Source organism: Dermacentor albipictus, chromosome 1 (assembly GCF_038994185.2).
Source record: "Dermacentor albipictus isolate Rhodes 1998 colony chromosome 1, USDA_Dalb.pri_finalv2, whole genome shotgun sequence".
Taxonomy (NCBI): domain Eukaryota; kingdom Metazoa; phylum Arthropoda; class Arachnida; order Ixodida; family Ixodidae; genus Dermacentor; species Dermacentor albipictus.
The window spans coordinates 155,523,754-155,595,842 of record NC_091821.1 but is presented as its reverse complement, the minus strand read 5'-3'; positions in this window follow the sequence as shown (position 1 = coordinate 155,595,842).

Sequence of the window (72,089 nt, the reverse complement as noted above, 5' to 3'; positions counted from 1 at the left end):
CCCCACGGGTTGCCGCCAGAGGACGCAAGTCCGTACCACCTCACCTAGGAGCATGAATCAGCAGCCCCATCCCCGACCAGACCTGAGGGTTGCCCATTGCGTAAGCAAGCTCGTACCACCCCGCCTAGGACCATGGATCAGCAGTCCCATCCCCGACCAGACCTGCGATTGCCCCCTGCGGAAGCGAGCCCGTACCACCTCACCTGGGAGCATGAATCAGTATTTCCATCCTGCGGGTTGCCCCCTGCGGAAGCAAGCCCGTACCACCTCACATGGGAGCATGGATCAGCAGCCCCATTCCCGACCAGGCACAAGGGTTGGCACCTGCGGAGGCGGGGCCGTGCAAGCTCATCGGGGAGGAATGATCAGCTGCCCATTCACAACCAGACTCAGTGCCTCTCACGTGATGTTGACGTGAGCACGATCCCGCCTACAACTTCAGTGGGCCTATTTAAAGGGCCCCGCATTGTACTTTTTCACTTCATCCTCTTCTCATCTTTCACCAACCATTGAATAAACCGTCAAGTTTCGCACTAGAAGTCGTCTCGTCCTTGCCTGGTCGCCATGGTCCACCGGATGCCTGCAGCCCGCCGACAACGCCACGCTACCGAATAGTAACGCCGGTCGGGCTTCGAAAAACAGGCGTCGCAACAAGTGATCGGCAGCGGTGGGGTACGCTACCCTGGAGAACGCAACACTGTGTGGGCAGTCGGTGGTCGAATGGATTGTGCGTCGGACCATCGAACCAACTATCGAACTATCGAACCATCGGACCAACTTGGCTCACTGAGCATGTGGCAATAGTTACGTACGTGCCACTTGTAAACTAACTTTCATGCCGACATGGGTCATGTAGATGTGGAAGTGGGTAGGTACCGCTGTTCGAAGAAACTCTTTGACGCTGACTTGGGGTACTAGGTATGTATCACTGGGTCTATGCAGGTCTCCAATGAACCTCTTAAGAGGAAACTTTAGCTCGGGTGCTCCTATCTAAATACATGGAGAATACATTTTTCTCGGCAACCACTACACCAAATTTGGCGAGGTTTGTTGCATTTAAAAGAAAAACTTAAAATCTAGTGACTGCTGGTTTCGAATTTTTTATTTAGGTCGTCAATGTTTTATTAAAAGTGGCAAAAATTGAAAATTTTCAGAAGACGAGAACTATCGAGATTACAACTCTGCAACTAAGTAACGAAAAACGATATCACAATTATGTGGATTGCATCTAGTAGTGCATCTAAAGCGGACGAGATTGATATTTTACGCATGAATCCCCCAAAAAACTTAGTACATTCTTAGGCAAAGTTACACCCTTTGGAGTGCCCCTTCTGCCACACAACGATAATCGTCATCTGCCTTGATGCGTTTCCTTTCTTTAACGCTGCGAGCCCGGTAGTTTCCAGTAACGAACGGCATGCGCGTTATCAGCATGATCGCATTCCCGACAGGAAAGTAGTGGGCGCGGCGTTTTCAAGAAAGGAAACGAATCAAGGCTGATGACGATTATTGTTGTGTGGAAGAAGGGGCAATCTAAAGGGTGTAACTTTGCCTAAGAGTGTAATATGGAAATACCGTTTTTGCAGAACCATTGTACACAACATAACCAATTCACGTAAAATATAAAATGACATATCGAATTGATCCGCGTTCAATGATCTAGTTGATGCCTTTCCCAGAACCACGATATCTGTTCTTGATGCAGAGCTATTAATTCGTAAACTTCGTGCTTCTATTTTCTTTAAACTTTCGAATTTGTGAAAACCTTTTTAACAAAATTCAGGCCATAAATAGAAGTTCTGCTTGCAACAGCCACTAGAATTTAACTTTCTCTCTCAAATGCAACAAATTTAATGAACATCGGTCCAGGGGTAATGTCAGAAAAACGTTTTGGCGTTTTACATGTATTTGAATAGGCCGCGTCGGAGTTGGGCCTGGTCTAAAGCTTCCTCTTAATGCCAAGTTGGGTCACCGGGTATCTGCCAGCAGATGTTTGTCGCTGTTCAATGGCCAAAAAAGCGCCTTTCAGTGCCAAGCGGAAACGCGCCCGAGTCGCAAGGGTTCCTCAAGGACAGCAACCCGACGCACTATAGCAGGATGCGCGACAAATGCGCTGGGTATGTGTGCCGTTCTTCGATGAACCTCTCGCCAACTTGGGTCCTGGATTTTTGTGCTACTGAGTATGCGGCCAAGAGAGGCAAGTTCTCAGCTTTCGCAGGCACCGGCGCACCAATGGATGGCGCAGCATGTCCAGAAAGAAGCGCGTGACAGGAGCCCGGCTGCCGCATGATGGCAACCTGGCGAAATCTTATAACGATTGTAGGAGTTGGAGGACAATCCCACCGCTGGCAACCAGTTGTAAGGTTTAGACGTAGTTGAAGGGCGGGACCTTTCCATCGCTGGCTACCAGTTGTACAGGTCGGAGTCGGGCATGTAAAGATGTGGTAGCTGGCCCATGCCTTCGTCCAACTTACCCACGCTTGGGACGTGGTTGTAGGGAGGAACTTGCTCTCATCGAGAACTAGGAGTACAGGATTTATTTAACATATTTACATTAAGACAGGAGATACATTTCGACAGTCTAGCATGACTGCCGAAAGGGGCACGAAAAACGAAGCATGAAGCTGCAAGCACACAGCACAGGAGCACGCAGCACGACTAGCAGCCAACAAAACGCCGACAAAACGATAAACTTACAGAGTTAAAGCATTTTCAGATCGCTGAGAAAGCGTAAGTCTTTGTATGAGTTTGATTTCAATGAGCAACGCAGTGAACAAATCCTTTAATCTTATTTGCGGCCATAATATTTCTTTGCTTGTTCTTGGCTCTACGTTGGTTGCAGAAAAATGCCGCCGGATATGTTACATATTACATACCATAAAGGCATAGGTACATCACTTGTGCCTTTTATAGGGATGTGTCATCATTGATCTCAATGCTTTCCTGCTCACAGCAGCAGATGAGAAGCCTCGTTTTCCCCCAGGCAATGCAAGGTCACTTAACGCGATCTGAAAAGAAAAGAAAATGTCTTAATACCCAAAGTATAATACCTTAGAAGTGAAAACATGTTTCTTTTAGACTAAATGTGGTAACAAGGACCTCTTGCTTTTTCACTGATTTAACACTGACTGCACTTCTGACATTTCTCCTACTGACTGCTCTTAAGATTTTGCGGTTTAGAAGTGTTTAGAAGTAGGCGATAGGGGAAAGATGGGGAAATCACCGCAGTAATGAGAGCATGCATTGTAGGTCTGCGTCGAAAGCACGCTTCTAAAGCGACGTATGAAGGCTTTGAAAATTTCTGTATTTTCTATAAGATCAGAAGGAGCTTTTTCAATTTTTGTTCATTTTCATCAGTCCTACATCCAAACTTTTATTCGTTTTCAAATGGGACCTGAAAAACGAAACAACAATTTGCAAAATGCATTTAGGTGAGACGGATTGCTGTAACTGATTTTATTCCATCAACGCTCTTCATAAAAATAAAGTTTAAAAATTCGAACACAACTGGCAATGCTTTCGGTAAAACCTCTTTATACCTACGGAAAAATGAGCTAGAGATACGTGGTTACGCTTAATTCCTAACCCAATGGAGATCGAAATTATCACAAGAATGACATTCTACGTGAACTTATCACATATGAACTCTCACTGCGGGCATAGATGGGTTTACAGCTGGAAATCAAGAGTTGCAACGGGCAGAGTATATTCATGTTCATTGAACACAGTGACACTTCCTGTCTTTAAATCCCAAAATGTAAGATATGCGGAGCTACACCAGATAGATACCCTAATTCAGAGTGCAATTGAGGTTGCAAATTAAGTAGCACGTGCGATCACAACCTCGCACGCAGCGCTTCGGAGATGCTGGTTACTGTCAGTCGACAAATAGCTCACAAAATTATGAATTTTTACTTTATGGGCGCCGGTATACTGTGAGCGGCATACGCGGCAACTACACGGCATACACAGCGTACCACGTTGATGAGCCACTAACAGAGTTCTGAACCATGAGAAGCACGGTGCAAAAATACAGAGTGGCAACTCCCCGCTCGCCAACCTTGCCCGAGGAGAAATGACAGCGGGCACAGAGAGAACGGTGGGCTGGTGAGTATAAAATCAAAACAACATAAATTGTGGGAATTTGGTACTTCAGCACAATAAACTGAACAATTCAGAGGAATTCAACAGCCCGGTGTTAAAACTTGTTAAAAAAGCACGAGGCTGACTGCTCTTTATTTCGATCAACGCTACTGCTCGCGTAAAAGGTTCTCGCTTTCCAATAAATCTACCATTATGGAAAATTTTGCACCACACATCATGCAAGCACACGCCCGAAATCATGACAAATTGGCAGTTAGCCGCTATTTATTAAAAGTTACCTGTATATTTCAACCGTACATGAACAGCAGGTGAGGGAACCCAACATATTCATTATCCGTATGAAAATGCTCTGGAGCCGCCAGACCGCGGTGGATTCTTTCTCGTAAACTCCGCACAGTGCACAACGTGTGCATACACCACCCGTGTTGTACGCCATGAATGTTTGTAGAAGTGGACATGGCGATACACGCCGACTCTGACAATTAGACCGGAAGCTCTGTGCTACAACGAACGAGCGTGGATCATGGCAGTCCACTGGAAAATCCACACCAAAAATGGCCCCGAGCGCAGTTTTCAAAACACCACGGTCTCCTTCAGCCTCGCCAAGAAAAGTTTCGTTTTCTCCGCAGGGCAGTGAGAAGACGCAGAGCGTTGTTCTCCCTCGCCGCAAAGCGTTGTTCGCCCTCCCTATTTGGATTTTTGTAAGTGTGATGGAGAGTTCCCGCTCGAGCGCTCCGCTGGATGTTAAGCGTGTGATTTGCGTTTCTCACGCGTACGCGGCTCGCTCACGCTCGCACAAGGTAGAACCATGGCAGTCAGTATTGCACTCACGCTTACATGAAGGAATGTCACGCTTATTTTCGGTCACGTGGTGCATGAAACGTCATCCGCGCCTCGTTTACATGCGCGTCACGCCTAAACTTACAGCTTCGCGTGAGATTAAGCGTGGAATTTTTTAGAGTGTAGGCGGGGCGCTGCCTCCATCGAACGGCGCGTCGTCCGTCTCCCACCTGAACATGATCACCTGTGGGAATGAGAGGTCTTAATAACCTGGGAACAATGTTGACCAGAGCTTTTTGATGTCACGAAGACAAAAGAATTCCGGCAGAACCCATCATAAGATGACTGCCGAAGTCGATGCGATTAGCATTCACACAATATAGCGACCCCGTAGCGACACACCGTATTGACTAAGATACCTTTATTTAGAACTAGTAGTGGTCCTCCTGAGATTTCAAATGATTAAGCTATATGCGGTATACACTGTATCCGTGATTGGCCCGCTTTGTTGTGACCATCGCTCGCCAAGGTTATCTCAGGACGCTAGGACTAGGACCGTACGGCGACGGCGCATGCAGTCAGGCCGATAGAATTACGAAGAAGGGATTACGTCGATAGAACGACGAAGGCCTCATGAGGACGACGGCAGGACGTCGAGGGGACGATACTGAAGTGATGACGACAAATAACCACGACGCAATTACAATGCCATGACGACGGTGGCATAATAACGATTGAGTGACGATTGCACAATTATAAAGGAATGAACGAGAAATTATGTTGATGGAAAGACGAAGGCGGTATGACGTCGTCAGCATGACAACAGTTGGATGACATTTCTGTAATGATGGCGATGGCGCGACAACAGCGTGAAGACGTTGGCCTGGTGTTAATTAAGGCTGCTACCTGTTGATACGGGGACGGGGTTTCGGCGACCTTCAACAGCGTCTGCTTGGACCTCGAACCAGGTTGACCATCGGAGAGGGTTCGGCAGGAAAAGACGAGGTGATGTAGAAATAATAACAGAAGTTTAATACATCATTACGGGTTAGCAGTGCGCTCCAAGACAAGAAAATACAGAAACGTTCGGCGCGCATGCTCCTGCACGCAAGGGCAGAGAAGACGTCTTTTCGTGGGGTCTCGCTGGCTTTCTTATATCCTCCACCATCAAGGCAACCTAATTCTTTCTTGTTCTTTGGTAGAGGGCCTTGTTGGCTCACACAGAGGAATTCGGAGAGAAACCTCTCCTTGGCGTAAAGGTGGTGAACGGAGGACAGAGGGGAGTAGGATTTGCACAGGTGCATAACCCCGTCGCACGCACCCGATGGACAAGTCTTTTAATGTTGCCGAGCGTGATGATTAGGCACGTCATGTCTCAGGCGTTTGGCATCCGTTCCATTCATGGCCGCACAAAGTGAATAGTAACACTGGCAATGATACGATGTCAATGGTACGATGATGACGGTGCGATGACGACTGTATGAGGAAAATGGCGTAACGGCGACAGTATGACGGGAATCATATGACGAAGCTGGAATGACCACGATGGAACTACCACGACGGTACACGACTACGATATGACAACAAATGCGTGACGATGACTGTATGTCGACGATGCAATGACGATGATGGGATGACAATCACGACATAATCATGATTGAGTGACGACATCACTATTACGATGGAATGTCGTCGATGAAACTGCGAAGGTTGTACGACGATAAGGGCATGACGACAATTTGTTTACGTTTCTGAAATTATGACGATGGTACGACAGCGTTACGGGTGCTACATGACTAAAACAGAATTATCAGGACTGTATGACTACGATGCAACTACCATGACCCTGAGGATATGCGTAGCGTCTCGAGTTCGTAGAAAACTGGTCACAGGCGTAAGATAGATAGATAGATAGATAGATAGATAGATAGATAGATAGATAGATAGATAGATAGATAGATAGATAGATAGATAGATAGATAGATAGATAGATAGATATATAGATAGATAGATAGATAGATAGATAGATAGATAGATAGATAGATAGATAGATAGATAGATAGATAGATAGATAAGTGCCTGAAGTAGGCAAAGAATGCCGACCGCATTACTCCGTGCCTGAAGAGCGCCGCTAATGTGCACTAATCTGTGCAGTGCCAAGTTTTTATATTCTTCTGTCTTAAGCATGTAGTTTTTATAGTTTTTAGTTTTGTGGAGTTGCCAATAGCATGTCCGGGCCTAATCCGGGTCTGGACCGAGCCCGAAGCTCCTAGGTCCGAGCCCGGCGTGGACCCGAGTCAGCAATTGCTTACCCGGACCTAGCCCGGCCCACGGGTCGAAATGGGCGCGGGCTTTCGGGGCAACTCGGGCCCGCATAGTGTTCTAAATTCCGAAGTCCCACATTTGTCCCCTTGCGTAAGTAAGATCAACTTAACCTTAGGACGTACCTTTGCAGTACTGATCTTTGAGTGCGAGTAGCATTTTTTGCCTACTTCAGGAGTTTCGAGCCTATCTGCCTATCGTATCTATCTGTCTAAATTCTTTCTCCGACGCAATGACCCAAGTTGTCTAGCATCGTGGACCACTACGTATACGATCATGATCATGCATGGTCGTTCAATCATCGCCATTTAAGCTTCGTTATCTGACTATTGTCATGGCCTTTTACGCCGAGCCACTGGGTCAAGTATCAAAGCTTTGGCCCCTAGGTATGTACTCGTGGTGGTGATGCCATCGTGGTAATTGCAACATCGTCATTCCAGCTTTGTCGACCCCCTCTCGTCATGCCGCCGTCTTCAGGCGATCGTGGTCATACAGGCTACCTGATAGAGCCGCCGTTGCGCCATTGTTGTTATACGTTCGGGGTCATCTAATTGTCCTGATACCTTTTCATGCCATCGTCGTCATAAAGTTATCGTCATGCATTGGTCCTCCCACTGTGGTCGTGGTGCCATCGCGGTTGTTCTATCGTGTTCGTTCTAATATCGCCATCCAACTCTCCTCATGCCGTGTTGTCACACAGTCGTCATCATACCATTGTACCCATGCCGTCGTCTTCATGCTGTCGTTTTACCATTGTCATCACTTCAGTAACGTCATCCCATTGTCGTCCTGCCGTCGTCATCATACTGCCTTCGTCGTTCCATCGACGTAAATCCGGCTTCGTGATTCTATCGTAATTATGCTGTCGTCACTCAATCGTGATAATGCCAGGGCTGTCGTGCCATCGTTGTCATGACGTCGTGTTCAGGCAGTCGCTATCATGCATCCGTTGTGATATCGTCCTCGCCTTGTCATCCTCATCAAGCCATATCGTCGTCATCTGGTACTCGTCACACCATTGTCATAGACTCATCGTCATCCAATTGTCCTTGAGTTGGAGTCGTCACGCGGTCACCGTTATACCAACGCCATTATTTAATGGTCGTATCATTTTAATGATCCCTTTGTCGTCATACCGCCTTTGTCATTCCATCGACGTCATTCCTTCTCTGATTCCATAGACGTTAGTGCGTCGGCGTCATACAGTCGTCGCCATGCCGCCATGTTCAGGCGTTACTATGGCAAGCGAATGCCATACCAACACGGGAGGATACCGGATTAGGCCACATATAACCAAATCAACGGAAGCTTTAGAATGATAACTACATATGTTAAACAAATTTGACTTGTGAAATGTGATGTGTTGCTACACGCTCGAATCCTAATGGCATTACAGTCGACAGTCATCATGAGATGAGGAGACGCCAGGTGGCGCCGAGGAGTGCAGACGTGTTCGCATCGGCTCCGTCAATAATCTTGCCCAGCAGCGGTCAAAATCATGTGACCACCACGGAATTCGCAGGATTTGTGTAGAAAGACACCAGAACACGCTGATACCCCCTTTTTTGACAAGTGGACCCGGCTTCTTCCAAGAATATAAGACCACCGCCCCAGCATGCCGGCCCGCCACGCTAAGCCTAACGGTGTAGCGGAGCGCGGACCCCCGGCAGTCAGCTCCCGGCCCAAACGTAGCGCCGCTACGGCCCAGCTTCCAACGGATAACGACCCAGAACTAGCCCAGGACACCATGGACACGGATGACCAAGCCATCGAAACCCAAGCGGGATCTGCGGCCGACGCTGAATAGGACTTGCTCTCGCCTGACGAGGTGATACAGGGGGAATCAACCAGCGACGCCGACGAGAACGAGGAGAAAGACTCAGCAAGGGAAGACGACAAACCCAAGAACGGTCAGTGGCAACTTGCACTATCTTTGCGAGAACGAAAAGCTTTAAGAAAACAAGTGCGAGCAGCCTCTGATGACAGCGGAGCAAGAGGCGGCGGTGAGGGCAACAGCAGCTGCATTGCCAGGGCGCCTGCGGGAGAGCGAGCTAAACGCGGCATAACGTCTATAAGAGCCCGACGGCGAACGCGCGTGGCGCCGCTGCCCAGAAATGACATGAAAATGATCATGCGTCCCAAGCCAGGGCTAGTTGTAAAGGAACTTAAAATGTACGAAGTTGCGCGAGCGACAGAACGCGCATGCGGCGACCCGGAGACCTGCAGGGGCGATAAATTTCTGCTTTGTCTCCGCAACGGGTCATACATAATCATTGTAAGTACCCCCGGCGAACAAGTGGCGGAGAAGATCGTGAAGATCAAAACGCTGGAGCTCAATGGCACTAAACATCTACATAACCACCATTGAAGGGTACCTTAGAGGAGTGGTACACGGACTGGAACGCGATACCCCAGAAGATGAACTTTTAAGTCATCTCCGAGTGCGTACGCAAGGAGTGACAATCGTCCAAGCCCGGATGCTCGGCAAGTCTGAAACCGCAATGATAACGTTCGATGGACCGATAGTGCCACGCTTCGTCTACTATTACGGTGGCGAAATGCCATGTGTGCCTTATCAGCCCACGAGACAATACTGCAAACTGTGCAAAAGCAAGGGACATAGAACGGACGTTTGCCCAACGCCCACGGCAAAGGCGCGCAGCAATTGTTGGCTAAGGGACCCTCCTGAGGACCACACCTGTGATCCAGAGCGTGCCCTGTGTGTGTGTGTGGGGGGGGGGGCTCATCCCACGGCGGCATCGGAGTGCACCAAGAAACTCAAACGGGTCCCCCGAAGGTGCTGGCCACCACTGTCGCAACGTCTACGCCGACCACAAGCCAACGGGATCCTCAAGAGACGATGGTTCAGCACGGACCGTGAGGGCTCTGCATCACCAGGTTCCAGGTCCCGATCCACTTCCCGATCCAGGTCCAGCTCCCGAGACCGCTCCAACTTCAGGGACAGTGGCCAAGAGAGGGGCCAAACAACAAAACAACAGAAGAGCAAGAAGACGCTGAACAAGGAAGGCAAAATCAAGGTGAGCTGGGCAGCAATCGCCTCCCAACCCCCAGACCAAACAACACAACTCACACGCCTAGAACGCGAACTAGAGCTAATGCGAGTGCGAATAGGAGACCTAGAAAGAGAAAATAGGCAATTGAAAAAGCAACAAACGTAACAACCACAACAAGAACCTAAACCAGTGCAGACAGGAAAGAAAGGACAAAAACTACCGAATTTAGAAGGCGGCACCGTAATTACCTTGCCGATATTGAAAGAAACCATAAAAGAAGTTATACCCACAATCATAAAGCAGGTGATGATTCAGGTAGATCGAAAACTAAAAGCTCTGGACAAGAAAATCCACGCGCAACAAATAGAATTTACGAAAGCGTTGCGAAAGCATGCCACAGGCAGCAGCATAACAGAAAAAGCAGAGAAAGTATACAACAGGCCAGGCCTGTCGACCATGACCCAGGCGACATATAATGCCTGAACATCAAAAGCACGCTCCCGAAGAGTGCGAAATATGGCAGTGGAACTACTGCGGGTTCCGGCGTAAAATGGGACAACTGTCGCAGCTGGTGACGACACAAAAACGGTCACCAGCTATCATGGCATTACAAGAAGCCGGAACAAACCCAAAATTACAGGGATACGAAACCTTCAATACCGAAGGTGAAAACAGGAAGGTCGCAACATTGGTGGACAAGGAAGTTAGAGCAATATGTCACAAATCCATAAAAGGAACGGATATTCTTCATATAATAACAGAAATCACACATAAGGGCACCAGAGGAAACAGTGCCCTTATAATTAACGTCTACAGCCCGCCTAGTCAGAAAAGAGCAACGCTCGACAAACTATTTCAAGAGACAGCAAAAATGGCGAAGGGGAGACCTTTAGTGATAGTTGGGGATTTTAATGCCAGGCACTCAAGCTGGGGATATCCAACCCAGAACAATAAAGGCAAAAACATGACGGGACAAATAGAACCACTCGGCATGACACTTCTAAAAGACCCTGCAATGCCAACAAGAACAGGGAATAGTATCTCCGCAGACACAAGTCCGGACCTAACAATAACCAAAAATTGTCCAACTTCGGAGTGGTGCAACACCCTCTAAAATATAGGAAGTGACCATTCCACTATAAGCACCACAAACCGCACAGCTCAAATCCGCAAACAAATAAGTACAGGTAAAATAACCGACTGGCGGGCGTACATAGAATCGTTTAAAGAACAAACCACGAACATAAATGATTTAGATAATTTGTGCGAACGCATACGAAATATAAAGCAGAAACATACCAAAACCATCACCAGGACGGACAAAACACCTGAAGTGGGCCCTCACCTACTGCATCTGTGGGATGCAAGACGAAGCCTGACCAAAAGATGGAAGCGACAGAAATGCAACCGCAAACTCAAGATGAAAATCAAAGAAATAACACAGAAGGCAGAGGAATACGCTAATGAACTTACAACAGCCAACTAGGAACGCTTCGGCGGATCACTTAATGGAACCTTAGGGACGGCAATAACGTGGAACATCTACAGAGGAATGATTGACCCGCTCAAAACCAGACGCGAAGGACAAAAGAACTTGGAGGAGAGATTGCTACACTCGTACCCAGGCACAAAAGCAGAACTCCTTCGAGCAGTCCATAGAAAATGCTTGGGTAACAAAGCCCCGATACCCCCATACCAAGATGATTACACCAGACACCCAAACTCAGAAATGGATGAACTCTTCACGGTGGCAGAAGTTAGAGCAGCAATCGCCAGTACAAAATGGAAAACAGCGGCAGGGGCGGACCAAATATCAAATGCCATGATTGGTGAAGCCATAACAGCCCTTACGAACTTTATAAATGACCGTTGGGTCAAAGGAAGGATACCACATCAATGGAAACACGCTGTGATAATTATGATTCCAAAACCAGGGAAGAAATTTACTTTAGACAACCTTAGGCCCATCTCTTTTACATCATGTCTAGGAAAGGTGTTCGAAAGATTAGTAAACACTAGACTCCAACGTCATCTTGAAGAAAACAACTTAATGCCTGACACCATGTTTGGCTTCAGATCACATCTTTCAACAGAGGACATACTCCTGCTTTTAAAAGAGGAAGTATTAACGAACGCCCCTAAGGCAGGAGAACACATTGTCATGGCTGTCGACATAAAAGGGGCCTTCGACAACGTAAGTCACAAAGGGATACTGGATGGACTTGCAGAGACCATCTGCGGTCAAAGGACGTACCAGTACATCCTAAGCTTCCTCAACTAGAGAACAGCAGTTATCAAAGTAGGAAACGATGAATCTGAAGTCATTCATCCTCCTAACGAAGGAACGCCACAGGGTGCGGTGATTTCGCCTACACTCTTCAACATAGCCATGATTGGGCTAGCTAAAAAACTCAAAGAAATTCCCGACGTCCGTGATTCCCTATACGCGGATGATATAACGATATGGATAACCAAGGGCAACTTGGGAGAGAAGGAGGAGAAGCTTCAACGGGCAGCCAATATAATAGAAAACTATACCCAACAAAGAGGACTCCAGTGCTCGGCGGAGAAATGCGAACTCCTTCGCCTCACAAAAACCAAAAAACAAAGAACTGACCCGAGACTCAAACTCGAGATCAGGTTGGAAGGGAAAATTATTCCTGAGAGTTCATTAGTAAGAGTGTTGAGGATGTGGCTGCAATCGAATGTCAGATGTTTACACACTTTAAACACGATCAGAAAAAGAACGCAACAGATTAACCGGATGATAGCCCGTGTGGCTCATAATCGGACAGGAATGGGGGAACAAGACACCCTCAGACTGGTGAAAAGCCTGGTCATTAGCAGGCTAATGTACTCCCTACCTTACCATACCATGAACAGGGAGGCAGAAGAAAAGGCTGATACAATAATAAGGATGGCATATAAGACAGCCATGAAGTTGCCACGCAACACTTCAAATGAAAAGCTTCTAGCCCTCGGCCTCCACAATACATTTCATGAGCTGGCTGAAGCCCAACTCATAGCGCAGAGGAGTCGATTGGCGCAAACGACAGTCGGCAGAGCTCTTCTTCAAAGAGTCGGCCTTGGAGAATGCATGCAAATATACCGAAACGCCAAAGGTCTACCCTGCCAGATTAGAGCTTTGTATGGGGTATCACCAATACCACAAAACATGGATCCGACATTATACGCAGGAAGGAGAAAAGCTAGAGGAGAATACATAGACAAAACAACAAAATACTTGCACGGCACGATTCACCGATGCTTCACCATATCGGGCCAACGCAAAGAATGTGGTGGCAGTTGTCGTAAACCGTAAAGGTAAAATCACGGCCTGTGCTTCGGTTTCCCGAGCAACCATTTTAGAAGCCGAAGAGATAGCCATCGCCTTAGCTATAAGAGAACCCATAGAGCGCGATGCTCCACTAAAAATAATCACAGATTCTCAGGCCGCATGTAGGAACTATCAGAGTGGACAAATCAGCGCGAGGGCACGCCGGATACTTACCGAAATCTTACCGAGAACTTGACGTTAGGTATACCCAAACGATAACATGGGCCCCGGGACACGAGGGTGTTACTGGGAACCTCCATGCAGATGAGGCGGCTCGAGGTTTCACTAATTGCCGAGCTGCCCATGGCAACATGGTGGAGGACCCGACACCCATCGATCCAAGTTATAAAGCGATCTTGCAACACTACAGGGGATTCAGAAGGCTCTACCCAGCACCGCATATGAACCTTTCAGCCGTGGACTCCGCGACGTTACGCAGGCTCCAAACGGACACATATACGAACCTCCATAGATTGCACATATACTACCCAAAAGCATACAACGACATATGCACGTGGTATGGGAGCACACCGATACTCTACTACATCACATGGGAGTGCACAGCTCACACCGAAGAACAAAAAGATAATAATACGACAGTGAGGTGGGAGGCATCGCTATCCAGCTCCGCCTTCGGGGATCAGCTCAGGCAGGTCAGGAGGGCAGAAAGGATGACGAGAGCCAGCGGTGCCTTTGAATAGGGGCCCGACCACACGACGTTACCCCGTTTTAGGGGCAACGAAGTCCTTCCTACCAATATAGTTTTGTTCTTCTTCTTCATGAGATGAGTTCTGCCGTAGCGTTTTTAAATATTCATGTTCAGTCAGCTGAACAGACAACGACTTCATATTTTTAGAAATGGCGCACTTTACGTCAGACGTGCGTGCAAAGTTTCATTCGCGTCAGTTAATTGCAGCGTTATACGAGCCTTGTACTCATGTACTTAGGCGTCTTTGAAGAACGAGGCATGTCACTGGCTTTCAATGGGAAGCAAATGGGGTTCAAGCGTGCGCACTTTACCGAATCATATGTAGGCAAAGTTTTAAGCTCCGTGTTGATATTATTGACGATTAAAATTCCTACTGCAACTGCTCGACAGAAGCAGATTCGCTGGAAACTTTGCCAGATTTTATAAGGTCGCACACAGGCTGAGCGTTTCTTAGATTGTCACGGTATAGCTTGATAATATTTCAGCCCAATATTAAGAATAACTATAGAAGAACAGAACGCCTGTAATGCACCTTGCAGCGCAGCGCTTTGCAATTTTCCAGCGCACAATGAGGTAGCGTCTTCTAAATTATTGTTATAGAATTCCAGAAGTAGGCATCTAGTAATTTTCACTCAACCAGACTCTCTTCTGAATAGCATCGCTGCCTTCTCCCTTTCTTTTCCCATCTTGCGTCCCAAGCAACTTTACAAACATATCCTACCAACAAACATATTTGTTTAGCTCGACCTTAAGGGGAGAAGTTATAGCTCACTCGGGGGCTCCTATCTAAACATTGGAAACCGGCAATCGTTTGTCAGAGAAACCACTGCACCAAATCCAATGAGTTATGCTGAATTTAGAAGAAAATGTCAAAGTGTATTCGTTTCATAAAGTGATATTTTATTGAGGCTGTCTATACTTCTTTTACGTAAATTTCTAAGCAATCGCAAAATTAAAAAAAGGTGACGTATAGAACCTCAGCAACTAAATACGATATTACAATTCTGTAAACTTCACCTAATAATACATCTAAAGTGGACTGCAATGATAATATCATACGCCACCCTGAAATATACCACTAATCTGTGAATGTTGCATTTGCAAAACCGTTCCTGACTTAATAACGAATTCACATGAGTTGTAAATGCCTGCGTAAAATTTGTTCGGTTTTGATGCCACGACGGATGCAGTTTATAGAAATGCAATATTCGTTTTTCATGGCTGAGTTGTGGATTTGTAAACTTCATGCTTCCATTTATTTTCACAAAATGACCAATTTCCTGTAATTCTTGTAAAAAATTGCATGGTCCAAATCAAAATTCTATCTGCTGCTGCTGTAATTTAACTTTTTCTCGTAAATGCCACAAATTTCATTCAAATCGGTTCAGCGGTTTTCTCATAAAAGCCGTCCTACGTTCTACATGTATTTGAGTAGCCGGCATCGGCGATATGGCCGAGCTAATGCTCCCACTTAATGCACCACGCCGGTTCTATAAAAAACCCATTAAACAGAACGCTGACGTCTACGCACGCCTATGGCCACAGTGATGTACAAATAAAAAAATACTCACGAAAAAAAGATGTATTCAACGGAAGCTTCGCTGGAGCCGTTATCTCGGCCATAGATCTCCCCGGAATGAAGATGAGCTGCCCGGCCATGTGCCCAGCAAAATCGTCGATTCATTGCCAGCAGAGCAAGCAGGTGGCCGTCTTCGAGATAACGCTGATACATAAGCGCACTTGTCTCGAAGTGCCGAGGTGAAGCTACAGTCTCAGGGCGTGCTTCTTTTTCTTGTTTTTTAGTTGTGCGTCATGGCATACGTCGTGGCGGGAATTTCGAATTATTTAAGGTCGACACGCAATGTGGTGGCGAAAAATGTAAACTGACCGAAATGCCCCAAATTCCTGGGTACGTGAGCTCTGTGGGCTAAGTACAGAGGGATGAACTGATGGTGAGCTGATTGAATGACAATTTACCTAGATTTGCGTAGCCTAGCCTCCCAGTCCATAAGAGCAGGTGAATGTATATTAAAACCCACCGTGGTTGCTCAGTGGCTATGGTGTTAGGCTGCTGAGCACGAGGTCGTGGGATCGAATCCCGGCCACGGCGGCCGCATTTCGATGGGGGGCGAAATGCGAAAACACCCGTGTACTCAGATTTAGGTGCACGTTAAAGAACCCCAGGTGGCCGAAATTTCCGAAGTCCCCCACTACGGCGTGCCTCATAATCAGAAAGTGGTTTTGGCACGTAAAACCCCATAATTTCTTTTTAATGTATATTAAAAGAACGTCCCGTTGGGCTAGTTGGTAGCTGTTCATTATAAAATATAAAGGCGCCAAGTAAACGGACACACACAAGAGAAGAGAACGGGACGGGGCGCGAGTGGCGCACTGTCCCGTTCTCTTCTCTTGTGTGTGTCCGTTTATTTGGCGTCTTTATATTTTATAACGAGCAGGTGAAGTTAGCCGAACCTGTTGAAACTGTCTCTGTTGTGTGATTGCCAACGCATGCACTTAGTATTCTGATCGTTTATCCGGCATTTTATTGGGGTTAACAGGAAGTTTTAGCTCGGGTGCTCCTATCTAAATACATGTCAAAGGAGAATTCGTTTTTCTCAGCAATCAGTGCATCAGCATGACGAGGTTTATTGCATTAAAAAAAAACTTAATCTAGTGACTGTTGGTTCGGAATTTTTGATTTAGGTCATACATTTTTTATTGAAAATGACAAAAATCAAAATTTTTCAGGAAACGACCATATCAAGTTTCCACCTCTGTAACTCAGGAGTGAAAGATTATATCACAATTCTGTGAATTGCATATAATAGTACATATAAAGCGGACAAAACTTATATGTTACACATTAATCTCAAAAATTTAGTAATATAGAAATACAGCTTCTGCAGAACCCTTGTAGACAACGTAACGAATTCCGGTAAGGTACAAATTGACACATCGAATTCGTCCGCTTTTAATGAACTAAGGGATGCCGTTTACAGAACCTCGATATCTGTTTTTGATGCCAAGCTATTAATTTATAAATTTCGTTCTTCTATATTTTTCGAACCTTTGCGTTTTCACAATTCTTTTAGCAAAATTCAGGCTCTAAATCAAAATTCCGCTTCCAAAAGTCGCTAGAATTTAACTTTCGCTCTCAATTGCATCAAATTTTCTTAAAATCGGTCCAGGGGTTATCTCAGAGAAAGGTTTCTGCGTTTTACATGTATTTTAATAGGTTGCGTTGGAGTTGGGCCCGAGCTAAAGCTTCCTCTTAAAAAAGAACTCCAAAACTTTCCATTCAAGCTCTTTGAACATTTTCGCAACGGTGGGCTGGAGTAAGCGACATCAGCAACACCCGTATTATGTACCTAACCATGCTGAGGAGTTCCGAGACTGTGAAATGGCTTTAAAAAAGTAAACACACAGGCACCAAGTGAAACAACTGCGTGACTTGTATTGCTCGGAGTAAAATACCGGCTGCTTTCGTTTACTGATTTTAACGAGCCGAATCTCCACAGGGGACAATGGAGGATGCCGTAGTCGAAGGTATAATTTTGATCGTCTAGCGTTTCGTAACGTTCATTACAACGTTAAGAGTTTTATATTGGTCGTGTACATCAGCATGTCTTCAATTTCACTACGGTTTCAGCAACGCTTAGCAAAAAGGCAAGGGCGCTCTGCACAGCGTGCCACGTGCATGAGGAAATAAAAGAAGTCCACTAGTGTCGAGGATTGGGCGAGTTGTTATTGCATTTTAAAACTAGCACAGCGCAACACGCAAAGGAGCTAGAGTGCAATGCCATTTTGCCCAATCCTCAAGATCCTTATTCTGACTGGCTCGGCTTGTTTCTTCCTTTCCTTGTTGCGCTGTACCAGCTTTAGAAATAAGTGACTTCGGTCTTCTACCTTTAATGTGATCATACGAAAAGAACGGAACTGTTCCAGGTTTGACGTAATAGTTCTGCGGAAACTCACAAGGGGGAGAGAAGTAATTAATAAAGGGAAAATCAGACATCCACCTGTTCGTAGCAATTGCTACAAGAGAAACTGGGTTTCCTTTGTATCAATTGATACGAACACGTGGATGTCTGATTTTCCCTTCATTGATGTTCCAGGTTGTTCAGTCTATACCTTACTTGAATCCTTCAATGAAGCAGCTCTCTGAACATTGATCAGTTACAGGTAAATTTCTGCATTTACCCCCGTCGCTTGCCAAGCACTCAGAAAAGGTACTCGGCGTCTACGAGTCACCTATGCGAAAAAAAAGCGATGTTGGTGGCAGCGAACATAACACGACCACGCGCCTTGACGCAAATAGGCAAATGAACGCGTAAAACTGAGGCCAATCCAGATTAAGGACGTCAAGCCTGCGTGTGCATATTCTCAAACATGCGTCCTTCACCACCATTTAGGAAGCTTGCATTGTTCATTGAAAATCTGCTTTTCGGATCACAACTGCGGCGACAAAAGGATGTTTTTGCTTTTGTGAGACACCCGGTGAAGCCGCACGACAATCCGATCGGACTAAAAAATTGAACGAGGCATGGGATGGAAGGAGGGAGGGGCGAGGCAGGCCGATTTTTCGAGATTCTGCACCCGCCTTCTCGCAGCAACCGAGCCTCTTGTACGCACATCTAGTGCTCCAAAACTGCTGATTCACAGTTGATCAGCCGGTCGCTCGTCTTATACGCGCGCAGGTTATCAGATCAGCGACTCCCGATTCGCGCTAGGTGGTAGAAGCCGGCGTCGTGGTTCGGCGTTGTTTTATGTACTACATTCTGCTTTCATTCAGCACACTGAGTGCGTCATCACGCGAATTTTTAATCTTTAAGGTGCGTTGGCGACGTGGTGTAAAAGCGGCGAACTAGAGGCGATGGCCGGAATTTCTGGGGTTGGTGTCTTTTTTAAGTTCATTGGGTCTTCCTAATTTGCTTCTCCCTCCGCTTTCTCTCACTCCTTTTTCACTTACTGACATTCGATGCGACTTGTTTAACAATACATACATTGTAAAAAAATTAAAAGCAGACAGCACACTGAAATAGACAAAGGTAACAAGGCCAACCAAATGCACGTCCAGTTGGCAAATTAAATTAAATTCACTTCATTACGTACGCGCTACCTCTTTGCGCGGCTCGCGCTGCAACCTCCGTGTGACTTAGTGGGTTGCGGTGAAACGAAGTTTTGCGGTACGGCACCTTTTCTGCTACCCTGCAGTCACACCATGCATGTGGCCAAAATAACAACTTCTGGTGATGATTGCCTTCCTATGGCTGCCAGGGCAAAAGCCAGCGTCTTCCGTCGTGGCAGGTGCTCAAGGCAGTCGCAAAACACATGCTGCAGAGTCCCGGCACTTGGGAGGAGCCTGCCAAGCACTTGGAAAGACGAGTTGAACTGGCAATAATAAAAACTCCTTAATCGGCTAAGGGTACGCACAATTCTGGCCAAAAATACGACTGTATATTTTTTCGCGTCATTTCAAATGCCCGGTCTTTTGTGAATGAAAATAAGTCGCTCATTTTCATGGGCGCAAAATCTTTTTGCTGAAAAACAGTATTTTTTTTAGAAACCTATGCAGCAACCTATGACCTGTGAAGCTGAAGGACTTTTTTACCTTTGTGCAGTATGTAACCATGATCAGCTAAAAAGGCTCTGCAAAAGCAGTGCCCACTTTTCACAAGTTTAGTCGTATTGTAAACATTCGTCTAAGAAGAAGAAAAAAAAGTCACAGGCCTACGCGGCCCATGCAGCACAGGCCTAAGCTGGAAGAGCGGCTCCATAGGAATTTCATTTTCGGCAGCATAGACTGCCTTTGTGGCGAAGTCTCTTTGCGTCGTTTTCGCGAGAACGAACTGATCTGTCCGCTCGCCGTTGACTGAGAGCTCCGGCTTGTGCTGCTCTCTGCACAGCGGTCTGCCGAGCCCGACGTTGCCTGGTTGCAGCCGCGCGCGTAGCTCTACGATTTGCTTCTTCAGCCGTGGCTCGTACCTTTCAAGGAGGTGCCATAATGTGCACCGAAGAGCAATCACAGTGGCCGAGAATACGTTGCGCACATGTTACATCCCTTGACACATGGCATGATGCGACGTAAGTACTACATGCAGTAACACCTGGTGGAATACAACACAACTGCAACGCAAAGGTCGCACGCATCGAAGCTACGCGGCGCGCATCTCACATCGCGTGACAAGTAGCACGATACGATGCTGCTGCTGCGTGCTGTCGCTGATGATGATGATTTATTGGCGCCCCCTTTGAAACAGGGAGGTGACAAATAGTCACCTAGCCTGCTTGATTTAATCGGGTATGCAACATATTTTTCATTCTAGCATTTTTGTATACATCTGCTTAATCTAGTCTTGCTTCCTCAAAAATTCCTTATATACATTGTACCGCTACCTATGCAACTGCTGCATGGCGTGCCACCTGGTACAATAATATGCAACTGCAATGCAAAGTGTGCACGTATCGACGCTACGTGGCGCGCATCTGCCATCGCGTGACTCCTCGCGCGCTAGGACACGCGTAAAGGGTATGTTTCCACAGCAGCTAGCAAGTGCTGTGGAACATGCTGCTGTTGCTGCTGCTGGTGATGATGATTTATTGGAATCCCCTTTGAATTGGAGTGGTGACAAATGGTCACCTAGACTGTTTGATTAAATTAGATATGCTTTAAATGTTTTCATTCTATAATTTTTTGTATACATCTCTTTATTCTTCTTTTTCTTCGTGAAAACTGATCTAACCTGTACCGCTACATGGAGTGCCACCTGGGGCACTAATATGCAACTGCAATGCAAAGTGTGCACGTATCGATGCTATGCGGCGCGCTCACCCATTACAAAGGGGCTCGCCGCCACTTCTTCTTCTTATTATTATTATTATTATTCATCATGGTCATCGTAGTCATCGTCGTAACTTCTCGCACGCTAGGTCGCGTGTATAGGGCATGTCTTCAAGCCAGCTAGCAAGGTTCCTTCCTTTCAAAAATACAGCCAGTAATACACCATATGATTTGTTTATGTTATTAGGACTTTATTCATTATGGAGAAGTCGAATGATCGACAGACATGCCGAGCCACCTCGCTCGACAAGGTCTATCTTCCGTGAAGAGACTGCTCAAGTCCGTAGTGTGGTGCTTACATATGATCCCGTCCCTGAATGGATTTCACACCTGGACGCTTGTGTTTGTTTGCCAGAATTTTGAACTGTCATTGGACTGTATACTATCTGTGAATTTGTTTCTCTTGTATGCTCATATGTAATGTAACTGCGTTGGTTTGACAGTACCGATAATTCCATGCAATAAAGAGAAAAAAAAAAGTTGGCGTGGCACAGATTGCCCGGGTTCGATACCGGCGGAAGCTGTTTTTTTTTTCTAATTCCTGGCGATAGCTGCGACGGAGACCGGCGATGGCGGACAGCATCGCCAAACGAAACGGCTATTGGAATGAAGCCATAACAGCCTACGCTGTAAAATAACGACAACAACAACAAAATTTTTCCAAACCCAAGTCGAGCCCCACACCCTGCCTATATCATCTCGAACACGGTGTTTACATGTGCGCTCTCTCGGCGTCATATCGTGACTCAGATTGATTTGTTTCTGCTTCGGAGCCTTCAATTATAAACCGGATGAGATTACCAGATGAAAGGGTTTTTGAGAAGCGTCGCTTGTGCGGCAGTCATGATATGCTCTGCTCCGCCATGTGATGAGGAATCCCGGTAGTAAGAGCCAATGCGAGGTGCAGCGTCCTCAACCAGCTTGTCGTCTTCAAAGCTCGCTAAATTATCAGCATGGATGGACCGGGAAGTAGCGTCTTACTGACGATAGTTACGCGTTGCTTGACATGGACCTTTTATGCTTTGCTGTCGCAGAAAGCTGTGCGTGCAAACTGCGGCGTGAACGTTCAGCTGTTACAAAGCACTATAATACGATCCGATGTCGCCTGCGCTTGAGACATCAAAATACCTATGCTGGATGTTGCTTTCACATTTAACAATGCCAGAATTTTCCGATACCACCCAATGTGTCACGTTCATTCACAATTTCCCCAGGATGCTAGTTAGCGCAGGGGTTACACACCATTGACCAGGGCTATCGTTATTTCACCTATAGGACTACGAAGCCGACAACAAAAGAGAGCCGGTAGGCAAGAGAGGAAACAAAGAGAGAAAAAAAAAAAACTTTTGGCTACAACTACCTGGCTGGTTCTTAGTGAATAAGTCAATCAATTCATTTTTCTTGCATTGTACTAGTGCAGTAAAGCCGTTTGTACACATTAAAAGTGATTATCTCAAGGCATCTGCTCTTGCAACTCTTGTCCCATTATCTGAGAAACCGAAGAGGCCAAGAACAATTGTTTTCCCAGTTTGTAGTGCTCAGACAGGGAAATCTACCGTAATAAAATTAGTGTAGTTGAGTGAAGCGACATTGTTCCACAAGGCATTCACTGCCTAATAATGCATAAAAATTAGTTACCACCAGTAAAATATTGACAGAAAAAGAGCATGATATTAGGATCACATTCCACTACAGCAAAAAGAGGAAAGAATTCTGAACACAACAACGTCATTATAATTCTGCCAACGCCTACGGTTGCTGAGAAATAGGGTGAACAATGCGGCCTAAAATACAGGGACTAAATACAGGACCCTACCCTCTCGCACAGAATAAATGGCGCCAATCTTTTTAATGATCGATGATGGCTCTGAAAGTGCTGCTTCAGGTACACCTCCGAAAGATCCCTACAAATGCGTCTTCCCCATTTGTCTCTCAATACCCGAAATACACAGACAGTCTGAACTGTCTCTTTGAGCTCTGATCCAATTTCCACACGTCACACTTTTTTGAAAGATTTAGAGAATATCTTAAGTATTCAAAGACCCATCTGTCGTGGCGCCTCTGCAGCTTTCTTCTGATCTTCGACTAATATGTGACAGGTGTTTCACATACCGCATCTAGCTTCACGAACAAATGCGTTTGCTGACAGCAAGTGATGTTGCACTGAAGCACGTGCAAGACGAGTTTTCTGCATCGATGATTGCCATTCTCACTGACTTACGCCTTGCCCTTAGCAGACTGCAGGGAAGTGACGCTGATGGCCCGGTAACATTATTGACACTATCAGTAAAATTACACCACCTGCGGTATCTGTCGTTGGACAGCGGATACTGTCCACGTAGGTATCGCCAGAAACGAAGAGTCTGAGTGACTGGCCTCCACTTGTGCTCACGACGGCTGCGACTGCCTGGAAATTTTGCGTAGGCTTGAGGACGCTGGTCTGCTCACTCGTCCCTATCTCAACGGACAGAACCAGCGTGTCCCAAACGGATCGCTTCTTTCCCGTGTTCGTGGTCGAGGCTTGTCATCGTCGCACTAGGACACCAGTGCTCAAGCTAACGATTGGCTGAATCGTGGTGAGTGATTGTTTACACCGACACGGACGTGCAGACCGTTCGTCATGTGGTTCTTAGGAGGCATTTGAGCGCCTTAGAATGGTATGTCCTCTTTTCCTTGCGCAGCGCACGTCGCTCTGAGAGACTATCATCTTACTATGCAGCGGAAACGTACTTCGCTTCTCGTTTAACAGCGACTTGTGTAATTTACATGCTCATAATTACCGATATACACCGCAGTATAACTTTCTACGGCACGTTTCTAAGGCAACACCGCATTCACTAGAGGCGCTTTTGTCCCGTTTGAACCATCGAACTCACGGCTGAGTGGTAGCGTGTCCGTCTCACACTCCGGAGACCCTGGTTCGATTCCCACCCAGCCCATCCCGCAAGTTGTTTTCATTCATAAATTGCCTTCCGTGATTTTTCGCTCACGGCCAACGCCGCCGACACCAACAACGACGACACCGGCTTTTCTGCGACACGAGCTCCTTAAAGCTGTCGCGATAATATATCAAAGTACATTACATACACTTGCGAGCTCGTTCCTTCCGCGTTTCCCTTACACTCGAAGATGTTTCAGTAATCGGCGATGACATTTTACTGATGAAAAACACACAACTGCAAATTACCATAAGGAAAACGCTAGAAGCGATACACGGATCGCCAGCAAAACCCCGTGCAGTAATAGCTAGGCCAATCCGCGTGCGTTTCGTATACGGGCCCCCTAATTCTTACGGGGCTTTAGCGGTGCACGGAGGCGAAAAGGCATAAACGCAACAATGCGCGTCATGATTCAAGTTTACGTGGCGACGTCGCACGGTTCACGAGAACAGTCAACCGCATTCACACACGCGCACACACTACGCTCGACGTTGGTGTGCCGCGAGATTAGATCGCGCTGGCAGCCCGAACACGATCGAGGAGACTCGCTGACATGATCCATACCGCCGCTTCAGAATGTCACAACAGTTGCACTGGCTCGTAGCACTGAACCACAAAACACAACAGTCGTCGTGTAATCACTACACAACAGACACACTCAGCGGCAAGAAGTCTTTAGACGCATTCGTTTCCACACATGCACAGAATGTTTACTTACCGTGAGGGCCGCACGTTTCAGCGACGTTATGTCGCAAGTTTTTCGGCGACTGTCAGTATTCTTTTTTACACGAAATATTCGTTCAAAGTAACCGCTATGTGTGCACAGCTCACTTACAAGCAAAGGAATTGACAGAGCAAACGGGATTAAGCACAAGCAATCACCAAGGCTTGCGCGGTGAATGAGCGCAAACGAACGAAAGGTAAACATGCGGAATCGAGGCGATCAAGCCCTCATTCCGCTCTCTTGAGCGCTTTTCTTTCAGCGCTCACTTAAAATTAAACGACTAGATTGAGCAGTTCGGTACCTTCTTTCGTTTTTCACCACAGTCAGGCACCAGTAAGTTTTATTTCCGCGTGTGTGCAGATATTTTTTCACCGCACGAATGCCGCGGCGCTGCGGTTTAGCTTGGGCGCCGTCCGCTACAGGAACTTCCTAGGTGGCGCGCGCGGCAGATGTTCACGTTCGCGGGGGTGCGGCTGTTGCTTAGCTGCTTAGCACTCCGCTGTGGTGCTGGTGATTTCATCTTGAGCAGATTCGCGATCGTGATACAAAGAGTGTAAGCAGCCTACGTACGGCAGGCAGCAGCGTGCCACAAATTGGCTACCAAGCACTCCGCAGAACTAACCTGATCAGTTGTTAGGCTTTTCTTGTCTTTTTTTTTAAAACAGAGGGATGAAGTTCCTGTTATGTGGTTCAACCAGGCATCGAGTGAAAAAAAAATAATGAAGAGGCTAACGCTTGGCGTACATATATATATATATATATATATATATATATATATATATATATATATATATATATAGCTTAATGACAACCGACCTGAAACTCGCAGATAATTATAAGCTGCCGCTGATAAACTTATGTTTTATAAAGCAATGAAGCAAAGCCGTTAGACTCACTTTCTCTACAGTATTAAGCATATGCAAGGTGTGTCACGTAACTTGTGCCGAGACAGACAGACAAAGAACTTTATTCACGTCCTGAGAATAACTTGTGCCAAGGATTTTAAAAAGAAGGGTTAGGCGCAGCTGAATGAAACCAACGGCATATGGTTTGCCGTCATGTGGCGCTCCTTACAGCATTTTTTTTACATTCCGCTCAATTAATTAATCAACTGAATTATGCAATATTTTAAATATTCACTTTGGGGTCAAATGCTGTTCGTTGCGTTGTAGAGGGTGTTCAGAAACAATCGATCCGATCTTTGGTGTCAACGTGAACGCTGCGTGGCGATTTTTTCGGCTTTTAATTAAAGCCCGCGAAGTATGAAATAAAACCCCGTGACTGCGCTCGTGCGCTATCGTATTGCTGTGCCCTCAACCGTGCGTCGAGCCTGTAGCTTAACAGGGACGACGGCGCTTCCTTTCCGTGTGCCACCGCCAAAGGTGCTGACTCACTGTGAAGCCACTGCACAGAGCCGCGGTCGCTTCGCCACGGTGCGCGCGCACGGTTCTTTCACACGCTATGCTCGACCCGGTGGCGTGATGGAAGAGCTTCGAGTCAAGGATCGTTTAAAAATACGGGGTTAGTCTCTATATCTGTCGTGTCGACAAACGTGATCTTTCGTTGAAGCTACAGCTATTACCGCCGAAAGATTACACACCCAGGCAAGAACCAAAGCGCACGAAGAATGACGTTAAATATGTGAGAACAAGAGAAGCACCATAACAAATTATAGGATCGCTAGAATTCGAAGCTAGGCAACAATGGGCATCACACACACCAAGCAGATTGAAAGAGCTGGTAGCGGACTATCGACTTTTTCTTTATGGACACCGTCATATGATGATGATGATTTATTGGCATCCCCTTTGAAATGGAGCGGTGACAAAGAGTCACCTAGCCTGCTTGAGTTACCCAGGTATGCTCTATATGCTTTTCATTCTAGCATTTTTGTATACATCTGTTTAATCGTTTTTCTTTTCCTAAAAACATCTCTACCTCTCTTGTACTACCACTACCTATGTCTGTAAAGGATGCTATTGTATCAATCTCTTCCTGATTTTGTTTCCACCTTATATTTCCATCTTATCTTAGCTTATCTCGACTTCTGACAGGTTGATGCTTCCGTACACTTTAAATCCAAGTGATTCTGGAAGGTGTACGTTAATTACGGATCTCACTGGGCGAATGCCTTCGTATTCCATTAGGATGTGCTGACTGGTCTTTTGATTTCTGCTGCAGCATACACGTTGCTCATCCAGTTGCGAATATTTGCTCCGGTATGTTTTTCTCCTTGGGCAACCACCTCGAGCCTCAAATATCAAGGCAGCTCCCTTCATGTTATCATGCAGATTTTCCCTTCTAATTTCTTTCTTCATATTCTTGTAAATGTCCATGGTCATCTTTCTTTCCATTCGTTGCATTCAATTCACTGTCCCTGCTTCTTTCACTTTCTTTTTGATGACTGACATCATGACCGAGCAGGACATGATGGCAAGACATTCAAGCAGCGCGGCGCCGGTTGACCCAAGCCAGAGAGGAGGAAAGGCTCGGCGCACGGCCTTTCCTCCTGGCCTGGCGAAAAGGTATATTGAGAAACCCGGAAGTACAACACACACACAAAAAAAAAACGTGGAAAAATAATTTTGCAGGACTGCGCAACGAGAAGAATAGAAGAAAACGTCGCGAAAATCATGGCATTGCCTTATGTGAGGCTGACAGAAAAGGTCACGATAGATGAGGTCGCAGCAGAGCGGAAGTGGATAAGCAACGGCGGTGCTAAACTTCATTGATGCCCTAAGTTTTAAACGAAGGGCTTTGTTTAGGAAGATCACCTAAAACAGATGGAATGCCATTGGAAGCGAGGAAAGTACCAGGATCGGCCGTGTTTGCTTAGCGCCTTCGATGGCGCGCTGCAAAGCACGAGGTCGCGGGATCAAATACTGGCCACGGCGGCCGCATTTCGATGGCGTCGAAATTCAAAAACACCCCTGTACTTAGATTTAGGTGCACGTTAGAGCAATCCGGAGTCCCCCACTACGGCGTGCCTTATAATCAGATCGTGGTTTTGGCACGTAAAACTCCATAATTATTTTAAAGTGCCGGGAGAAGAGAAATCAACATAGTATAGAACCTCATGACGATAATTTGCGAATAGCGAATTGTGCGTGGATGCTAAGACGAGGCTCATGAGGTCGCACCACCGCAAAGTCTGCGCCCCTGCAGTGGTAGACAGCACGTTTTTACGCGCCACTCTTGCGGAGACGCTCGCTCGCGTGCCGCCGCCGCGCGGCACGCTATCGAAACGACAACGAATGATAGACGAAAAAATGAAAAAACGACGACGACAATAGATCGCAATCGACATCAAACGAGTTCAAATGGCAACATTCGCTTCCAACAGGGGCTCTCGTGTAACGATCGCGAGCCACGGCGAGGGCAAAATCAATGAAACAAAGCCGGGGGGAGGCGAGAGTTGAATAGAGAAAGAGAGAAACATAAAGGAGAGTAACCGAAAGAACGGCGGCGATCCCAATCTCGGCGCTGGCCCGGGAGAGCGATAAGACCTTACCCTGGTTCCTTTATCGGTCGCGCCTCTGCTTTTTCAGTGCGTTTTCGTTTGGCATGCCCTTATCGCCGCCGCTGTTCGCAAACCTTTGCTCGCTGTCGCCGTGTGCTGGCGTGCCGCTGGCTCGGCCGCTCCGGCGAGATAGTTCCCGAGATGGCGGGCCTCTGCCGACGGCGTAGATGTCCAGATGCGATAGCGCCATGCAGACGACGGGGCGTGTATACCTTTCGCCTGCTCCTTTCGCCCCCTTCCTTTGCTTTCGTTTATTGCGTCATTCCTCGATTGGCTTTCGCGTACATATTTTCATTTGGGACCGTATTCCTTTTCTTTTTATCGGTCATATCGGCTGGCGAACAGGGTCTCTATCGCTCGGGCAATCTCCCTTCTCCCTCTTCGTTCTCTCCCTTCGCTGCGCAGAACGGCTCCCACTACTGACGAGAGGGGGGAGAAACGAAGAGGAAAGAGTTTGCTTCCCCCGTGGAGGTGAGGGCTCCGCGATCCCAATCAACTGCCACCTGCGCATGCGCTGACAAGAACCTCCCTCTCGACAGCATGCGGCACGATCTTATGGCCAGTTTTTTAGTTTCTGTGTTTTCGGAGAGCCACAGCGGTGCACTTTTAGTTCACCGTGGGCACGACCCGGCTGCAGTCCGACGACAGTCCTGCAGCGTGTGAACATCTTTCTGTCATGGCACGAGACTGTGCGTCCTTACAGTCAGTGCAACTGGATACCCGGAAAAAAAAATCCAGAGGGCAACGCAAGTGACTGCACTTCGTTTCACCCTTCCACAGCTAATAAGCGTTATGGCGCCTATGCAGGCCGGTTCTGTCAGCACTCGCTTCTCAAATGTCACGTGTGCCGTTCCACGAGAAGCGCCTGCTTTTGTGCCATGGCGGCAGAATGACTCCTTTTAAATTAATGTAGAGGGAATGTTGACACCATGTGACTCGCTACTGCTGCTCCTTTTGTATGAAATAGAGAGGGAAATTTCGACAGAAACCATCTCAGGATGGCTGTTGACGCGAATGCGGTTAGTATTCAAGCGATGTAGCGACGCATCGTATTGCCACCGCCGAAACGCGTCATGAATGAGGCGTGTACTGCACCCGAGCTCCTCTCTCGCGCGTCCCTTTAGACATGCTACGCCGACTAGCGCTGCCGCCGCGAAGTCTATGCGTGGCGCGCGTCTGCATGTATATTCAGGCAAGATTGTAAGCATATATATATATATATATATATATATATATATATATATATATATATATATATATATATATATATAACGGAAGACAGCAGGCCGCTGTCTGGAAGAAAGAAGACGAAAAATAAAGGTAGTGTTCGGGCGACCATGTTTGACTCCGTCCGCAACCTCCTGCTCGCGTTACACAAGCTGACAGGATAACGACCTAACAGCCACCTCATCAGTCGCACATTAACATGGGAGTACTCAACACGACGCCGTGAACCTAGAGCGCACAGCTCCATCATGACAACGTCACCGCAAGCCTTGGACATACCCAAGTACACCGTATCAGCGGAGGATTGGCCCGTGAAAGACTGGTTTCGCTTCTTCGAGCTCCACGCATCTACTGCATCATGGTGAGTACAGGGTATAATCGCCAACTTCCATGACAACGTCACCGGTGAGGCATTTCGGTTCTACCTCACGCACATCTTTGAAAACAACAAATCGTAGGAGAAAATCAAGGAAGAGATGATCAGTCGATTTCAAGTATACGTTGCAGATACCTCTATTATCCACCAGTTGGAAACATATCCACTGAGTCGCTGCAGTCATTCACAGTCTCCATGTAGTTATCTTCATCAGAGTCAACCAAAGCCACGTATTACTAGGCCGTCGACAACTATCTCTTGTAGTGATCCTCCCAAAAAGACGAAACAAAATCGCACGCCTACTATTTTTCACCAGGCACAATGGCTAAAGTAAATCCTTCGTTCTCTGAGCGATATCCAAGTCGCTTTCCTTCAAGGCCAAACCTTCCATCAGGTTTCACTTCCGTGCAGGAATCACCAATATGCGCGTCTTCATCCCGTTATCGTTCTCTTGCCATCGCTAATGAATCGGATGCGTTCACTGCGTCTTGTACGTGCGACCCACCTCCTGGTTTCAAGTCACGCGACTCTTCTATGACGCTGATTCCGCACCACGTGCTTCACAGAATCTTTTCGCTCACAAATGAAACCAACTTCTATAGAGGCAGACGTATCCCTAGAAGCAAGTGGTGCAGTCACATCCACTGCGGCATCGTCCAATAATCGACCACCTGGAATTTCGGGCTGCGTGGATGCAATCTACAGACCAAGTCAAATTAAGCCGTCTTATTTTCCACCGGGACACCATAATCAAGCCACCAACTCCATGAGTTCACTTCGCGACATAGAGCATTTACCTCGATCAACAGTGGATGAAGCGCTGACAAATGGCGTTCTAGCTGCTTTGCATATTTCGAACACTTTCGCACACACCAGACGCCAACAAACGGCTGAACTTGCAGTGGAAACGAGAGCACCGGATATCACTCATTGCCATCTAACAGAAGTGTCCTCTCAGCACGAGGGCACATGGATAGCAGCCTTGCATGTGGCTTCTGAAGAACCTCACACATGGACCTCACCATCGGACAAGCCACTGCAGGAACCATTGTCCCAGAAGCTCCAAGAACAAGCTCAGCTAATGCAAGGACGAGTCCGACACAGACAATGACGATGTCGAAAAATAGCACCATCGAAAGAGAAGATTCATTACCAAGGAAGGCATGTACGCACAAATCTACTGAACCGAAGAAGAGCTCAGCAATTATGTCGTTTTCTACAAATGACCATCGTAAAGTACTTTTTCAACACAACCAATCAAGACCTTGCCTGATACGACAAATGCGACAAGAGCGCAAGAAACGACGAATAGGACAGCTGCAATTTTCTGGCATACGAAAGCAACGCAAACGCCACATCAAAATCTTCGTGCAACGCGCACTCGTTTCAGACAACGCACATGTCCAACCACCAGATACGAGCCGTCTTCATGTCAACCGTAGCTCTCCAGTGACAGCAATCAACCGAAGTCCACATATTATTCATTCCACCTGCACTAGCTCCTAGTGAAACCATAGTTTCCTCTCCTGCAAGACACTTCAATTTTACTCAGTTGTATCAAGAGCTGAACACGTACTACGATCAGTGTTCACGTGCTTCGGCGCGTGTAGATGTCGTCCGGAGCGCAACAGCCAGGCCCGTCCCCTAGAGTTATGCCGGACGGCACCGGACTGCAACAGTTTATTCTGAACTTTAATTAGTACACAGAGTTAAATCGGGACATTGGACCAATTGCCACCTTGGGTTATTTGATTATTTATAGTCTCCCATTGCTCCCCTCTTGTGTTGCTTGCTGCGTGCGCTCTTTTGAGGTGAGGGGGAATGTGTAACGGAAGTCAACACGTCGCTGTATGAAAGAAAGAAGATGAAGAATAAAGGCAGTGTTCGGGCGACCATGTTTGTCTACGTCCGCAACCTCCTGCTCGCGTCACACACACACACACACACACACACACACACACACACACACACACACACGCACACGCATACGCACACGCACACTTTCCCCCCATTTGTAACCTTATTAATATGCAAATAAAGAACTCTTGAACTCTTGAACACGCACGCACACACGCACGCACGCACGCACGCACGCACGCACACACACACACACACACACACACACACACACACACACACACACACACACACAAACCTGGCTCCCTCAGCACAGCATCCCCCAATGATTTAACCATGAGACCACGGAGTATCCAGTGGAACAAGTTGGAGTTAACGGGATTAGACACGGACGGACATACCAAAAACTGCGTGAAGAGTCCGAAGAATGCTAATCGCATTAATAATGGCAACGGTATGAAGATTGAGCACCAATAAAGGACACAGAGGTCGTGCGGCCTGCGAATACACGAACGGCATGCTGACGCAGCGATTCAGTGGCGCGTAAATAAACACTTCGAAGTCGCAGTGCACGTGCAACGTGAGCCACCGCACACAGGTTAATGCTCAGGTGAGCAGCGTGGCGTGCATGCAGGGTGATGGTATAGTAAGTGAAAGTATACTAAGACGTAATTATAGTAAGTATAGCACGTGCGTGGTATAGTAAGTAGCCAACCGAGCCTCAACAACTACACTCCGCTCAAAGTGGAGCAGCATTGCACACCTGCCTGTTTTCTCTTTCCCCTATAGCGTTTCTGAAAAAAAAAAGAACGCGAGAAAGGAAAAGTGAAAGAGCGGCACGCACAGGCTCCACGTAAATTGGCGGGAAGGGTCTCCTCTCCATGTCACCACCGTAAAAGCAAAACTGAGTCGAGTGCCACGTCCGAGTGCGAAACGCCTGCACTCCGGTTACTGAAGATGCACCATCGGCGTCGTGAAAAACTTGACCAGTATATGCGCATTTGTCTTTCCATTATTGCGGTAACCAGTTTTAACCTGACCCAAATACAAATTACGTAGATGTTCTTTATTATTATTATTATTATTATTATTATTATTATTATTATTATTATTATTGATATATTTGTTCTCACCGAGATAAATGTACCAGAGTCCTGTTTAGATACGTTCACAGTGAACGGTTATCGTGCCAGTTTTATTGTACGCCCGGTACGCCGTGGAGGAGGGATCGCTTTCCTTGTGAGTGAAAAATACGATGTTTCAGCTGTTGTCATTACATTTATGCATGTGGAATGTTTGGCTCTAAACGTGAATTTATAACACGCGGCTTTTACATTACTCGCGGTATGCAGACCGCCATCTGGTAGCACGACAAATATATGTAATTGAACTCGAGGAAATACTTCTCACGTACGAAGATGCTGAGTTGTTCTGCCTAACAGGTGATCTGAACATTGATATCCTAAGCACAAACCAAATCTGTATTTCAAATTACTTATCCTCACTTTCAGCATATGGAATTGAAAACACGATCACTGCCCCCACACGTGAAGATTTCTTGAACGGTCGACAAGTTAAATCGGTTAAGTCTTGTCTTGACGACATCGCTGCTCATGCGCCGAATCACACTTTGAACTCATGTATCATTTCTCAGCGGCTAGCAGATCATTATTTAACCGCCTGTCGTTTTTCTACTCAGTCTAAACCGTCTGGCACTGCTTCATCAAGTTTCAGTGATGTTAGTGAGATACCTGTGACAATAACAGATGAAAGAAAGTTCGATGCATCAGTGGCATCACTAGGTAAGTTCAATTGCGGACGATGCAGCAGAGCTAGTTTACTCAAAGATGTGCCGTACACTTGACGAGCTCAAAAAAACTGCTACGCGAAAACGTATGCGTAAAGAAAGGCGGAAGCATGATCGGCTTAGCCCTGAAATTTTACGGGCGATCGCGAACAGAGACTGGCTTTGGAGACGTTCCAAGCATGCTCATAAAAACGTAGACCTTCGCTCAGATTAGAGCCGCCAGAAACAAAGCTGTAGCACTTATTCGATCAGCTCGACGGCTGTACTTTCGGCAACAGTTCAAACGAGCGTTTAAAAATCCCGCAAAGATGTGGTCACTGATTAACCATCTTCGTGGACAAGACAGGAATGTGCCTAGTTTTAATGTTTTAGTAGAAGAGCCTGTTTTAAAAGCTGATAGTTTCGATAAGCATTTCACGCTCGCGGCGGAAATTGCAGCAGCTCGACAAGGCGGAAAATGCACTTTAAAAGAATCTTTGTCACCTTCCGCATATCTTCCAAAGTTATCAAAGGAATATCTTGCCGGATTAGTGTTTACCTTCAAGCGGAGTAAGGCCGCTAGAACAGATGGCATACCGGCGGAACTGTTGCAACGGAATTTTGACGCTATTTCGGACATTATGCTCTTTTTGATTAATGATTTCTTAGAACTTGCCGTCTTGCCAGAAAATTTGAAGATCGCTATTGTAAGACCACTGTTCAAGGGAGGTCAGAAGAACGCAGTTGAGAACTATCGACCGATCTCTGTTTTGCCAATCCTTTCCTAAATACTGGAGAAATTTCTATTTGAATGCATGATGTCCTTCTTAAACAAATTTGCTGTCCTCTCAAACCGTCAATATCATTTTATTCCAGGAAGGGGCACCATACATCTTCTGGAGGAATTTGCAGACCAGTTGTACGCAGCGCTTGAGGAAAACTCGTTTAACTGCGGTCTCTTTTTAGACGTTAAAAAAGCTTTTGATTCGGTTAACCATAGTATTCTTTTAGAAAAACTATACTTACTAGGCTTTCGATGTCCTTTTTTTGCCATTATGAAGGCTGGTGTACCACAGGGATCCATTCTGTCTCCACTACTCTTTAATATATTTACAATTCACTTGAGCTTAACAGCTTCTAAGTGTTTAATATTTCAGTACGCGGACGACGCTGTTTTGCTCACAAGAAATATAAATTACGAGACAACAGTTAATGTGTTGCAGAAAAACGTAAATCATGTAATGAAATGGTTCGCTAAGAACGGAATTTCAGTGAACACACAGAAAACCAAAATTATATGTTTTAGAAATCCGTTAAAGATAGCCCTTATAGACACACAAGTATTTTTACATGATCATGATTTTCTCTCTTGTCGTTGCGAACCCGTTGAATATGTAAATTCGTACACATATCTCGTGGTGGTTTTCGATAGCAGTTTATCATGGCATGACCACTTGGCTTACGTTTGTGCCAGGCTATGGAAGGTTTCATGGTTACTCTTTAGTATCAGATCTTTTGCTCCAATGTATATGAAGAAAACTATAATTTATGCACTTGCGTATAGTGTTCTTAGATACGGAATCACCTTATTTGCGTCATGTCCTTCCCATTGGCATTGCCGAATTGATAGCACATTAAAAAACATGTTAAAGAGCATTGCGTATAATTCTCATACCCCATTCGGGGCGGACATTTTCCGGTTCTTACGTCTTCCCTCATTCCATTCTCTCTTCGTACAAACTGTTGTTCATCGCTACTATTGGAATTCAAACTTTTTAATTAAATCTGATGCTTACTGGAAGTTGCGAAAAACCATTCGATATTTTGTCTGCAGAGCCTAACAAGGTATGGAAAGGCAAGACGGTGTTCTTATGTGCCTGACATTTTTAATGGTTTACCAAAAGAACGTTTTGCTGTAACCTCTATGCGGAACCTAAAAACGCATTTGAGAACATTGTGTTGTATGCTTTTACAATTGTGCTTACAAGTATGAGATTATATATTTTGAGTTTTCTTTTCTTGGAGTTTTTTTCTTAAATTATGGGGTTTCACGTGCCAAAACCACTGTCTGATTATGAGGCACGCCGTAGTGGAGGACTCCGGAAATTTCGACCACCTGGAGTATTTTAACGTGCACCCATGTCTAAGTACACGGGTGTTTTCGCATTTCGCCCCCATCGAAAGTAGGCCGCCGTGGCCGGGATTCGATCCCGCGACCTCGTGCTCAGCAGCCTAACACCATAGCCACTGAGCAACCACGGCGGGTTTCCTTGGAGTTAACTGATGTCCTTGGTACTGGTTTTTTTATTGCTTTGTGTTTCTGTTTCTTCAGTTGATCCTATTGCTCCTTTCAATCAATGTTCTGTTTGTTGTTGCCATTTTGTTACCTCTGCCGTAAGCTGCGGGCCCAGTCCTTCAAGCCTCCTGTTGGTTTTGATGGGACTAAACCTCTCTGTATCCTCCACAAAGTAGCAATAAATATCATCATCATCATAGTCGTCGTCGTCACCAGCACCACCACCACCACCACCACCACCACCACCACCACCACCACCACCACCACCACCATCATCATCATCATCATCATCATCATCATTATTATTATTATTATTATTATTATTATTATTATTATTATTATTATTATTATTATTATTATTATTATTATTATTATTGAGTACGTCGTGACGTTCGTCTCGGGTGTTGTAATAGCAGGAACAAGTTTTCTGCTAGAGCGTAAAACGAATCGCTAAAGTTATCTTTTTGCTATAATAAAATATTACATCATTGGTCCCGTATCTGCCACGCTTTTACATGCGGTACTTTTTTTCTAGTTGGTTTTTTCTCAGTGAAATGGTCCAATTGAATTCGGGGGATCTGCTATGAGTCGGGCGGTAGTGGAAACAAAGTGGAATCGAATTTTGTAGCATAAAAGCGAAGATGTTAAAGTAGTACAATCGTACAATAATAAATAATCATAACGAAGGAGCTTTATGATCCGAACTATGTTATTGTGAATTTTAAAAAATATATTAAAGATGCTAATAATGTTGTCACTTATTATTGACGAGAACAGAAAGTAATATTAAAATCAGTATGAAGTCTCTACGTGCCTCTGAGAAAATCAAGTAGGCCGTCACACACGTTCCTACAACATAAACCTAGTGCCGACACCTCTAGTGAGAGTAGTACGGGGAGCGTAAGCCCTAGTCTAAGCTGGCGAAAGGTTTCACAATGCGTTTCCTTTTAATTGAAAGCCTGCGACATACTAAAAAGAAATATTCCGTGATTTATTTGAGGTTCATGTTGAAAATGCAACTTTACATGCATCTGTGGTCAATATTGACACGTGTATTTATATTCATCGGGCGACCAGGTTTCGCCGCCTAACAAATCTTATCGCACAGCGCGGGACGCGCTTGCATGTATCCGAAGTTTCTGGAAAGTTATCGATGCTTCTATCCACAGTCTGTTATCGCCGAACCTTGTGTTATCTGATTTATTCGCCTGACGCGAATGATGTAGAATTTTATGGAAGGCACGCGGGTTCCAAAGATTAGTCTGGAACATTCGACGACTCTGTATAAAAGCCGACGCGCTTGACCCGCTGATCAGATTTTCGACGATCGCCGACGGTGTTCGCCGCCATCGTTGTGCTATAAGTGTAGCCTCTTTTGTGGGCACAGGTTCGCCCAATAAAAGTTAGTTTTGCGTTTCACAGTATTGCTGCTGTGTTCTTTGACGTCACGACCACGTGACATCTGGTGGAGGTGCTTTTGGTTCATGTACCGGACGCCCCCGACAAGCCGTGATCCAAGCCCGGACCGTAAAGAGAGCACCAACGTAGTCACGGACCATCGATTAAGCCGTCGTCTACAACAGTTACCCCCGGAGCACGGACTGCTTCCTGAGAAGACCAAGAAGATTATGGCCAAGGCAACCCCAATGGCAGCCCCAGCGTCCCCCATCGTGCTGCAGCAGCCCAGGGAACCACCGACGTTCCGCGGTTCCACATTTGAAGACCCCGAAAGCTGGCTGGAAAAGTATGAGAGGGTCGCTACGTTTAACAGCTGGGCAAGCGACGACAAGCTGCGACATGTCTATTTCGCATTGGAGGACGCCGCCAGGACGTGGTTCGAGAATCGAGAAGCCACCTCGACGACGTGGGACCTGTTCCGAAGCGGCTTGCTGCAAACATTTACAAGCGTCGTGCGAAAAGAGCGAGCCCAAGCTCTACTGGAGACCAGAGCGCAGCTGCCGAATGAGACGATTGCGATCTTCACTGAGGAAATGACCCGTCTGTTCCGCCACGCCGACCCGGAAATGTCAGAGGAGATGAAAGTCCGCCTACTGATGCGTGGTGTAAAGGAGGAACTTTTTGCCGGAATGGTAAGAAGCCCACCGAAGACCGTCGACGAGTTCCTCCGTGAGGCGACGAACATTGAGAAGACACTGGAATTGCGGAACCGGCAATTCGACCGACGCACCAAGCCAACAAGCTACGCCGGCATTCAATCAGTGGCCACCGACGACCTGCGCGAGACCATCCGGGCAATCGTACGAGAGGAGCTTCAGAAGATCTTCCCTTCATCGCAACCCCAAGTGGCCTCAATCGCCGAAGTTGTCAAAGAAAAAGTCCAGCGATCGCTCGGAGTTCCCGAGGTACAATCACAATCATCGCAGATCCAGCCAGAAGCGATGACCTACGCCGCCGTCACCCGCCGTCAAGGTCCCCCTCCGCGACCGCGCCAGGGCCCTGTGACGCCGCAATTCCGTCGTCCGCCGCCGCCGCCGCCAGCACGCCCACCCGTCGCCCAGCGCACCTACGCGAGGAAGACGGACATTTGGCGAGCCCCCGACCACCGCCCGCTCTGCTATCACTGCGGAGAAGCCGGCCATGTGTACCGCCGATGCCCATACCGCGACTTGGGACTGAGAGGGTTCGCCGTCAACGCGCCGCGTCCACAGCTTGGCGAGCGCCCACGTGACATCGCCGATTACCTCGCCGCTACTCAGTGGAGCCCTCGACGGCCGTCCCGCTCGCCGTCACCTGGCCGCTACCTGTCGCCGCAGCGCCGACCATACACTGGCCCAGCCCGGGGCCGGTCAGCGAGCCCATATCCGGAAAACTAAAAGCAGCGACCGATGGAGGTGCGGTTGCTGTTCATCGAACTGACGAAGATCCTCCGCCGCCGACGAAGACGACGAAGAGACCATCTCGACGACATAATAACGACACGCCGCCGTCCCGACAAAGTCAGGTAGCCAAAACTACACCGACTAAAGACAATTTGACGAAGCGACGTTCCAGCTTCAGTTCAACCCGACGCAGCCGTGATCCGATGCCAAGACCTAACTGCAATGCCAGACAAAGAACCACCGACCTCGACGTGCTTCTCGACGGCCACGCAGTCACTGCCTTAGTCGACACAGGGGCCGATTACTCCGTAATGAGTGGACACATCGCCGCCCAGTTGAAGAAGGTTAAGACTGCATGGGAGGGCCCCCAAATTCGGACCGCTGGAGGACACCTGATTACGCCGACTGGAATCTGCACTGCGAGGATAACCATTCATGACCGGACTTACCCTGCCACCTTCGTTATCCTCCAACAGTGTTCTCGAGACGTCATTCTCGGTATGGACTTCCTTAACCAACACGGCGCAGTCATCGACCTGAAGTTGAAGTCAATAACGCTGTCGGAAGATAAAGCGATATCGCCGGAAAGCCCTCGTAGTCACCACGCCTTGAGTGTGCTCGAAGATCAAGTGAGCATCCCACCTCGCTCCAGCATTGTTATTTCGGTCGGCACTGAAACACCCACTGACGTAGAAGGCGTCATCGAAGGTGACCAACGTTTACTGCTCGACCGTGAAATTTGCGTCGCAAGAGGGATCGCTCGACTGCACGGAGGAAATACGAAAGTGTTGCTGACAAACTTCAGCCAGGAGTTCAAGCACATCAACACGGGAACGACAATCGCATACATCGAGGAAATTCAGGAAGCCAGCGATGCCTTTGCCCTCTCGGATTCTGTTGCATCTACCCCGACGACCGTAGTTCCCGAGCCAGACTTCAACATAAATCCATGTCTCCCCGTGATTAAGCAGCAACAGCTCAGAAGTCTGCTTCGACGATACAAAGACTGCTCTTCGACGTCATCAAGGATTCGACAAACACCAGTCGCAAAGCATCGCATAATAACCGAAGAGTGCGCTCGACCACTTCGCCAGAGCCCTTACCGAGTTTCGCCGCGAGAACGTGAAGCTATAAGAGAACAAGTCGACGAAATGCTGCGCGACGGCATCATCCAGCCGTCGAAAAGCCCGTGGGCATCCCCTGTTGTCCTGGTGAAGAAAAAAGACGGAACCCTTCGTTTCTGCGTCGATTATCGTCGTCTGAACAAGATCACGAAGAAGGACGTATACCCTCTCCCACGGATAGACGACGCATTGGATCGGCTCTGCAACGCTAAATACTTCTCCTCGATGGACCTCAAGTCTGGCTACTGGCAAATTGAAGTCGACGAAAGAGATAGTGAAAAGACCGCCTTCATCACCCCAGACGGCCTCTACGAGTTCAAGGTTATGCCATTTGGACTGTGCTCGGTGCCTGCAACGTTCCAGCGCATGATGGACACGGTTTTAGCAGGATTGAAGTGGCGGACCTGTCTCGTTTACTTGGATGACGTCGTTGTATTCGCCGAAAGTTCTGACGATCACCTTAGGCGGCTTGCCACAGTACTAGAGGCCATCAAGTCATCAGGGCTCACTCTGAAGCCAGAAAAGTGCCGCTTCGCTTACGACGAGCTTCTGTTCCTAGGCCACGTCATCAGCAAATCCGGAGTACGCCCCGACCCGCAGAAAACAGCTGCCATCGCAAAGTTCCCGCAGCCCATCGAGAAGAAGGCAGTGCGTAGATTCCTTGGCATGTGTGCCTACTACAGGCGCTTTGTCAAGGACTTTTCACGCATCGCTGAGCCACTAACGCATCTAACCAAATCTGATGTCGAGTTCAAATGGCAAACGCCGCAGGCCGACGCATTTCAAGAACTAAAACGACGCATGCAGTCACCGCCTGTACTCGCACATTTCGACGAAGACGCCGATACCGAAATCCACACTGACGCCAGTAGCCTAGGCCTCGGTGCCGTCCTAGTCCAGAAGAAAGACGGACATGAACAGGTGATATCCTATGCTAGCCGGTCGCTGTCAAAAGCGGAAGGCCATTATTCTACGACTGAAAAGGAATGCCTCGCCATCATTTGGGCTACAGCAAAATTCCGCCCTTACCTATATGGCAGGCCATTCAAAGTCGTCAGTGACCATGACGCGTTGTGTTGGCTAGCTAACTTGAAGGACCCTTCAGGATGGCTGGCGAGGTGGAGCCTCAGACTGCAAGAATATGACGTCACGGTGATCTACAAGTCCGGACGAAAACACTCAGACGCCGACTGCCTATCACGCGCCCCCATCGATCCCTCGCCGCAAGACGACGAGGACGACGACGCCTTCCTTGGAATAATAAGCGCGGAAGACTTCACTAAACAGCAGTGAGCCGACCCGGAGTTAAAAGGCCTCGTCGAGTACTTGGAAGGGAACACCGACGTTGTCCCTAGGGCATTTAAGCGCGGGTTGTCTTCGTTCACGCTACAAAAGAACCTGCTCGTGAAGAAGAACTTCTCACCAGTCCGCGCCAGCTACCTTCTTGTACCGTCAGCGCTGCGTCCAGAAGTACTGCACGCTCTACACGACGACCCAACCGCTGGGCACCTCGGATTCTCCCGGACGCTGTCGAGAATGCAGGAAAGGTATTACTGGCCGCGTCTCACCGCCGACGTCGCCCATTACGTCAAGACATGCCGAGACTGTCAGCGACGCAAGACACCACCGACAAGGCCAGCCGGATTACTACAGCCGATCGAACCTTCTCGTCGACCATTCCAGCAGATTGGAATGGATTTGTTGGGGCCATTTCCGACGTCAACATCCGGGAATAAGTGGATCGTCGTGGCGACGGACTACCTCACCCGCTTCGCTGAAACTAAAGCTCTACCAAAAGGCAGCGCAGCCGAAGTGGCGAAATTTTTCGTCGAGCACTTCCTGCTGCGACATGGTGCCCCAGAAGTCCTCATCACCGACAGAGGAACGGCTTTTACAGCAGAGCTCACCCAAGCCATTCTGCAGTACAGCCAGACAAGTCACAGGAGGACAACTGCCTACCATCCTCAGACGAATGGTCTCACGGAGCGCCTGAACAAGACCCTCGCCGACATGCTAGCAATGTACGTCGACATCGAACACAAGACCTGGGATGCCGTCCTGCCGTACATAACATTCGCTTACAACACGGCGGTGCAAGAAACAACACAGATCACGCCGTTTAAGCTGGTTTACGGCAGGAATCCGACGACGACGCTCGACGCCATGCTGCCGCACGTCACTGACGAGGAAAATGTTGACGACGCTAGCTATCTCCAGCGCGCCGAAGAAGCCCGACAGCTCGCCCGCCTGCGGATCAAGAACCAGCAGAGGACCGACAGCCAACACTACAACCTCCGACGACGCTTTGTCGAGTACCAGCCCGGTGACCGTGTTTGGGTTTGGACCCCTATACGCCGACGAGGACTGAGCGAGAAGCTTTTGCGTCGCTATTTCGGACCGTACAAGATCATCCGACGTATTGGTGCACTGGACTATGAGGTCGTGCCAGACGGCATTTCGCTGTCACAGCGGCGCCACTCACGACCTGAAATTGTCCACGTTGTACGGCTCAAGCCGTACCACCAGCGTTGACGAACTTCGGGACTTCGCGTAACTGACCATTGGACTTTGTTTCTTTCCGTTGTTTTGTTACTTATGTTTATTAAGTGTCCTTTTGTGTTTCACTCTCATGTAGCATCGGGACGATGCTTTTTTTAAGAGGGGGGTATTGACACGTGTATTTATATTTATCGGGCGACCAGGTTTCGCCGCCTAACGAATCTTATCGCACAGCGCGGGACGCGCTTGCATGTATCCGAAGTTTCTGGAAAGTTATCGATGCTTCTATCCACAGTCTGTTATCGCCGAACCTTGTGTTATCTGATTTATTCGCCTGACGCGAATGATGTAGAATTTTATGGAAGGCACGCGGGTTCCAAAGATTAGTCTGGAACATTCGACGACTCTGTATAAAAGCCGACGCGCTTGACCCGCTGATCAGATTTTCGACGATCGCCGACCGTGTTCGCCGCCATCGTTGTGCTATAAGTGTAGCCTCTTTTGTGGGCACAGGTTCGCCCAATAAAAGTTAGTTTTGCGTTTCACAGTATTGCTGCTGTGTTCTTTGACGTCACGACCACTTGACAATATGGCTTTACAGCAAAAAGAAAAAAAGGAAAAAAAAGCTCGTGAAGAATAGACACTGAGGTCTAACGTGACAATAAGCAAGAAAAAGAAAAGTGAAGGAAAATACCCTAGTTGTAAAACAAATAAACAACAAAACAACCACAAAGGTAAAATCACATTTCATAATCGTTGCAGGTGGGCGGAGTATCGGAGGCTGAAGAGAATGGAAATACCTGTTTATAAAAAATGCTGAGCTAGTGTTTTCGCGGAAAAGCACACGATCACCAAGCTTAGTATAAGGCTATGTCATCTGGTAGGGCCTTCCAGCGTTCCATTGCGTGATTTAACAATAAAGAATTTAGTGCAAAAGTGTGACCGGCCTATATTCGAAATCGGATGATCGGATACGTTAGGCGGGCAAGAACTCTGTGCAGCGTATTTAGCAGTGCATCTTGTGATACGGAATGATAGTAGAAAGAATGCAGGTGTCAGAGGCGTGATATGATAGGCGAGGTGCGAAGATTGGAGGGTTGGTTCGCTTTGAAGAGAGCTAGGTGATAAAGCGATACAGCGAGGTGATATAGTGCTGTTTTGGATGGCTTCGATTTCGTCGGCGAGTTATGATGGATGGATGGATGGATGGATGAACTTTATTGTGGTCCTTTGGGGCGCGCCGCTCCCACGTCGGGACAGAGAGGCCGAGCCTCTCCGTCTGACGTGGATGATGCCAATTGGAAGATGCGTATGAAAGTTTTCGTCGGACGTATGTCCGATATGCCAGTTCCTTTTTTTACTATTTATTTAATTTTTACACCGGATGGTGCAGGTTTTAGAGTGCGTTGAAGTTACCCAAGTGCTCGTGAGGTCTCTGAACAAATGGTTTCTATATGGGTCACCTATGAAAGCGACGGTATAGGTGGAAACCGAGGTATTTGTAAAAAATAATTCCACTAAAGTTGAATCAATGCAGTACGTGTGATGAATGGTGCGTTTCCGGATAAATGAGAGATACTTGCATTTGACAAGTTGAGTAGCATGTGGCATTCTTCGGCACCATGTTGCGAGAGCGTTGGGGTCGTTCTGTAGCCTAATGGTAATCAATAGATTTATAGGTGACGCAATCACCGGCGAATAGTTTTAGTTTAGTTTTAATGTTCGACGGCAAGTCATTAATGTAAATTAAAGATAATAGGAGTGACAAGCCAGCACCCTGGGGAACTCCAGATTTTACGGTGCGAAGGTTGGAACTGCGGTTGTTAACAGAAATGAACTGTAAGCGCCTTGTGAGAAAATGTTCGAGACTTCGTGGAAGACCCAGTGAGAACAATTTTAGCAGCAGGCGAGTATGTGATACGCGATCACTTGCATTTGAAAAGTCTAAAACGACACCATCATTTTGAAAGTTAACTCCCAGGCACATTAGCACGACGTTAGTGGATTCCACTACAGCTGGCTCTCCCACGAAAGGTGCTTGCGAAAGCTGTGTTGGTGGCGATAAAAGAAGTTGATTGATTCTAGATAGCTCATCATGTTAGTTGATATAATGGCCTCACGTAGCTTGGAGGGGATGCTTGTCAGATTGATTGGACGATAGTTATATCCAAGTGTCCGGTTACCTGATTTAAAGACGGTGATAAAGTGGGCCTTTTTCCTATAGTTAAGGACGCCTTCATTTGTCAGTGACTGTATCAACATTGCCTTTAACATCTTGCTTGAAAGAGAAACAATGCTTTTTACTAATTTAGCGTTAATCTTGTCGCAACCAGCTCATGTCGAAAGTCTAAGGGAGTTGTTTAAGTTAGATGTGCTTTCGCTGCATATTTCAATTTTGAGCACTAACATAACACAAACTACTGGTAAAGTAGCAATATCAAAGTCATTAATGGAGGCAAAAGGTGATGAAAAATAATAATTGAATACACTAGCGCATTTCTTCATTCCTCACACCGTCCATATGTTGGCACAGACACGTTGATTTCATTACAGCAAAGGCATGCAAAGTGTTAGGATTTCTACGGCACAATACAAAACTCTTTCCCCAGCAGGCTCGTGATCTTCTGTACAAAAGCTATGTTAGACCCATTTTAGAATATGGATGTACCGTATGGGACGCTCCTACGTGTACCGACCGAGATAACCTTGAGAGAGTTCAGAATATAGCAGCACGGTACGTAATCGGCAATTATGACAGAAACCTTAGTATTACTAGTGAAAAACAAACATTAAAATGGGACCCCTTAGAAAAGAGAAGGCAGGCATTACGCTTGAAACTTTTTCACAATATATTTTATGGCCAAATTAGAATAGACCGTAATAAGTATATTCTTCAGCCACGTTATATATCCAGACGAACAGATCACGAGCTCAAGGTTAGGGAATACAGTTGTAGAACTAAGCTTTTCAAAAGCACTTTTTTCCCCAAAACCATTTAGAATGGAATCGACTGCCTGCTGCCGTAGTTGGTATACTTAATAATGAACATTTTGCAAATGCTCTATGAAATTTTCTTCTTTATTTTACAGTATATAGTAATTGTAGAGTTTGCTATCATTACATAGTGCTTTATTTCTTAATTGTATGATGCCGTTTCCTGCCTTTTTTGTATGATGCCGTTTAATGCCATTGATATCCTGATGTACCATTTCTGTCCTATTACGGCTTTTTTTTTATCGTGCTGTACATTGATATCCTGATGTACCATTTTTGTCCCCTTGCTGGTTTTTAATGCTGTTTATTGGATGCCATAAGCTGTTTACATAGATGTATGTAACCCCCCCCCCCACACACACACACACTGTAATGCCTAAATGGCGCTGTGGGTATGAGAGTAAATTTTAAAAAATTCTCAGGGTTGACTGCTTCGCCTCCAGGTTTAGTAAGCACTCCTTGACTGGGGAATGCGACCGTGGGGAAAGCTAGAAGAGTTGACTGTTGGGCTAGTTGGTCGTGAATATTTGAAATAGTAACTTAGCGCTAAGTTACTACTTCAAATGTGGGGAAAGCGTGAGTCCGACTTTTCTTGGGTTTGACTTAAGAGGAAGCTTTAGCTCGGGTGCTCATATCTAAATACATGTAAAAGGAGAATTCGTTTTTCTTGACAACCACTGCGCCAAATTTGGCGAGGTTTGTCGAATTTACATTTAAAAGAAAAACTTAAAATCTAGTGATTGTTGGTTTCGATTTATTTAGGTTGTCAATGTCTTATTAAAAATTGGCAAAAATAAAAAAAAGACTAAGAGAACGAAACTATAAAGTTACAACTCTGTAACTCAACAATAAAAAATGATATCAGAATTCTGTACGTAACATCTAATAGTACATCTAAAGTGGACAAAATTGATATGTTACACATGGTTCTCAAAAAATTCAGTAATATGGAAATACAGCTTTTCCGTAACCCTTGTACACAACGTAACAAAGTCACGTAAGATAAAGAGTGACCTACTGAATTTGTCCACTTTTAATGACCTAATGAGTGCCGTTTACAGAACCGCGATATCTGTTCTTGATGCAGAGCTATTAATTTGTAAACTTCGTGCTGATATTTTTTTCAAACTTGCAAATTTTTGAAAATTTTTAAAAGAAAATTCAGACCGTAAATCGAAATTCAGCTTCCAACAGTCACTAGAATTTAACTTTACCTCTCAAATGCAACAAATTTCATTAAAATCGGACCAGGGGTTATCTCAGAAAAACGTTTTTGCGTTTTACATGTATTTGAATAGGCCGCGTTGGAGTTGGGCCCGAGCTAAAGCTTCCTCTTTTTGCGTTTTACATGTATTTGAATAGGAAGTGTCGGAGTTGGGCCTGAGCCAAAGCTACCTCTTAAGTGAAAGCTTTAGCTCGGGCCGACGCGGCCGACTCCGACGCGGCCTATTCAAATACATGCAAAACGCAAAAACGTCTTTCTGAGATAACCCCTGGACAGATTTTATACAAATTTGTTGCATTTGAGAGGGAAAGTTAAATTCCAGTGACTGTTGGAAGCGGAATTTCTATTTAGGGCCTGAATTTTGTTAAAAGGATTTTCAAATATACGACCGTTTGAAAAAAAATAGAATCACGAAGTTTACAAATTCATAACTCTGCATCAAGAACAGATATCGCGGTTCTGTAAACGGCATCCATGAGATCATTCAACGCGGACAAATTCAATGTGTCATTTTGCATCTTACGTGAATTTGTTACGTCGGGTACAATGGTTCTGCAAGAGCTGCATTGTCATATTACAAATTTTTTTTATATTTACGTGTAACATATTAATCTTGTCCGCTTTAGATGTACTATTAGATGCAACTCACAAAATTATATTACCCTTTTTCGTTCTTGAGTTACAGAGTTGTAAACTTGATAGTTTTCTTTTTTGAGAATTTTCGATTATTGCCAATTTTTAATAAAAAATTGGCAACCTAACTGAAAAATTCGAAACCAACAGTCACTAGAGTTTTAGTTTTTCATTTAACTGCAACAAACCTCGTCAAATTTCGTGCAGTGGTTGCCGAGAAAAACGAATTCTCCTTTTACATGTATGTAGATAGGAGTACTCGAGCTAAAGCTTCCTCTTAAGGATTACGAGTAACTCAGATGAAAATAATATATCCTTGGCTTCAGCTAGTTCCTTTAAGGTATTGTTTACGCAATTCTTTGGTATCCTTTGCGACATTGTAGCATTTGTTACATTGACTCGCTTTCCTGTAGATACGCTTTTTGTTTGTTTGTTTCTTTGTTTCTTTGTTTGTTCAGAAGGGATTTCAGCCGCTTGGTGAACCATTGTTTATGGCAAACAGAGTTGATGATGATACGGGAAATGTACTGTTCTATAAATTCAACAAGGCGTTTTTATACCGGGTGTTTCAGCGAACACTTAATTTCTTTTATATTTTCTGTGGCAGATAGCACAATTCTAGTCCATGAGCTGGTCTACATGAAGAGGCGCACATCACTTGCATAAAAATTGAATGCATAATCGACTAATTTACAGAAATTAACTGAGAAAGTTTTTAACTAATTAGCTTATGGCACATATTGCAATTCACAAATTCTAGTCGGGGAGTTCTCAAGGCGGATCCACTTGGAACGACTTCTCAGCATCACACCATTTCTAGATATTTATTCCCAAACTCTGCGGAGAAATTCGTTGGCGTTCCAGATACTTTTGTGCTTCAATGCGTAAAACGGCGTTTTGTTAAGAAAGTATGTGGAACGACGGAGCATTTTTGCCGCAAGTGTGACAGCGCAAATCTCGTAAATGGCGTCATCTGCACAATTCATTTCAAGAAGATATGCGTTGCAGCCTCACCCGCTTGAATTTGCAAATTTCTATATGTGCCATAAGGCAATTAGTTAAACAATTATTTGTGATTCTATTGTTAATTAGTAGATTATGCATTTCAATTTTTAGTGCAAGTAATGTTCGCCTCTTCGAATAGACTAGCTCATGGACTCGAATTGTGCTACCTGCCACAGGCAATCTAAAATTTTTTTTTTAAAGTGTTCACCTAAACACCCTGAATAATTCCCGGTTTGCGTTCACTGAGCGGGTAAGACATTTCAAAACTTTCGAAGAAACGTGCAAGTTCATTGTTAATGTTTTTGAAATATATCCTGTAGTCTGTGGTTAGTTTTGTCGTAGGTGACTTCTTCCTTAAGAGTAAGAATAATCTACTTTATAAAGTAGATTATTGATCGCTGAGGCCAGTTAAAGTAGTTATGCTGTTTATGTCGTCAGGACAGGATGCTTATAAAAGGTTCGAGAGTATGGTCACTTCGTGTTGGGCATATTATCGCTTGGCAAATGTTTGAATCCAGTACCAGATCGAGGAACTATTTTGAATCATTACCGGATGTTTTGGTTGTTACTGTCAAGAGGGGCCAGTTAATGTGCGAATAATTAAAACCTCCAAAAAATATATATGTACATTTGAAAATGTATAATTTATCGTATGGAGCGAAATAGAAAACATCTCGCAGAAGGACGAGGCGAGGGGATCAGGATCAGGGGGCCTGTAGGAGATACAAAAAAGCGCTTTTGTCGTAGCATTCGGTACACAGATCCAAGTTCGAGTTTAGTGTCGTGGCCAATGTGCGACGATGATGAAAATGTGTTTTTGACAGCTATTACAACGCCTCTTTCCTTGCGATGTATGTACGATGACGTGCCGGTATAACCTAAAGGCTGAAAGGAAAAGTTCGCTGTCATTTATTTTCTCGTTTCGCCGGCCATGTCTCAGTAAGAAGTACGACGTCTGCATTAATGTCGTGAATGGAGCTGTGAAAGTAGTCGCGTTTGTGAATTACGCTTCAAATTGTTGTGAAATTCATGTGGAAGTTGAAGTATAAGCGGGGAAGTTTGCGCCTAGAAAAGGGCGCATGTACTGAGCCACCTGCAGAATTTTCATGAGATACAGCGTTTTTAGAAATGCTTCCGAGCAAGTTTCTCCTTTCCCTCACTCAGAAATGTCACCGTAATTCGGAAATGTCGCCGTAAAAATAGCACGGATCACCCACGTGTAGTCTTCCTAACATTTAGTTTCAAAGCAACAAAGCATCATGAAACAAACCATCAGCAGAGTCTCTGTATGCGCGATCCAAAACGACTGCTTCTGGTGCTGTCAACTATCGACCTCGTCATCGTTGCCCTTCATAGGATTATGACGACAGGTGGCGAAATGTACGCAATAAGCCTTAACGCAGTTGCGTGCGGTGTTTGTTGGAGTGAAAATTGGCAGGGTGCGAGCGAGCAATCTCCGTTCGAGAAGTAAAAGAAGTGCGAGTCGTACTCGTTTGGCGAAGTGGCGCCACCCGATAGTCAAGTGGAAAGTGTCGGATTTTCTTCCTCCTCTTAACTAACCGGGCTTAGCTACAAAAACGATCAGTGTTTAGATTTATTCTTGCTGGTACGTCATCGTGGAGGTTTTTCGGCATGCACACAGCCCTGTGCGTATGTCTTGTTGTTCCCCTGCGTCCATGTACTAGTTGCGCCACACAGAAAAAGCCTTCCGATACTTTGACTTCTTTCTGCTGTATTCGTTGAGCTTTTCTCAAACCTATATTTAGGCTACTTCATTAATAGGGCTCGCGCTATGCTAGAAGGAAATAAGACAATGTCATCGCCATCTAGTAAACGTCAAGAAGCGCAGTTCTAGAAGAGGAACACTAATGAAGGCAAAGCAGACGCGGTCGATCATTTTCAATGTAATGACAATGATTGAAGACGAAGAAAATTTAGGACCACCTGGCAAGTGAGAAGACGACGTGCTAGAACAGAAAAAATACGCTCTTTATCCATGCAGTACACAGACGTTGAGCGGGCCTTAGCGGATCCTGGCAGCTACTGGCGCGATCACGCTCTCCTGGGTCAATATAGACACGTGCACTTGTTTATGTTTCTCCAGTGACTGCTTTTCACCGGCCAGCAAATGTTAAACGTTATCGCTCAGCGCAAGATGCGCCTGCATGATTTGGAAGGATTACGCAAACGTTATCCTTCATTCAATCTGCTGTGTATGTTCTCGCCGCGCCATGTATCGTCATGGTGGCATGCGCGACACGAATTGTGTAGTAGTTTCTGGAAACTACCCGGGCACCAGCGATTACACTAGAACCATATGCTAGAACCTTCGGCGAGTGGTGTACAAAAGCCGACCCGCTTGAACCGCAGATCTGATTCCGACGATCGCCGACTGTGTTCGCCGCATATCGTTGTGCATTGAGTGTAACTCGCTTTTGTGGGCGCAAGTTCGCCCAATAAAAGTCAGTTTCGGTACTCACAGTTCTACTACTGTGTTGTTCACGGTCGGATCCTGGACTGCCAATTTATTGGTCGAAAATAGGAATCCGTGCGACATATCGAGAGTTTTTCTTGTTTTCTTTCTTATTTTCTCACAAAGGATTTTGGGATTCCAGGACATGCGGCGCCGCGCAACGGCGGACATCAAAACGGCCAGAGTAGTCTGAGCCCATGAATACTATCACTGTGGCAAAATTATTGTTTGCATATCAACGGGGATAGCCCAAATATAAATATGAAAAAAAAATATCCTAACGAATCTAGCAGCAAAATGCTAAAGGGTCGTTCTAGTAGAGACCAGCGGAACAGTCCGGATAAATAAGACGAGGAATAAAGTCCGAGTCTTTACAGTTCCCCAACTTAGCCAGTACAACATTTTGCAGTCTTATTTGACATTTTACTTTGACGTACCCGATTCTTGGCCAATCTCCTAGAGTGGGTACGTGCTACTATATCCTAAGGATCTACGTCTACATCTACTTGCAGGCGCACCTTCCACAAACGAATACGACCCACACCTATTTTACTACTTGAACGGAGATGATTCGCTCGCACCTGCGAATGCTCACTCTAACAAACGCCGCACGAAGCAATATAAGGCTTACTGCACGTTATATTTCGCTAGCTAACGCGTCAGTGCATGACGTTAAGGGCGAATCTATAATTTAGATTCTTTTTCTTGCTCCAGGTGATATTTTCACACACGTTGTTCACTCAGATATAACACTATTCGATACTATGACAATATGTATTGAGCCAGAGAGTTAGTGGGAATATATAGTGTATATCAGTGTAAATAATTAAGATAAGCTGACCTCTGAGAACCAAGATGTTCGAACGTGTGATCAGTGAAGTTTCTCCGAGAATAATTTATCTTCGCCACAAATAACGCATCCTCCTCAAAATTAAAAAGTACAAACATTGTCGGACTTGCACGCTATAAAGCCTTGAAATACTATCTGAGTGGTCAAGATACGAGAAAATTAAACTTTTTTGGCGATGTCTGTGCTCTGAAAATATTTTGTGGCCGGTGTTGTCTCGCGGAACTGCTTTTTGACGCAGGAGTTTGCAAGACCTTGTGCGCAACCAGGTGTACAAAAATCGGCGGCAATCATTGGCACGTGGACTGAGGCATCTCACGGCAGGCGGGTGCTGGCGAGTGCATCACCCACTTCTAAGTATTGATGTAAAGTGTTATCGACTTTACACTTTTGAGAAAGACACTACTACGCCGCAGCTGCATTATGACGGTGGCGTAATGCAGAAAAGCCCGTGCACCGTGTATTGGGTGTACATTAAAGAACCCCAGGTGGTCAACCTTATTGCGGAGTTGCCCACTACATAGTGCCGCATAATCATAGCCTGGTTTTGGCACGCACGTTTTCAGAATATAATTTTTAAGGCGAACTGATGTAGATACATAACTGGAGAAGCTGCCTGATGAACTCCGGCAGGCAGAAATGAGGTATCGGTGCGCAAATTCCATTTTAGACTTAAGAGTTTGACGACGTATACAAAAGTCCAACATCGCGTGGGTAGACTGAAGGATCAACGATGGAAATGTTTTTGTTAGTTGCTTGATTTTAAGGCCGCTGTCGCACATACGGATGACAGTGGGAGGTCTTCGTTCATGTCCGTATCAATGCAGCCTTTCTCTGTTCTGGCCCTCTACCAAGCTTCAAGTGGCGGAAGAGGTCTGCAGACAGGTTGCAGATGTTATGGTCAGCCTCATGCGGCTCTGAGTGTTGTAACGGAGGCATTCGCAACAGAGGAGAATGTGCCCTTTTCACCCGAGGAACTTGTCGCTGCACTGGCGAGCGGTAGAGAAAGAGAGCGAGAGAGAGAGAGCGTAAACTTTATAGAGAAGAACACAGGAGCATAGGTAGCTCTTTCGCTGTTGTTAGATATGGAGCTGTTTCCTGCGATTACTTCGAGTTCCCCAGACCACATCGGATTGCAGCACAGCTAATTGAGGAATGCAGAAGCAGGAAAGCGCATTCCAGAGGAGACACGTGCAAACAAGTTTGCGGCCCCCAGGTCGTGTGCCGCCGGGATTAGAAGGGGCCCTGGGACAATGGAGCATGAGCGCCCTCCCCTTCTCCTCGTTAGAAGAAGTGCATTGCCAGTCTGCGAGGCAAGACCGCAGAGAGCCGCCAGGTGTGACACCGCGACACGGGCGCCTACCATTGGCTGAAAGTGGCGTCATCGGAGCGGACTCTCCCATTGGTCAAACATGACGTGACTTAGTGCTCGAAGGGCTTATAAGAAGCCTTCCAGAGATTCTGGAACATTCCCTGATACCCTGATTCCCGGATTCACCTCTCTCGAACTTCTTGCCGCGGGCCGCAGCGTCCGAGTTGCTGCCGGCCCGTAATGACTGTACGAATGTTACTTGTCGCTCACCTCTCTTGTATATAATGTAGAATAAATCCCTCCCAAGTTTTGGGTTTTCATCCCGACGTCTGTCCTCCAACCCCTACATTTGGTGGCAGCGGTGGGATCGCCTCCGAATGCATTAGCTGGTGGCAGCGCTACGGATGAACCTTCGTCGAGAGAGATCCTAAGGAACCGGGAAGAGCGAAGAAGAGAGAGCCTTCGTCGAAAGAGGTCCGAAGAAACTGGGAGTAGCGAAGAAGGAGCGAACCTTCGACCCAGGGAGCCCGGAGGAACCGGGAACAGCGGACAAATGAACCGGATGGCAGGGTGCTGCAACCGTAAGTGAGCGCGTGGTTTTTTTCCTTATGATTCGCCAGACTCAAATGTTTTGTGTTCATTTTGATAGTTCTGGGAATCGGGAGTTTGTTGCATTGTGTGTTTGAACAAATTAATTAAGGAAAACAGTTTTAACCACCTGTCGGGGCAGCTGCCATGGATCTTAGAAGGTTGACGAGGTTAGACTTGTTGTTGGTGTGCGACGATTTGGGAGTTGAGGCGGACGAACGGATGAAAACGCCAGCTATCATAAAGGCGATTAATGATAGTGGCAATGATGATAAAAGCATTGAGCTTGCTTGGGAGGTGATACAGGAACCACGGGAGCGAGAGCGTCGTGTACGTTTGCGGGAGCGTCGTGAACTTAGGAGTAAGCGTCAGCGTGAAGAACGCGAGAATGAACGGAAGCATGAGCTTCAAGAACTTACTCTTAGGTGTCAGCTTCACGATCGTGAGAATCAACGTAAGCTTGAGCGTGAGCAAAAGTATGAGAGAGAGAAGGCAGCACTGATCAAAGAGATACAGTATTGTGATCAGTTATTGGCACAGAGACAACGGCTGTCTGAGAATTCTGTACGTAGTACAGAGCGAAAGAATGAGGCAGCATCGAGCGGATTTTCGCTAGAAGCCGACGAGAAGAGTAGTGCCTGTGAGATTAGCTGCAGATTCATAAGTAAAGGGAAAAGGCTAGCTGCTAACGATGCCTTAGTGGCAATAGAGGCCGTTAAAGGCCAGAGTGAGAGCGACGAGGTGCTGTGCCAACAGATGACTGTGGAGACAGCTAGGCCAGCTGCGAACAAATTGGCACAGTTACCGCGTGTGTGCGTCGCTGGTAATGTTAGCGAGGTTGCTAGCGAAGAAAAGGGTACTGCTGACGCAACAGACGCGAGCACCCATGTAGAGCCAGATCTGCGTGCAGAAGTGAAGTGCGAGCTGGACGATGCAGTTGAGAATAGTTCTCGGGGTGGCGAGCTCCGTAGCTCACGAGAGAACAACTGCATTGTTCAGGGATCGGTGCGGCTCTCCGCCAGTCTAGATAGCCTAAATAGGGATGGTTCAGTTATTAATCATTCGGACTGTGCGCGTGAGACAGTGATCGATACCGACGGGCTGTGTGCCGATGCACAGCGTGAGCTGGGCAATGTAGCAGAGGGCAGTTCGCAAGAGTGCGAGTTGTCTTACTCGAGTAAAGCCTGCTGCATTGTTCCAGAGTCGGTTGAGCTGTCCGCCAGTCGAGGCAGAGAGAGTGTTGATTTAAGTGAGAATCACTCAGACTGTGCGGGTAAGAGACCGATCCGGGCCGACGAAATGTGTACCGGCCAGCATGAGGCACGAGGCGACATGAAAGCGAGTGCAAAGAGAAAGCGCCGTAAAAAGAAGCGCGGTAAAGACCGAAAGTCGGTAATTAATGTAGCGCCGCCAAAGATGGCCAGAAACCCAAAAGGGCAGGGCGCGAGGAGAAGAAAGGTGCGGTCGTCACTGACGATGTTGACGCATCCTAAACGTTCGAGCCACAGGTCAAAGGGGGACCGCGAAGAATGTTCTGCACGGACGCGGACAAAGGGCACGAGGCAGTTAAGCTCCTCGTCGTTCCGTAGTTCTTTTCACAGCTCAGCGTGCAGTTCGAAAAAACGCAAGGTGGCAGGACGAGACCAGGTGGGGAGTAGCGACGCGGTCAATCGAGTTCGTGTTGAAAGCGGGGCGCGGGGACGCAAATTGGCAGGAGACCGTAACGTCTTGGGGGAGCTGATAGTGAATCGGCCCTTTTGTTGTCTCTCGGCAGCCAGAGTAGCTTTGAAACTGCGACCACCCCGGGTTCGACTCAAAGTATGAGTCAGACGTAAGCGTTTAAAACGGGAGACCAAGGGAGCTTCCGTAGAAAGGAAGTGTTTTGTTTTATTTTTGAACATTTGGAAAATTTCGCGATTTGAGACTAGAGTTTCTTTCAATGTAAAGGTATGAGCTTTGTTTATGTTTTGGTTTGAGCAAGCTCCGAGATTTGAAAGATGAGGTTTATGTAATCATGTAGTCTCGCGAGATGTTCATTAATAAGAAGATAGGCTTTTTTGTGTGTGTGTGAGTAACCTGAGGGTCAAGGTTATCGTTCAGAGGCCTATGGTAAAGCGCGTGTGTTATTTAACCTTCTTTCTTTTTAAGCGTTTTTGAATTTTGTAAGGTTAAGCGCGTAGATTTCAGTGAGTGCATGATTTGCACCGAGAAGCGTTCTTAGTTCCATTAGCGCGTGTCCTGTGTGGACGGAAGGAAGCAGACTTTATGACTGGGTTGCTAGTGTGTGTGGAGGGCAGCCGTATTCTGACTTCTTTAGTGAACGTGCGTGTAAAGAGTTAGTAGAAGACGCATCATTTTAAGAGTTCTGCGGAGTGTGTAAGTCCTGCGAGTTTAATTGTTCGTTTACGTCACGTGTCCTGTAGGACTTTCAGGGAAGAAACGTGAGTAAGCGTAAGTGAAAAGTTTGCCTACAACGCAAGTACGCGTTTTGTTTAGTGACCACAAGGCTAGTGCGCTTGTGATTACGTACTTGTGAGGTTGACCAGATTGTTCAGTGGCACCATTACGTGCGATAAGTACGCCACTGCGATAGATTGGAAACATGCTGTTCGTGTGGTTAGGCCACTTAAGTTATGTTCGGCTGTTTTCATTTGTTGTTTGCATCGTCAACGACCCTTTTGTTTTGCAACAGCAATAGTACTCTGGTCTTGTCGGCATTCGAGGAGAAATGGATAGCTGTTTGGAAGGGTGGTTGGAACTGCTTTGTCAAAATTGGGGAACTAAAAGATCAGGGTTGATTTTGACTCAGTAATAGCCTGGCGAGTCAGGGGTGAAGAGCCTGCGCTTACGCGTGGTGCAGCGCTGTGTTGTTTGGTTTGTTTGACGTATGTTCTCCAGGGCCCAGGATCCCGAGGGTTGTCAAACGAGGCTCGACCCCAGTACCCTGCAGCTTCTTTCAGCGTTCCTCATGGCCAGCGAATTGAGTTCACCGGCCATTCAGAACAACCGGGGCGAGGACGAGCTGTTAGATATGGAGCTGTTTCCTGCGATTACTTCGAGTTCCCCAGACCACATCGGATTGCAGCACAGCTAATTGAGGAATGCAGAAGCAGGAAAGCGCATTCCAGAGGAGACACGTGCAAACAAGTTTGCGGCCCCCAGGTCGTGTGCCGCCGGGATTAGAAGGGGCCCTGGGACAATGGAGCATGAGCGCCCTCCCCTTCTCCTCGTTAGAAGAAGTGCATTGCCAGTCTGCGAGGCAAGACCGCAGAGAGCCGCCAGGTGTGACACCGCGACACGGGCGCCTACCATTGGCTGAAAGTGGCGTCATCGGAGCGGACTCTCCCATTGGTCAAACATGACGTGACTTAGTGCTCGAAGGGCTTATAAGAAGCCTTCCAGAGATTCTGGAACATTCCCTGATACCCTGATTCCCGGATTCACCTCTCTCGAACTTCTTGCCGCGGGCCGCAGCGTCCGAGTTGCTGCCGGCCCGTAATGACTGTACGAATGTTACTTGTCGCTCACCTCTCTTGTATATAATGTAAAATAAATCCTCCCAAGTTTGTGGGTTTTCATCCCGGAGTCCGTCCTCCAACCCCTACACTGTGCAGCGGGTGGCCCTTTCAGTCCAGGAGTCCAGCGGCCTCAGCTTCCCTTCTCGCTCGGTTGACCAGGTTGAGCTGTTCCGTCGAGTCGGAGCAGAACAGCGCTGCCTCCCATTGCCGTGTGGTTAGGTGTCCTATAGGTGTGAGCTGTGGTGTGATTGCGCAAGCCTATACCTTGTGGTAAAGCGCTGTGCATTGATCGCAGTGTGGGCATTTATAGAAACACAGCGCAGGGTGTATGGCGTGCTAGAAACTCAAACGTGAATAAGTGAGTTTTCGCCATATTACGGCTGCCTCTCTCGTCAGAGCATTATGAGGCAGCGATAGTGTACTTCGTGAAAGGCGATAGTGTTTTAGGATGTGCGGGTAGGTTTATTGTATGGTCTCGGGGTCGAACTGTTTGGCGTGCCCCTCTTGCAGCTCCCGGTGTGCATACGCTCAGGCGTAGGCTTGTGCCTGCCGTTTGCCGCGTAAGGACTCATGCCCCGGAGTCCACACGACTTGGATGTTTGGTGAGAGCTGGTGCGCCCCGATCAGAAGGAGATGTGCGGTCCTGGAAATCTAGGCCCTGTAAAAATTTTGCATGCCATCTGAAAGTCCGTCAGAACTATGACGCACTCCCAGTGTGGTCTCTTGGTGATGGCAAACGCTATCGCTACTTCCTCTGCCTCTGCAGCTCTCGCTCTGGAAACCGACGACGAATTTATTTCGGTACCGTGACTGTCGACTACGCTGGTGACAAATGCGGTGCTTCTTGTGGTGCTGGCCGCGTCTACGTACAAGACATTCGGTTGATTCTCATACTTCCTCGCGAGCGCCTGCGCTTGGGGATGTCGGCCTCTGATGGGTAACTTTGCGTGCATGTTTCTGGGAATTGGTGAAACGTGCATAGTTTCGTGTATTCATGTTCAGATTTTTGTTAGTGCGCTAGTCTTCTGTACGGAATATTCAAGACGTTTCAAGATGCAGCGTCCCATTATCGCGCGCAGCAGCCTTGCCTTCTGTCTTACCAGGTGGGCCTTTATGATTTCCCGTGCCTTACTGTACACTCATGTCTCCTCGAGGCAAAAAGTGGCCGTTCCGGGTGGAAGTTCCTGCCGGAACGCCAGCCATATCCAATTTAGATATGGTGCCGAGTACGCAATGCGGTTCACAATCAGAGCCTGCACTAGTTGGATCAGGTCCTGTTGCTTGAGTCCCCTCTTCAGAATCAGAATCAGAATCGGTTTTTATTGAGATGATTAGAAAGATTACAAGATGTTATTGTACAGAAGGAGGTCTCGAAGTCAAAGAATGCAATGGGACCTCCTTTACAACGTAAACGTAATTAAACACAAATTACAGCAGTTGCAACAAGTCGTTAACATGGGAAAATTGCAGGTTTTAGTGTGAATAGCATGATTGAAGAATTACATGTGCATAAATGTCATTAAAGAAAGCGTTGTAACATAATCTCGTTGACAACTGATAAAGTAACAGCGTCAGTGACGAGACGAACACAGTATAATTTGCTAACTCGAATGTATACGTAAGGCAGAAACCGAAACCTAATGGTATGACAATAAAAATGAAATGAAGTCACCCCGAAATAATGGTTGTGAGTATGAACTAGGCATCAGTATTCGACGGAATGTAATCCTTTCGTTGTTTCTTGAATTCTTGAATTTTAAGTGTTTTTATAGCTAATGGTGGTGTGTTCCAGAATGCGATAGATGAAAAATGGACGCTCTGCTTGCCATAATTAGTATGTATTTTGGGTAAAATAAAGTTCCTATGTCTTGCAAACCTGGTAATATTAGTATTTATTAGAGAAGATTGTGGTATCAAGTTATGGCATCGTGTGTAATTGATTTGACGGAACAAAAGGTACCCAGGTTATATTTAACGAGTTGTGTGACTGAAAGAATGTGATTAGCTTGTAAAAATATGAGGCGTTGTAGTTATATGGGCTAAATGTAATCATCCTAATAGCCCAATTCTGTAGGATTTGCAATGAGCTTAAATGGGTTACGTGTTTCCCCAGCAAGTAACGCAGTAGCTAATGTGGCGATGAATCAATGAAAAGTATAATGATAGTACTATTTGATGGTTAAATATGTTTCGCGCTTTTGGAAGTACCATAATCCCGTAGGTAGTTTTCTGTTTTACTTTGGTTAAGTGTTCAATAAATTTAAGATTTCTGTCTACTTGTATACCAAGATAATTACATGAAAAGCGTGCAGGAATATGACTTGCGCCAAGAGAAATAGGAGGAAAGAAGTGAAGTGTTCGTTGGTAGGAAGCGAAAACAACAAATTTCGTTTTCGTAATTTTGGTTAGTAAGGCACCACACCAGCAGGCTGTGTAAATCGCTATTAAGGTTAGATAGTAAGGTTGCAAGACATTTATCGGAGTTAATGATAGTAGTATCATCTGCATAAAGTATACATTTCGAAGAAGAGAGGCAGTTAGGCGCATCATTGATGTATAATAAATATAAAAGAGGACCCTGGGGCACGCCAGTATTAGTGAACATCGTTTTACAATGAACGCCTGAAATTTGTCGCCACATGCGCAAGATCTGCGTGGTCGTGTATTGTAGCTTCCGTAAGACGTATCCTACACCCCCGTCTCTTTGCAAGTGTAAGCCTATGATACGAAGTCTGTCCACCTTGGCAATTTCTATAGGGCCTGTTTGGAGGTGGATGGTTAGTGCCTGGGTTGTTGATCGTCGTCGTGAGCGCTTCTCGATTATGAGGAGCTCCGACTTCTCCGGCGCGCATTGCAGTCCGCATGTCTATGCGTATCTTGCTACGACGTCCAGTGCAATGCAATGCAATGCACTGCCTCCTGCAATGCCTCTTGTTGTTCTCCTATGGACCCTCCGACCGTCCATATAGTGATGTCGTCTGCATACAATTCATGTCTGATCCCCGGTATTTTCTCGAGTTGGGCTGGGAGTTTCATCATGGCCACGTTGAAAAGTGTCGGCGACAGCACTGCTCCTTGTGGCGTTCCTCTATTCGGCGTGTTGACTCGCTGTGACCTCACATTCTAGCCTTATTCTGGCTGTGCGATCTGTGAGGAAAGCCCTCACGTAGTCTTTAGTCTGCGTCTATAGCGTGTCTAAGGTCACACGTACCATCAGTTTACCGAGGCAAGAGGTGAGCGAAATGGGTCGTAGGTTTTCCATGCAGGGTGTTTTTCCCAGCTTTAGTATCAGCGTAATCCCCGCATGCTTCAATTCCGGGGGTAAGGTCCCCCTGTTCCATTGTAAATTTAAGAGTTCAAGTATTGCCTCCAAGGTTGCATCGCCCAGGTTACGTAGCAACTTATTCGTGATTCCGTCCTTGCCCGGTGGGGTGTTTTGAGTAAGTCTTGCGATCGCTCGCGACAGCTCGGAACGCGTCATGTCGCAGTCGAGCTCACTGGTTTCGACTCCGGCGTACACAGCTCCGGGCTGTGCACCGAATATCGGCTGGCCAATGTATCTACTTTGTAGGGCACACAATAGCTTATCGTCTGTGCCTCCGAAGTTCTGTATTACTCGTGTCATCGTGTACTTGCTTCTTATCTTGCTCTGGGTCGGATCTAGTAGATGTCTGAGCATGGCCCACGTCTTCGCAGTGCCCAGCGTTCCTTTGAGGGAGTTACAGAACTGGTCCCAGTTCTGCCGTGCAAGTTGCTCTGCGTAACGCTCTGACTCGTCCGTTACCTTCGCGATGCAAATTTTTAGCTTACGCGTCTGTGCCGTTGCCTTCGCCAACTTCTCAGCAGACTGTGGCGTGCTTCCCACATGTGTAAAAGGCGCGGGTTCACTGCCGGGTTGTCCGTGGTTAGTACAATTTCCTTGGAGTGTTTGGCCACCGATTCCTGTAGTTTTTTAATCCAGCCCTCCAGATCACTTATCGCTTGGGCTTCTTGCGTTTCTTTTTCGCTCCAGAACTTTGTGCAGTCCGTGATTTTGGTGGAGCGTATCGTTCTTCTTGCGAAGTTTCCCGTGTGTACGACCATGCCAAGTATCAAGTGGTCACTTCCTAGCGTCTCGGTAATGTTTTCCCACTCCACGTTCCGAAGTCTGGACGCGAGCGCAACATCGGGACGGGTGTCGTGGACCGGGATGGGGCCTGCCCTCGTTGGATATGTCGGGTCCGTCACTATTGTAAGTCGGTGATGTTGTATGACGTTGTGCAAGGTCGCTGCCTTTTTGGTGTCATGTTCGTCGTCAAGGAAGCCAAGCGCCATTACACACACTGTCCTGTGCCACCTTGGACATCGTGAACACGGTGAGCTGGTCAATTACTATATTGAGTCATAGCACTATGGCATCGGTCCTGAACAATGAAAATAATGCCAGTTGATCTACAATCTGAAAGCTGAATTATTATCCCATAGTCCGATTTCACGTTCCGTTTGTGTCGGTAATGTGACGGAAATGATGATTTTTGCTTGCCTCCAATGACCACCTCGAGCGCTTAAACATCAAAACCTGACGCCATGGTGGGCTTTCGGTGAGGTCGCTCTTCAATCGACAACGTTATTGACCTCGTTACCTGGGCCCAAGAAAAATGAAACCTGAAGTGCCCACCCACAGCGCTTTTATGGACGTCAAAGGCAACCCATGAAGACATCCTAAGTTCACTGGAGGTTGTTGGATTTGAACTGAGATGCTCTTATTAACCGACTGTGGCCCAACTTCGGAACACTACATCTGCCGAGTGGAATCTCATAGGATGGGGTACTGAGTCCTAAATTACCCAACCTCGTCCTTTTTGGAGTTGGGGAGTACTTGCTGCAGACAGTTAATCTCCTCATATAAGCCAATGATATTTCCCTCTGGGAGTCTGCGGTGACACGCCTTTAGGTGCGGGCAAGGCTTCAGTGGGTGGCAACCTCGACAGCGTCTTATATTCGAGAATTTGCCTACAGTGTTCCTACCGAAAAATGCGGGTTGGTAGCCTTACGTGCAAACATAAGTTGTCTTACCCCATTTCTATCAACAGTGAACCTGTATTTGTCCTATGCTAAAAGGCATCATTTTCCGGGCGTCACAACTGAGCTCAACCTCTTGTGGGGTCCCCACGGCTTCTGTCTAAGGAAGAAGCTGTCGACCATTGCTCAGGTGTTCGAATTGCTCTGTGGCAAAGCTTAAGCTACACCTGTGGAATCTATGCTACAGCTGCACAGGGCACATGAATTTCTACTTTGCAGCCGTCGGAAAATACCAGGTGCAAAATACCATCTGATTCCAGCGTACACGGCCATTGACTCTTTTGCACATTCGTCATCCTTCCAGGGCCCCTAACCATCGCTTATCACCCCTGCAGACAAGAAACCTCAAGGACCTTTTTACGAGTGATCAGCGCTCATAAAGACAGTATGCCGTGATCTCATGAACCGGCGACGAAACCTTCATTTCCTCTGTGGGGCCTACGACAGCCTCAAACTGGGCCTAGCTAGTCTAGCAATCAGAAGAAAGACCGATAATTCGTCCCTGACTCTGAGACTCCTATTACTGCATCAGACATACGAATATCACGCGTTTGTTTTATTAGAGTTAACAAGATTTTTAAAAATCCTGTGCGGCATGTAGCACAGTTATAGGCATTGAACTGGATTATTATAAAAGGCAAAGCACGATGAGCCGAAATGCATAACTATATCAAAATTTCGCTATTCAACTTTTAAACTATTTGAATTCGGGCCCACGTTGCGATTACGAATTGTGGCCGGTTTGTTTGCAAAGTATGTCCACTTCGAGCGAATTTAGAGAATGACATGAGTGTCAAGGTATGCATTTCGAAAATGCGCCAAAATATATTGGCGTTCCACTCATTTGCGTGCTTCAATGGATCAAAAGGCCTGTAGTAAGAAAAGTAAGTGGAATAGCTGTGCATTTGTGCCGTAAGTGTGACGTTGCTTATCTTAAAGCTGGTGCTAGTATCAAAACTCGTTCCAAGAGGACGCGCCTTGAGAACATATCGACCTCAGTCCGTGCATTGTAATGTGTGCCGCAAAGTAATTTGCTAAAATGTTTATTGGTGAAATTTCGCTAAACTGTCAATTATGTATTTTGATTTCTAGTGCATTTAATGTCAGCCTCTTTGAATAATCGAGCTCAAGAAGTATATTTGTGTTGCATATGCCACAGGCGATCTTTAAAAAACAATTTTAACCCTTGCAAAACGCCTGGTATATACCGATGGTTCGACTTCGCCTAGCAGCTCGGCAACTACTTTGTGATTCAGCCAAATGAGGTCAGAAATAAGTTCAACTTGTCACACATAACGATATCTATGGCGGCACAACCATCAGCCCTCCTGGCCTCTCTGAACTATGTCACCGATGAACCGGCCGAGAAATGGCTCGTGTTTTGTGAATGATGATGCCCTGATGCCGGGGTGCAACTATGGGCTGTCCAGAGGGCCCACGATGCGGCGGTCGGGCAAGGCCTGACTGTCCCAACGTGGGAGCGGCCCGCAGCGCGCTGAGTCGCGTACCTCAGGACCTTATTAAAGTTTCGCATCCATCCATCCATTGTGAATCTAAAGCAGCGCTTCATATCCCATAGTCCGAGTCGAGTTACTTCACAGATCATACAACCAGATGCTTTCCAAAATAAAAAAAAACGGACCATTAAGCTCTGGAGTAAGGGCAAAATAATTTTTTCAGGGGCTTCCAGGTCGTAGTGGTATCGCCAGCAACAACTTCGCTGAGATGGTTTCCAGGTCTGCCCTCGAATGCACCAAGACGCTTGCGATTTTTTTTTTGGCTAAAACGGACTCTACATGAGAACTTCGTCTACGAGCTCGCACAAAGAAACAAGCTTTCTGAAAATGTTTGGTAGTGTCTGCAATTCCCAGCTGCGCAACGTGGACCCTTCGCTACGTCTACACGTGCCAGCTAGCCTATCCTGCTTCGAAGGAATATTGATCTATGGCTTATGGCTGGGAGTTGTGTTTACGAAAGGTTAGTCATATATGGATAATATATGCCTCCCACAGCTCCCGGAGTGACCTTGTGTCGGTGGAGGAGCAGGATGGCGACAGTGGTCACTGGAAGCCGCGTGTGCGTGGTGCTGGCTGGATGCATGGTCAGTCAGTGGCAGTAGTGATGCCGAGGTTCTGCTATCCCTGTCATCTGTGGCGAAGGACCACCTGGCGTCGCTGCTCTTTGGCGAGCGTTTTTGGCTACAAGCACCAGTCGCTGCCAGCCACTCGGTCTCCGAGCATGGTCCACTGAGGATCACATCGGCTGCGCCCGGCTGTGCGCTGGCCCACATGGTACTGCCTGGTGGACGTGGCTTGGCCCTGTGGACGGATTCGCTCCAGGGCCATCTTCGACACGCTTTGGAGGCGCAGCCAGCTACTAGAGTGCCCCTGGCGATCCCCAGCCTTCTGAAGAAGGAGGGCATGCCCCTGCTTCTTCCAACTGGCCAGGAGCGCTTGCTGTTTATGCACGTCAATGGGTGCACCTCCAGTATTCACGGTTGGCTTCTAATTTTGCTTCTAGAACCAGTGTTATAACACATCCTCGTCTATTATGTGCAGTCCTGCATTGTTTTAACCTTCTGTTGGAACTATGCTGCCCTTCAGTAATGTACAATTTTGACTGTTACATCAGCTTCGGGACATTGCGAGCGTGCTATTCATAGGCATTGTCTATTGAAATAGTGACCAAGATATGTGGTGCGTATTTTTCACCGTCTGTATAACCAGTGTATTTGCAGATGTCTTCCATAGCCAGCAGAAATTTGTTTATTTCAGTGTGAACTTTCCTTCTACACAAGTCGGCATAGTAAGCTGCAAGCAGACATTTCAGTATAGGCATCGAGCATTTTACTGTGTTTGGAAAATGAACCACAATGCAAAATGTCATTTTGATTTACGCTCTCATTCATGTCAAGTGTTGCAGGCAGCAGTAGATACAAGCAAGCAGGTGACTTCTGAGTACCCTGTGTGTGCCATGTGTTCAAAAGTTGGTCACAACTAGGCTAGTGCAAACCAATCATGTGGAGCAAATTACTTTTGCTGAAGCATAAGTGAACAAGTTAGACTTGGCACTGGCAACTCTTGCAGAAATTATTTTTAAACTAGTAACACTTGCTGTTGGTTATCTTGTAGACTAACTTGGTCTTTTTCATTCGACTTTAATTCAGAACATCAATACGCTGTGTTTAAGGGTGCATGCTCAGGTCTCTGGAATGTGCCTTGAGGGGGTACACTGCTATTGAAACAATGTTCATCATTTTGTTTCATCAATGTTAATGAAACTTTGTAGTCTTAAGATCTTTGCGCTGATTTCGAATATATAATTAAGTTTTCTGTTGGTCAATTAGTTCCTAACATAATTAACATGAACTTATCCGCAGCAACTTACGAGGCGCGCTGCCAAAACGGGCTTTCTTTGAGGATGCGAAATTTCCGCACAAAAGGAACATAGAAAAATGACGGGAAGGTTTTTTTTAGAGTATTCACGCAAAGAATAAGGAAAAGCTAGTAGCAACAAAACCTTGCTGTAAGGTTAACACACAGATTTTTAGCACGTCAGAACGATCGTATATGCATCCATTCCTTTCTTCTACATCTGCAGTTATTTTTTGTTGCTTATTTTCATTTGTATTCCCGAGAATTGCGACCGCGGCGGTAACAGAGCCGTCAATTGCTTACAAGCGCGCAATGTTCAAACCATGTCGGACTGATCGAAGGCGACGATGTAGGTTAAATGAGGCATACAAGTCCCAACTACCTAGCGTTAAGGCCCTTAGCGTTCCCAGAAAATGTACGGGGTCTTAACAGAGGTATAGATTAACTTAATAACTTAATAAGAGGTATAGATTAAAGGTAATAAAAGCCTACGCTCCAACATCCACTCACGCTGATGATGTAGAGGACCAGTTTTATGAAGATGTTGAATTAGCGAGCACAAAAGTACAAACTCAGTATACTGTAGTAATGGACGACTCAATGCAAAAGTGGGGAAAAGGCAGGCTGGTGAAGAAGCAATTGGCAACTATGGTGGCGATTCTAGGAACGCTAGAGGAGAGATGCTGGTATAATTCGCGGAAAGGAATAAGCTGAGAATAATGAACACCTTTTTCAGGAAACGTAGCAACAGAAAGTGGACCTGGAAAAGCCCTAATGGTCAAACAAGCAATGAAATTGATTTCATACTTTCTGCCAATCTCAGCATAGTCCAGGATGTAGAAGTGATAGGTAGGGTAAAGTGCAGCGATTATCCATTAGTGACTGCTAGGATTCACCTCAATTGGAAGGGAGAAAGACTAAAATTGGTCAAGAAGAAACAGGCCAATCTAAAGGTAGTAAGGGTAAAAGCAGACAAATTCAGGCTGCTACTTGCCAACAAATATGCAGCCTTAGAACAGAGAGATTACGATCACATAGAGGTAATGAATGAAACAGTAAGTAGGCCGGCTTCAGAGGCAGCAATTGAAGTGGGAGGTAAAAGCACCAAGGCAACGAGTAGGCAAGCTCTCCCAAGTAACCAATGACCTAATAAAGAAACGACAAATAATAAAAGTGTCCAACACAAGAGATAAGATAGCATTCGCGGAACTGTCAAAACTGATCAACAAGGCGAAAATAAGTGATATTCGAAATTATAACGTCAAAAAGGCTCAAGAAGCCGTAAAATATGGACGCAGCCTGAAATCACTGAGAAGGAAACTTGGCATAAGACAAACCAAGATGTATGCACTGAAAGATAAGCAGGGAAATATTATCAGCAATCCCGAAGGTATAATAAAAGCAGCGGAAGAATTCTATACTGACCTGTACAGTACCCAGAAGACTCAGGAGTTCTCCATTCGAAACGATAATGAAGAGAATACTGACAAGTGTACTTGTCTTTATCGGGCGACACGTTTTGCCGCCTAACAAATGTTATCGCACAGCGCGGGACGCGCCTGCATGTATCCGAAGTTTCTGGAAAGTTATCGATACTTCTATCCGCTGTCTGTTGTCGCCGAACCTTGCGTTATCTGATTTCATCGCTTGACACGAATGGTGCAGAACTTTGTAGAAGGCATGCGGGTCCCAACGGTTAATCTGGAACATTCGATGACTGCTGTATAAAAGCCGACACGCTTGACCCGCTGATCAGATTTACGACGATCGCCGACTGTGTTCGCCGCTCTCGTTGTGCTTTAAGTGTAGCGTGTTTTGTGGGCACAGGTTCGCCCAATAAAAGCTAGTTTTTGCCTTTCACAGTATTGCTACTGTGTTCTTTGACGTCACGACCACGTGACATCTGGTGGAGGTACTTTTCGTTCATGCACCGGACGCCCCCGACAAGCCGTGATCCAAGCCCGGACCGCAAAGAGAACACCAACGTATTCCCGGAGCATCGAGCAAGCCGCCGTCTTCAACAGCTGCCCCCGGAGCACGGACTACTACCTGAGAAGACCGAGAAGATTGTGGCCAAGGCAACCCCAATGGCAGCCCCAGCGTCCCCCATCGTGCTGCAGCAGCCCAGGGAACCTCCGACGTTCCGCGGATCAACAATCGAGGACCCGGAAACCTGGCTTGAGACGTATGAAAGGGTCGCTACGTTTAACAGTTGGGACAGCGACGACAAGCTGCGGCATGTCTATTTCGCACTGGAAGACGCCGCCAGGACCTGGTTCGAGAATCGGGAAGCCACCTTAACGACGTGGGACCTGTTCCGAAGCGGCTTCTTGCAAACGTTTACAAGCGTCGTACGTAAAGAGCGAGCCCAAGCACTACTAGAAACCAGAGTGAAGCTGCCAAACGAGACGATCGCGATCTTCACGGAGGAGATGGCCCGTCTTTTCCGGCATGCCGACCCAGAAATGCCAGAGGAGAAAAAAGTCCGCTTCCTGATGCGGGGTGTCAAGCAAGAACTTTTCGCAGGACTTATCCGTAACCCACCGAAGACCGTAGCTGAGTTTTCTGCAGAGGCATCGACGATCGAGAAAACTCTGGAGATGCGCACCCGGCAATATAACCACCAGGGGCTCACGCCGCAGTACGCCATCCAAGGACTGCATTCCGACAACCTTCAGGAGATCATCAGGGCCATTGTGCGCGAAGAACTGCGCAAGGTCCTGCCTTCATCGCAGCCCCAAGTGGCTTCGATCGCCGACATCGTGAAAGAAGAGGTGCACCGATCACTTGGAGTTCCCGAGCTGCAACCACAATTACCGCAGCCCCAGCCAGAAGCGATGACATACGCCGTCGTCGCACGCCGTCAAGGTCCCCCTCCGCGACCACGCCAGGGCCCTGCAAGGACGCAATTCCGTCGTCCGCCGCCGCCGCCGACAGCGCGCCCACCCGTCGCTCAGCGGAGCTACCCGAGGAAGACCGACGTTTGGCGCGCTCCTGACCATCGCCCGCTCTGCAACCATTGCGGGGAAGCGGGTCACGTCTACCGACGATGTCCATACCGGGAAATGGGACTGCGAGGTTTCGCCGTCAACGCTCCGCGCCCGCAGCAAGGTGAACGCCCTCGCGATATCGCTGACTACCTCGCGGCTACTCAGTGGAGCTCTCGACGACCGTCGCGTTCACCATCACCAGGCCGCTACCTGTCGCCGCAGCGCCGACCATACACTGGCCCAGCTCGGGGCCGGTCAGCGAGCCCATATTCGGAAAACTAAAAGCAGCAACCGATGGAGGTGCGGTTGCTGTCCGTCGAACTGTCGAAGATCCTCCGCCGCCGACGAAGACGCCGAAGAAACTACGTCGACGACATAACGACACGCCGCCGTCCCGACGAAGTCTGGAAGGAAAGGATGCGACGACGAAAGACGACCTGACGACGTCACATACCAGCCACAGGTCAACGCGACGCAGTCGTGATCCGACTCCAAGACCGAACTGTAATGCAAGACAAAGAGCCACCGACCTCGACATGCTTCTCGACGGCCACGCAGTCACCGCCTTAGTCGACACAGGGGCTGATTACTCCGTCATGAGTGGACACATCGCCGCCCCGTTGAAGAAAGTTAAGACTACGTGGGAAGGCCCTCAAATTCGTACCGCCGGAGGACACCTCATAACGCCGACTGGAATGTGCACGCCAAGAATTACCATTCACGACCGGACTTACCCTGTCACCTTCATTATCCTCCAACAGTGTTCACGAGACGTCATTCTCGGCATGGACTTCCTCAACCAACACGGCGCAGTCATCGACCTGAAGTCGAAGTCAATAACTCTGTCGGAAGATCATGCGATACCGTCGGAGAACCCTCGTAGTCACCACGCCTTGAGTGTGCTCGAAGATCAAGTGAGCATCCCGCCTCGCTCCAGCATTGTTATTTCGGTCGGCACTGAAACACCCACTGACGTAGAAGGCGTCATCGAAGGTGACCAACGTTTACTGCTCGACCGTGAAATTTGCGTCGCAAGAGGGATCGCTCGACTGCACGGAGGAAATACGAAAGTGTTGCTGACAAACTTCAGCCAGGAGTTCAAGCACATCAACACGGGAACGACAATCGCATACATCGAGGAAATTCAGGAAGCCAACGATGCCTTTGCCCTCTCGGATTCTGTTGCATCTACCCCGACGACCGTAGTTCCCGAGCCAGACTTCAACATAAATCCATGTCTCCCCGTGATTAAGCAGCAACAGCTCAGAAGTCTGCTCCGGCGATACAAAAGCTGCTTTTCGACGTCATCGAGGCTTGGACAAACACCAGTCGCCAAGCATCGCATTATCACCGAGGAGTACGCTCGACCACTTCGCCAGAGCCCTTACCGAGTTTCGCCGCGAGAACGTGAAGCTATAAGAGAACAAGTCGACGAAATGCTGCGCGACGGCATCATCCAGCCGTCGAAAAGCCCGTGGGCATCCCCTGTTGTCCTGGTGAAGAAAAAAGATGGAACCCTTCGTTTCTGCGTCGATTATCGTCGTCTGAACAAGATCACGAAGAAGGACGTATACCCTCTCCCACGGATAGACGACGCATTGGATCGGCTCTGCAACGCTAAATACTTCTCCTCGATGGACCTCAAGTCTGGCTACTGGCAAATAGAAGTCGACGAAAGAGATAGTGAAAAGACCGCCTTCATCACCCCAGACGGCCTCTACGAGTTCAAGGTTATGCCATTTGGACTGTGCTCGGTGCCTGCAACGTTCCAGCGCATGATGGACACGGTTTTAGCAGGATTGAAGTGGCGGACCTGTCTCGTTTACTTGGATGACGTCGTTGTATTCGCCGAAAGTTCTGACGATCACCTTAGGCGGCTTGCCACAGTACTAGAGGCCATCAAGTCATCAGGGCTCACTCTGAAGCCAGAAAAGTGCCGCTTCGCTTACGATGAGCTTCTGTTCCTAGGCCACGTCATCAGCAAATCCGGAGTACGCCCCGACCCACAGAAAACAGCTGCCATCGCAAAGTTTCCGCAGCCCACCGACAAGAAGGCAGTGCGTAGATTTCTTCGCATGTGTGCCTACTACAGGCGATTTGTCAAGGACTTTTCACGCATCGCTGAGCCGCTGACACAGCTAACTAAATGTGACGTCGAGTTCAAGTGGGAAACGCCACAGGCCGACGCATTTCAAGAACTCAAACGACGCATGCAGTCGCCGCCCGTACTTGTGCACTTCGACGAGCACGTGGATACCGAAATACACACTGACGCCAGTAGCCTAGGCCTCGGTGCCGTCCTAGTCCAGAGAAAAGGTGGACATGAACACGTGATAGCTTACGCTAGCCGATCATTGTCAAAAGCAGAAGGCAATTATTCTACAACCGAAAAGGAATGCCTCGCCATCGTTTGGTCCACAGCGAAATTTCGCCCTTACCTATATGGCAGGCCATTCAAGGTGGTCAGCGATCATCACGCGCTGTGTTGGCTAGCTAACCTAAAAGACCCTTCAGGACGGCTGGCACGGTGGAGCCTCAGGCTACAAGAATACGACATCATTGTAACCTACAAGTCCGGACGAAAACGCTCAGATGCCGATTGCCTATCCCGCGCCCCCATTGACCCGCCGCCGCAAGATGACGAGGATGACGACGCCTTCCTTGGAATAATAAGCGCGGTAGACTTCGCCGAACAGCAACGAGGAGACTCGGAGCTAAAAGCCCTAGTCGAGTATTTGGAAGGGCACACCGACGTTGTCCCAAGGGCATTTAAGCGTGGATTATCTTCGTTCACGCTTCAAAACAACCTACTCGTGAAGAAGAACTTCTCACCGGTCCGCGCCAAATACCTTCTTGTTGTTCCGTCGGCGCTACGTCCAGAAGTCCTGCACGCCCTACATGACGATCCGACCGCTGGGCACCTCGGTTTCTCCCGGACGCTATCGAGGATACAAGAAAGGTATTACTGGCCGCGCCTAACCGCCGATGTCGCCCGTTACGTCAAGACATGCCCGCGACTGTCAGCGACGCAAGACACCGCCGACAAGACCAACGGGATTACTACAGCCGATCCAGCCTCCTTACCGACCTTTTCAGCAGATCGGGATGGACTTGTTGGGACCGTTTCCGACATCAGCTTCCGGAAATAGGTGGATTGTCGTGGCGAAGGACTATCTTACCCGCTTCACTGAAACTAAAGCTTGTCAGGATTGGGGCTCAATCCCATCGTCCGTGGTCCTTTGCCAAGATCGGAATACGGCATGAATTCGAAGGTAGCTGGCCCATGCCGTCGTCCAACTTATTTACGCTGAGATCGTTGATGAAGTGAAGAACTGTTTCTCATCGAGAACGAGGAAAAGGGTTTATTTACAGAAATTAAATCAGTCTAACATGACTGCTTGAGAAAAAGAGTATCAGTCCAACATGACTGCATGAGAGAAGTGACTCAGTCTAATATGACTGCTCAAGAGAAGTGTCCTCAGCATTCGCACAACCACAGTTTTTATACACTCGATCCGCCGGTCATACGACGCGGCGACTGTTCGTTTACTCATCACCAACTCGCCGCTGCACTGCAGATCAGTTTACGTACACAAAGGCAACCGCGCTCTGTACACAGAGGAAACCGCGCGGGGTGCCGTTCCGGGAACTATCGGAGCCGATCGAGGGTCGCTCGTTGTTCTGCGCCACTCCGAAGCGTGAGAAGCACAAAAATACGTAGTTCCCGCGGCAGCTTGTCCATGCGTGTCAAATCAGCTCCGCGTTGGGGAACTC